This window comes from Caretta caretta, chromosome 20 (assembly GCF_965140235.1).
Source record: "Caretta caretta isolate rCarCar2 chromosome 20, rCarCar1.hap1, whole genome shotgun sequence".
Taxonomy (NCBI): Eukaryota; Metazoa; Chordata; order Testudines; family Cheloniidae; genus Caretta; species Caretta caretta.
Window position 1 is genome coordinate 7,256,398 of NC_134225.1, and position 60,948 is coordinate 7,317,345.

General features: G+C 43.9%; 2 protein-coding genes across 2 annotated transcripts; both read left to right on the top strand.

Annotated features, from left to right (window-relative positions):
* The first annotated feature begins 25,850 nt into the window (after positions 1 to 25,850).
* On the top strand, positions 25,851 to 33,952 carry LOC125629330 (keratin, type II cytoskeletal 73-like). Its single transcript, XM_075121423.1, has 7 exons — positions 25,851 to 26,389; positions 28,092 to 28,303; positions 29,663 to 29,723; positions 30,908 to 31,003; positions 32,057 to 32,221; positions 32,824 to 32,949; positions 33,728 to 33,952. The coding sequence occupies exons 1-7, from the start codon at positions 25,877 to 25,879 to the stop codon at positions 33,950 to 33,952; spliced, it is 1,398 nt and encodes a 465-aa protein (XP_074977524.1). The 5' UTR covers positions 25,851 to 25,876.
* A 16,916-nt stretch (positions 33,953 to 50,868) lies between these two features.
* LOC125629362 (keratin, type II cytoskeletal cochleal-like) lies at positions 50,869 to 59,853 on the top strand. The gene is made up of 10 exons (XM_075121845.1): positions 50,869 to 51,271; positions 51,347 to 51,489; positions 52,466 to 52,686; positions 54,024 to 54,084; positions 54,622 to 54,717; positions 55,590 to 55,754; positions 55,943 to 56,068; positions 57,217 to 57,437; positions 58,464 to 58,498; positions 58,998 to 59,853. The coding sequence occupies exons 1-10, from the start codon at positions 50,869 to 50,871 to the stop codon at positions 59,315 to 59,317; spliced, it is 1,791 nt and encodes a 596-aa protein (XP_074977946.1). The 3' UTR covers positions 59,318 to 59,853.
* The last annotated feature ends 1,095 nt before the right edge of the window (positions 59,854 to 60,948 follow it).

The following is a 60,948-nucleotide window of genomic DNA, read 5'->3' on the forward strand; positions in this document are numbered from 1 at the left end:
CTAGTATCTCTGAGTATGATGCCTGGTTGTATTTGTATAAAGTTTTAGCGGTGCTACCTTAGCTGTTGCTGATTGTCAAAAGTTTTCCATTTCCCATTGTGCCTTCAATAAACTACACAGACAATCCGTGTTTTGTCACTTAGATTTTAATCAGCAACATTTCAATTACAAGGTAGACCAGTAATTACAAGGTAGACCAGTAATATCTCATTCTCATATTGTGTATCAATGAATGGGCATTTTACGTGGGATATCTTCTCAGTAGACTTCATAATGAAGGAACAGGCTGGGGTTCCAATCTGCTTTAGATAATATGGTGTGTAAAGGAAGTCTTAAACTCAAACAGAATCTAAGATCTTCTATTGTATTTAGGTTCTTATACTGCTCCCACCTCCAAGGTGTATCAGTTCCCGAGACACATTTTACCAGAGTTAAATACTTATTGCTAATAGAAGTTGTCTGACAATAAATTAGCATATGCTTATTTTGGCTATATCCCCATAATTTCAGAATTTCTAATAAATGGCATTCAGAATTTCAACACGGGTCAAAGGGAGAAATACAGAGATTAGGAGAAAATTAATTGCATGTCTCGATGGGTTAAAAACAACAACCTCAAAACAAAAAACCACCCCCCAAAACACAGTAAATTGCAAATTCAACCACAAAAACATGATGTGACTTCAGATTTGGTCCAATACATCCATCAAGGACACAACGATTAAGAGTAAAGAGACAGAAATGGAAGAAAGGACATTTGGAAGGGCACAATATGAAACAGATTGACTACCCTCTGAAATTCATTTGGCATATGGTTTGAGCCTTAAATATGGATGAGATTTGATTTTGCTCCTTTGAATTTTCTGGTAAGGATCCACAGTAAGAGTGTGTTCAAGGAAAGCACGTGAAGAATGAAGTTCTGATCCAAGAATGGACTCTCAGTACTTCCTGGTCATTCATATTCTATAAACAGTCCATATCTGAGAACACATGAATACAGTAATAAAACTGGATGAGCGTGCGCAAGGCTGGTTAACCAATAGATCACTTCCAGAAGAATGGAATGTTGATATTGACATTAATGGACTCTCTTTTCTTTAATTTAAACCCACTTAAAAGTCAAATCACTTTTGGAAACCCCAAAAATAGTTTGAGGTTCACAAACCTTCAAATTCCACGAAGTTGGCCAATACCTAGTCCCATGCACAACCTATGTACTATGTATTAAAAAGCCACATGGTCACTCAGTACACCTGTACCAAAGAACTGGAACAAAAACAAATTGTCAACGTTGTCATTGTCTTGGCTGAATGGGCTGAAGCTCCCTGTGAATTCATGCTCTTTACCAGATTATAGCTGTAGATTGTATAAACCAAAACTTGGTTTAAAAGGGAATAAAGTTGGGAAAGTGTGAGGAAACACCCTCCCCCGCCAACCCATGGGATGGTATGACAGGATTGCCTGTGGTAGCAGGTCTTGGACTTGATGGCCCAGAAGGTTTCTTCCAGTCCTATATTCCTATGTCCCTAACTCAAACCATAAAAAGCAAGGAAATAAATTATAGGAGCCCATACATCAAGACCCATACTATATGTTGCCCATGACAGTGACAAGATTCTGTATCATCACAAAAAACCTCCTTCTGTCTCCAGATGAGGAAGTACATGACACAGAGTGCATTATAATGCAAAACCTTAGGCCTGGTCTACACTATGGAGTTAGGGCCACGTAAGGCACCTTACGTTGACCTAACTCTGTAAACATCTACACTACAATAAGAAAAGGAGGACTTGTGGCACCTTAGAGACTAACAAATTTATTTGAGCATCAGCATTCGTGAGCTACAGCTCACTTCATCGGATGCATTCAGTGGAAAATACACCACAGTGTTACTCCCGCCAATGTAAGTCGCCCACTAGACTGACTTAACTCCACCTCTATGACTGGCATGACGTTCTTACGTCAACAGTGTCAGGGTAGACGCTGCATTTCTTACAGCAGAATGTTCTGGCTGTTAGACTTTGGCAGCTGACAGCTGGAGCCTGGCCAGAGTCAGGTGGCGGGGCTCCAGGTAACACCTGGCAAGGCTCTGGCTGTCAGCTACAGGCAGCAGGGCTCCGACTGTCAGTGCCCCACGATGCCTGTCCTGACAGTTAATTTGGTGTGTCTTGGTGTGGACACACACTGCCGACAGAAGGAGCTAACGGAGACATGCAAAACTGATTTAATTACTGCAGTGGCTGTACGTCGACGTAACTTAATTTTCTCTTGTAGGCTGGCCCCTAATTGCAGCCTCAATGTTAGTGTCTATTCAGTTAAGTGTGTGCTGTGGTACATGTTTAATACTATCAAACTCTAATATCGTGCTTTTTTTTTTACTAGTGGAGCTCAAAGCCCTCCCTGATATTTAATGTGTTTCTCTTTACAACCCCCCGTGAGGTAGGCGAGTGCTATTCTCTCCATTGTACAGATTGGGAAACTGAGGCACAGAGCTCAAGCAGGAAGTCGGTGGCAGAGTAGGGATTTGAGCCTTGGTCTCCGAAGTCTTATGCTACTTCCCTAACCACAGAGCTATCCTTTACATGGGAAGTAATCCCTGTCTTAAGTGAATAAATGAATATGACCTAAATACAAAGTCACTACTGTATATTCTTAAATATATGTTGAGTGGTTAGAACGCTACCTGAGCAGTCAGGAGATCAAGGTTAAATTCCCTACTCTTCCACAGACTTCTTGTATAACCTTGGGCAACTCAGTTAAGCACCGAAATACCTTTTAAATTCCCCCTTTAGTGCCTCTGTCCCTCAACACCCCATCTGTAAAAAGGGAACAATAGCACTTCCCCATCTCACAGATGTGTTGTGAGCATAAACACATTAAAGATTATGAGGTGCTGAGATACTATAGTAATCAGGGCCATGTCAGTATCTTAGATAGAGAGATAAATTAGCCCATATTACTCTCCAAAGGCAACTGAAATGCAGTTTGCGATTGCCACGTATCCCCTCCGGGCCAGTCATGACACTGCAAGTGTGCAGGGCATCAGTTTCCTTTCTCATTAGTCTGTCCCACTTCCCAGACATGGAAAGATAGACACCACATCTCGAGTCCTGCTGGATGGTTTTCCTCAGGCAGCCATTTTATTGCCCAATGGCAAAACAAAGCAACCTTGAATAGGCCTTTACCACCTCAAAGTTCCCCCTTCACTCAGGGCTTGTGCTATAAGTGATCTGCTAAGACCCGCTTTCTTCCCATATCTTTTGGATGAGGCCTATCAAAATGTTTACTGTGTTCTTCAAGTGTGGCTTAAGACCATCACTGGAGCTGGTGCCTTTCCACTCTTCAACTGATTGCCTGCCCTGTCTACTTCTACTCTAGTGATAGTTCCTAGATCAATGCTCAGATCTTCTCCTTCCTCTGTGCCTAGGGGGCAGTTAGCCACTGGCTTGCCATTCAGTAGTTGACTAAAGTCCTGCCTCCCGTATATTAAATTGTTCTGATTGGGATACTGCACCCCATATTCTTCATAGAAATATTGTTATGATATGACATAGCTAAGATATGTTTTAGGCAAGATGGGTCATGTGAGGTATCATTGGAAAGGTTGCAATGTACTGAATGTAATGATCCAATCTGTATGCATGTATCATTTTTGTATCTGAAGTTAGAAATATTGACTACGCAGCAATTACAGCTGTGTGCATACTTGGGTAATGCCCACCAGACAGTATGCAAATCAGCCTGGATGGCCCATTAGGCAAGACAATGGGTCTTTGAAGATGCTGATCTCCTATCTTCCTGGAGTTCCTTCCTGTGGATGTTACAAATAAACCTGTAACATGGTTGTTACATGTCTCATGGTTGCTTTAACACTGCAAGGCCATGTGGTGATGTCTCCTGGTACGAAATACCACATTGGACACCGCTGGTACTTTTCCACTGAAGAAGGGTGGAGCTCAAACAGGGACACACAAGATTCCCACCCTATGTAAATCCTATTTAAAGCTGGAGAGTAAATTAATCCAGGTTGCTGGTTCTTCATTGAATTCCCACCCAGGATGACTGCTGTAAACACCTAAGACTAATCTGGGAAGAAAGGATTCAGACCCAGGCTGAGATGGGGCTCAAGCCCATGAAGAGAAACACCTGGAACTCTAAGCTACAGAAACTCTGCCTAAAACAACATTTAGGGTGAAAAATTACTATTTGTAACCAGTTTCTTTAGTGAATTAAGTTTAGGTTGCGTGTTTGTTTACTTTGCTCAGTAATATGCTTTGTTCCATTTGCTATCCCTTATAATCATTTAAAATTCATCCTTTGTAATTAATAAACAGTTTCTAAAACCCAGTTTGTGTAATTCATTACTCGGGAGGCAAAGAATTGTGCATATCTTCCTCCACATTGAGGGAGGGGGTGATTTTCATGAGCTTACACTATATAGATCTATATTCAGCGCAAGACCATATAATTTTGGGGTTACACTCCAGAGGGTGTGTGCACAGGAGTGCTGGGCAATCCCCTCACTGAGTCCTCCCACAGATAGCTGATCGCAGACTCTGTGTGATTCTACAGCTGGGTGTGTCCCTACCTGTGTGTGTGCTGGGAGGGGGCTTGAGAGCCTGTCACAGCAACACCGAATGAGGAGAACACAGGCTGGAAGGATAGGTGGGCTCAGTGGCACTCCAGTACATCCAGTTGCCCCCCAACTCGGGGGGTCCAACCCGTCACACTGATGTCTTAATTGTCATCATCTTGTTGGTGTCTGTTTTGCTTCCTGACAACAGTCTAGTGAAGTTGTACAGTGATAGGCCTCTTACAAAAGATATGGGAAGATGAAAAAATACCAGATGAGTGGGAAAATGGTTATATAGTGGAGCTACCAAAGAAAGGAGACTTCAGTCAGTGCAAAAACTGAAGGGGGTATTCAACTGCTGTCAATCCCCAGGAAAGTGGTTATGTTATCCTAGGAAGAATAAAGAAAGCAGAAGATTCAAGGCTATGACAAGAACTGGCATGGATCAGACAGCAGAAATCATACATGGATCAAATAATAACCTTACATATCATCACAGATCTGTCTATTGAATGGCAGTTACTGCTGTACATGAATTTCATAGATTTCCAAAAAGCCATTGACACAGTGGATAGAGGCTATATCACCATGGAATCCCACAGAAATATGTGAACATCATTCAGAGCTTCTATTAAAATATGACATGCCACATAATATGTAACAGCAAACTGACTAACCCATTCAAGATGACTATAAGCATCAGACAAGGATGTTTTATGTCATCCATGATCTTTCTACTGGTAGTGGATTGGGCAATGAAAAAGACCACAGAAAAGCCAAGGGGTATACAGTGGGATCTCACACAGAAGTTAGAGGACCTTGACTTTTCAGATGACACCAACCTGCTGTCCTAGACCCACAGAGACATGCGAGCCAAAACAAATGATCTCCAGACCTATGTACAGCTAGTAGTGTTGAAAATCAACATTGAGAAAACTAAAACCATGAGAATTCACCCACATAAAGAAACACCAATAACACATTCTGGAACTGATATAGAAGAGGTCCGACATTTCACATATCTTGGCAGCATCGTAAGCAAAACAGGTGGAACAGATGAAGACATTAAAGCCAGAATAGCAAAAGCCAGACAGACCTTCATAACCCTAAAGCTGGTCTGGAGAAATAGAAACCCTGACCTGCCCTCCAAACTAAACTTTGAATATTTAACACCATTGTAAAGTCTGTCTAACTATATGGTGCTGAAACTTGGAGTCTTATCAAGACTTATCTAAACTCCAAGTAAGTCTTCATAAACTGCAGCCTCGGACAAATCCTCAACATCAAATAGCCAGAAAAAAAATCACAAATGAAGAGCTTTGGAAGAGGACAAAATTAAACAGATAGGACAGAAAATTATGGAATGAAACTGAAGATGGTTAGGAGACACATGGGAGGAAAGACTAGAACAACACACCAGAACAGGCATTAGAATGGCATCTCCAGGTCAAGAGGTGACAAGGTAGATCAAGGACAACATGGAAACAAACCTCAGAAGCAGAACTCAGAGCCATCAAAAAGACATGGAAAGAAGCTAAGACTGCAGCCAGAGACTGTCAGAGATGGAAGGCCCTATGGTTTTGGTATGGAATAAAGAAGTTGCTTCTCTTACTCCATCCCTTGGGTTCTTCTCCCAGCTCCCAGTTAAATCAAGCCACTTCCTTTCATGTTTCATCTGCAGACACAGGGGCCTCTGCAGGAGCTCAAAGTCTTCCTGCAGTCTCCTCCTGCAGCCCATCATTGGCTCCTGCCTGAGCCCCTCTGGGCTGGACAACCTCCCCTCTACTCCTAGAGAGGCCCTGAAAAAAGGTTTCCCATCTCCCCTTCAGCTTCCTCTTTCCTTTTTAGTAATATCAGGTGCCGCTCACCAGGACCATCTGGGAAGCAGCTACTTTGTCACAGAGGAACTAGGCCCATTTCTCTTAAAGGGGTCAGTCACCCTGTGACACACATCCCAGCTTCTGGGCAAGTTTCATGGGGTTCCTTCTGCATCCATTACCATGGGATGAAGAAGTCCATGCTGATGCCACAGCAGCGGCCAGCAGGTTGCTGATGGGAGTGTCCGACCCAGCCCTACTCTTGGAGAATGGAAGTCAGGGAAGGATAATGGTAGAGGAAAACCCGTTGATAACGGGAGCGCCTAGGAATTTTGAAATTGTATGGTCAAACCTGCGGGCAGCATAGCATGTTTCATATTACCACTGAATAGGTCACTTGAAATCCATGGGGCAAATTATGTAGCTAGGTTAATTCACTTATGAGTTATACCAATTTGTGTCACTAACTTTGGAAACGGACCTATGAAACTAATTTAATTTACGGGCACATAAATTGTGCATGTACATTACAACCCCCCTCCCTCCCTGCACACACACACACACACACACACACACACACACACACACTACTTGCATAGTCTCATGTTCTAATGCAAACAATATGCAGCCCAAGAATTATTCTCCAAAGAAATTTCAGAAGGTCTTACTTTTATAATTTAAACTAACAGCAAAGCAGAGCCCCAGTAGACTTTTAAGCCGATCTCAAAGGTTGAATCAGATTTCCACTGACTGTTCAAGTCATGAAGTATGCAGTTGCTGTAGCTGTCAGTCCCAGGATATTAGAGAGACAAGGTGGATGAGGTAATGTCTTTTATTGGATCAACTTCTGTCCTTGTCTCTCTCACCAAGAGAAACTGGTCCAATAGAAACAAATTAACTCACCCAACTTGTCTTCCCAAGTCATGAAGCTGAAATTCCAGAAATCTCTTGGACAGCTGACAGCATGTAGAACTGTAAATATTCCTACATATTAACATGATTGCAACCAGAAGCCGAAACTCAAGATCAGCACCTTCGAGTTTGGATAGGAGTTAGGAGTGTCAGAGAGTGAAGAAGGCATTATTACATAAGCCTGGTTTCAGAGTAGCAGCCAAGTTAGTCTGTATTCGCAAAAAGAAAAGGAGTACTTGTGGCACCTTAGAGACTAACCAATTTATTTGAGCATAAGCTTTCGTGAACTACAGCTCACTTCATCGGATGCATTCAGTGGAAAATACAGTGAGGAGATTTATATACACACAGAACATGAAAAAATGGGTGTTATCATACACATTGTAAGGAGAGTGACCACTTAAGATGAGCTATTACCAGCAGGAGAGGGGGGATGGGGGGGGGGGGAGAAAACCTTTTGTAGTGATAATCAAGGTGGGCCATTGCCAGCAGTTAACAGGAACATCTGACAGGTTTCAGAGGAACAGCCGTGTTAGTCTGTATTCGCAAAAAGAAAAGGAGTACTTGTGGCACCTTAGAGACTAACCAATTTATTTGAGCATGAGCTTTCGTGAGCTACAGCTCACTTCATCAGATGTTAGCAGTGGGGGATGGGGGGGAATTAAAAAAGGGGAAATTGTTTTACTTTGTGTAATGACACATCCACTCCCAGTCTCTATTCAAGCCTAAGTTAATTGTATCCAGTTTGCAAATTAATTCCAATTCAGCAGTCTCTCGTTGGAGTCTGTTTTTGAAGTCTTTTTGTTGTAATATTGCGACCTTTAGGTCTGTAATCGTGTGACCAGAGAGATTGAAGTGTTCTCCGACTGGTTTATGAATGTTATAATTCTTGACATCTGATTTGTGTCCATTTATTCTTTTACGTAGAGACTGTCCAGTTTGACCAATGTACATGGCAGAGGGGCATTGCTGGCACATGATGGCATAGATCACATTGGTAGATGTGCAGGTGAACGAGCCTCTGATAGTGTGGCTGATGTGATTAGGCTCTATGATGGTGTCCCCTGAATAGATATGTGGACACAGTTGGCAACGGGCTTTGTTACAGGGGTTGGTTCCCGGGTTAGTGGTTCTGATGTGTGGTGTGTGGTTGCTGGTGAGTATTTGCTTCAGGTTGGGGGCTGTCTACAGGCAAGGACTGGCCTGTCTCCCAAGATTTGTGAGAGTGTTGGGTCGTCCTTCAGGATAGGTTGTAGATCCTTGATGATGCTTTGGAGAGGTTTTAGTTGGGGGCTGAAGGTGATGGCTAGTGGCGTTCTGTTATTATCTTTGTTGGGCCTGTCGTGTAGTAGGTGACTTCTGGGTACTCTTCTGGCTCTGTCAATTTGTTTCTTCACTTCAGCAGGTGGGTCTCCTTACAATGTGTATGGTAACACCCATTTTTTCATGTTCTGTGTGTATATAAATCTCCTCACTGTATTTTCCACTGAATGCATCTGATGAAGTGAGCTGTAGCTCACGAAAGCTTATCCTCAGATAAATTGGTTAGTCTCTAAGGTGCCACTAGTACTCCTTTTCTTATTACATAAGCCTGGGGTTTCCAACCTTTTTTTTTTCATTTGCGGAACCCTAAAAAATTTCGGATGGAGGTGCAGACCCTTCTGGAAATCTTAGAGTCTGTGGACCCCAGGTTGAAAACCACTGCTTTATGGTAATGGCAACTGTTCGTGGACCCCTTCGACAAAGTCTGCAGACTCCTAGGGGCCCACAGACCACAGGTTGAAAACCACTGACATAAGCCAATGAAACAGAGACACCCGCTAAATTAAAATGGGATAATGGTATCCTAAACTGTCCTCCTCTTCGGGCTTCCGTACGGGGCATGGTAATGTGCACTACAGGGGTGTGAATTCTAAAGCACACTGTGTTCGGCACACAAACTAGCCCATGTCGACCCTACTGGTGGGCAATAAAAGTTCCTTCATACAACACTAAGTTAATATAGTGCACTAGAGAACTTTTAGTGCATGCCAGCAGGGTGTACACTGGCCAGTTAGTGCATGGCATGTTGGTGTGCTTTAGAATTCACACCCCTTTAGTATGCATTGTAGTGCCATGTAGACAAGCCCTTAGATGATGGGATGAAACAGTGTTTGTTACAGGAAAAAGACAGAAGATGCTTCTGTTTCAAAACAAGGGTGGTACCATTTTTAACGACTGGCCTCAATTTGGTTTCAAAGTCAACACCCAGAGGAACTTGGCAGTGATTACAGCAAACCAAGCAGGAAAAAAAAATGCCAGCACTTTCCCCCCTGTTATTACTGATGAGTGAATTAGCTCTTAAATATGTGATAACAAATGCAAAGACACTTTATGAAGCGTATTTCAAACCATTAATTAACCTTGTATCAGAAGATCTAAGACATTGGAAAACATCTCATTAGCTGAATGGAACACACAAATTACACCGGGGTGGGATGGGAGCCAGGTTTTTTTTTTTGTCCAGCAAAAATTTTTGAGAAGTCAAAACCATTTCCTGTCCCTAATGCAGATGAAAAGTCGAAATCTCAGGAGATGTTGAGAACTGACCATCCAAAAAAATGCATTGGTTGAGGTCAATCAAAACCAGTTTGTTTTGATAATTTCAAAATGTCTCATTTTGATCCCCACCATTTTTAATGTATGTCCTCGTTTTCTTACAATAATTAGCTTTGAAATGAAAAGTTGTTTAAACCAGAATAGAGCATTTGGAAAATGTCAAAATGAAACGTTTACTTTCGTAACTTTTTTTCAAAACAGGGACTATGATTAGGGTGATCAAATCATAGAATCATAGAATATCAGGGTTGGAAGGGACCTCAGGAGGTCATCTAGTCCAACCCCCTGCTCATAGTAGGACCAATCCCCAACTAAATCATCCCAGCCAGGGCTTTGTCAAGCCTGATCTTAAAAATATCTAAGGAAGGAGATTCCACCACCGCCCTAGGTAACGCATTCCAGTGTTTCACCACCCTCCTAGTGAAAAAGTTTTTCCTAATATCCAACCTAAACCTCCCCCTCTGCAACTTGAGACCATTACTCCTTGTTCTGTCATCAGCTACCACTGAGAACAGTCTAGAGCCATCCTCTTTGGAACCCCCTTTCAGGTAGTTGAAAGCAGCTATCAAATCTCCCCTCATTCTTCTCTTCTGCAGACTAAACAATCCCAGTTCCCTCAGCCTCTCCTCATAAGTCATGTGTTCCAGTCCCCTAATCATTTTTGTTGTCCTGTCTTTAAAGGGACAGTTCCGGTATTTGGGACTTTTTCTTATATTTTCACAGGTGCCAGCTGGTAACCCTAGCTATGATAATACAATAAATAATAATAATAAAGTATAATGCACACACCGTACACCTAGACCCTAAGCCAAAATCCACTCACATTAATGAGCAGAATCTATTGATTTCAATGGGCATTGGATTCAGCTCCTATGGAGCAAGATGCAATGGCTAATTTTTGTTTGGGGCTTCATAGCCCACAGTATACAGAGAATGGAAGGAACAAAATATTTGCATTGGCTCACCTGTATTATATAGTTGGAATTGCTTTTGTCTTCTGTTATAGCCCAACTATTCATGGGCTCAGATATGCACAGTTTGGAACCATCAAACCCACACTCAAGTTCCATCTGCTTTGCTAAGCAGCCAGGAGGTTTATTCAGAATTAGTGTGTGATGTTCACTGTACTGTATGTGAGATGTGAAGGTATGGTGAGCTCACTTCATGGGATGGACGAATCACCTTCAATGTATTGCCCTGCTTGCTTCTGGAATGGGCATTTTCCCTTATCATATTATCCAGTCTTCTGTGCAAAGGGCTAGAAATGAGGCCAGTATATTTGTGTCACAAAAAAAGGCCATTGCTCAAACTACATATTTAAAGTGTAATTCTTCAGAATGGGCCCTTGCAGTGTACAACTGAAAAGATGGTGACAAACACAGTACTCCGTTCATGAACGCACTCTGGGATAAATATTCTAAACCGTAATTAACATGAGCAGAATACATTCAAAGCAAAGTATCTTCTTGCAAACTAAGCATTTTTTATTTGCTTATTATTTCCGAAGTGTCTGATATTTACTATTGTGTTTTTTGTGTTGAAAGGCATTAATTGCTAAAAGGCAAACCCAGCACTTGAAGACTCTGAATTATTTCTCTGATCCAACCAAGCCCAACTTCTCAAACACGTATAAGGGGTTGATTCAAGGTGTCAGGTCAGGGGTGGTACTTTCTCAAACTGCTTTTTTCCTGCCCCACTTTGAATAAGCCACAATGACCGGACATGCATCCATTAAAATCTATTACTGGATGACGGGTCTTCTCTTCTGATTCTGCTGTTTATGGTCTAGGCAGCTGTAGAAGTTATACAGTCTCTGAATATCAGTCTTTTGGGAGGAGAGGTGGAACTGGTGGCTATGGCAGCAGAAGTCTCAGGTGGAACGGGGAGAATTTCCTATGATTAGGGGGTCTGGAGGCTTCAGTGTTGGACATTAGGGGCACTGTAGCTCTGGTAGTTCACCACAAACTATGGTGGTGTTTGTGGCAGGGTGTGTCTTTCTGACGTTAGAAGACATGGTACTTTTGATGGTCTTGGTGACCTTGGTGGTTATGGAATGCGTCAAGCTTATGGCAAGTTTGGAGGTCTTCGTATACTTGGAGCTTATGGTCCTCTTGGAAGCTCTACTGATTACGGAATGATTACGGAAGTAATGATATCTGACGGGTGAGCACTGAGGAGAGCCTCCTGCATCCCATCTGTGTGAGGGAGCTGACCAGAGGACCACCAAACACTAGCAGCAGAGAGGGAACAAAGGAAGAACCTCAGCAACCAATTTGCCCAAGGTGAGAGCATAAACTTTATCTCTATTCTATATGGCCTGTGCATAAAATGCAGAGCCAGATTTGGATCAAGGTCCGAATTTCCCCAAGTTCATGTGTGGTTTGATCCATGGTTTCAGATCCATGATCTTTCTAATGCCAAGTGAGCAAAACTGAGATCCTGTTTTGTGAAAAAGCGTCCTTTGTGTGGGGGGGTGGAGGGTGAGAAAACCTGGATTTGTGCTGGAAATGGCCCACCTGTTGATCATTTTAGATAAGCTATTACCAGCAGGACAGTGGGGTGGGAGGAGGTATTGTTTCATATTCTCTGTGTGTATATAAAGTCTGCTGCAGTTTCCACGGTAAACATCTGATGAAGTGAGCTGTAGCTCACGAAAGCTCATGCTCAAATAAATTGGTTAGTCTCTAAGGTGCCACAAGTATTCCTTTTCTTTTTTAGTAATTAATATGTTTCCCAACCCTTCTCTGAGATAGACCGCAAGCACCCAACAGAACCCAGTGAAATCAATGGAAAGGCTCCCATTAACTTCAGTGGCACTGGAGAACACCCATAGACCGTGCCACTGCAGAACTTAACCCTTTGGAAATAAATAACAATAATGTGTATGGATTATACTCACTTGCAGTCATCCTTAAAACATATTTAAAGCACCAAAGACTATATTGCAATTTTCCTAGTGTTGCAAATGCAGCTGGTCAAAATTTTTCTTGCAGAACAGGTTTCTATTGGAAGATGCTGATTTGACACAATTGAAATGTTTCATGGGAACGTATCTATTTAACTAAAATTTTCAGCAGGAAATGAGCAAAATGTTTCATTTTGATAGTCAAAACAACATGGTTTGTCCTTATCGTTTTCACTATCATAAACTATATAATGCAATCTACGAAGTGGAAACAACATGTTTCACCCCTATCAAAAGAAAACATTTCCATAAGGTCTAAATATTTCTGAGTATTTCATTCATGAAAAATTCTGAGATTTTGAATTTTTTTGAATAACAAGTATCTACCCCCCACCCCCAATTCCTGAATTAAAGAGGACAGCATAGCTGTCTTTCTGTTTTCTTGCATTCAGTTCTTTCATGGATACACCATTTTTATTATTTATTAATATTATTATTGTAACACCTAGAAAACCCCAAGAAAGAAAAACAGCCCCACTGTGCTCGGTGCTGTACAGGGGAATAACAAAGAAGTCAGTAATTCCCCAAAGACCATATCGTCTAAGGGCCTGCTTTTTAGAGGCATTTAGGCACTTAAAGATGCAGATCTTCAAAGAGCCTTTCAGTCGGAGTTAGGTACATTAATACCTTTAAAAATCTGCCCCAGGTCTCAGACAGAATGCTACGGCATGAAATGAACTGGTTTTAGCGGAAAAACACCAGCCCCACCTCCCTTCTGCTTAACCAATGCCAGACAATAGCTATTTGTAGGCATGAAGACCAAGGCAGGGTTTAAAGACCGATTTAAAGGAGGACCAGGTGGCAGCTTTACAATTTGGGCAGGGAGCTTTCCCCTGCATAGGGAGCAGCATGGGAAAAAGGGTTGAGGTGCTCAAGAGAGGTACAGGACAGGTTGGTGATGAAGTCTGCCATTATAAGTACTCCTGGATTTCGGTGTACACGTCAGACTGCTGGAGCCGTAGAACAAGTTGCTGATGACCAAGTGGAACATCTTGCAAGAGCACGTTAGTCTGGAAAAATCTCGGGCTGCGCGGTGAGAATTACCTCTGTGGGCTGAGGAAGCCGTTTGACCGTTTGCTTAAGCAACAGAGAATGACTGGTAAGTAAAGAGCATGCCACAAAGCAGCTTGTGGATCAGCTCAAGTGGAAGTAAGAAATTATCCATCAGTTATTTTGGATAGTCTCTTGGATAGGCAGTTATCCACAGCCCTTCCTCTCTTATTCACTTATCTTGTGCCCGAGGAATTCCATTGTCATTGCTAAGCTGTCTCGGGCTGGCATTGTTAATACAATTGACCTGCAGTGTAGCATCATCTTCCATCACTAATTATACTGACCTTTCAATTAAGAAGCTTCATATTTGCTCAGTTTGTCATAGTCACTAGCAGCTCAATTCTTCAGTCTTATTTGAAAAGTCCCCGTGTTTGTTACTCCTGTAGTTTATTAGTACACTCCTAATTCTTTGTGTTCTCTATGCATTGATCTCAGGCTTCTTTTGCAGGTTGGAATTACATGAGAGGTTATATGAGCTAAGCCACTTCTTCCACTCTCCTTGTTGGTTTAGCAGCATTGGCCTTCTTTTCTCTTCACTCAAGCTTGGAGCCAGATGTGCCTCTCAATCAACTTCAATTCTCCTGCAAAATTCCTATGATGATATCAACCCTCCGTCCACATGGGCCACTTTTCCTAAGTGTTTCGAATGTAATTCCTCAAATAAAATATGGCAAAATGTAATATTAAAGATCTCAGGATTGATTCTCTACGGCAGGGGTTCTCAAACTGGGCATCGGGATCCCTCAGGGGGTCATGAGGTTATTACATGGGAGGCCATGAGCTGTCAGCTTCCACCCCAAACCCCGCTTTGCCTCCAGCATTTACAATGGTGTTAGGAAATATATTTAAAAAGTGTTTTTAATTTATAAGGGTGGTTGCACTCAGAGGCTTGCTATGTGAAAGGGGTCACCAATACAAAAGTTTGAGAACCACTGATCTACTGCATTACTACCATCTGGTGCCATTTTAACTTCATCAGTTTCAGTGGAATCTCACCAAAGGGGAAATGGAGTAGAGGAATCAGGCCTGAATTGTAGGTTGGAAAGGAAATATATTGTTCATAGAATCATAGAATATCAGGGTTGGAAGAAACCTCAGGAGGTCACCTAGTCCAATCCCCTGCTCAAAGCAGGTCCAATCCCCAACTAAATCATATTTGCCATAGAGGTTGTTGAGTCTGACCAGATCACCGACTCTGCTCTTTCCCACCAGAGACAAGGAGGAAATCAACAGGCTACAGAGAATGAGTTTGTGGTGCTGGAGAAGGTGAGACAGTCAAGTGGCAAAAGATATGAATCTGTAAATAAATACATTTCATGTGGGCATTGCAGGAGCAGTAGGGTACGGGAGAGATTTGAATGAGAAGAGGACGATGGGTTGGTGCACAGGACTAGATTGGGCTCAGACTCAGATAATGGGAGCCACTAAGTACCTAAGACAGATAGACCCTAGCTCCTTTAATGTGATTTTTTAAATCACTGGTAATAGACCGCTAGATAGATTGCACCTATTGGGATACCATTAAAACCAACTAAATATCAAGGCCCTAAAACACAAACACCTCCCAGTTGTAACAGGGATGATTGCTAACAAAGTATTCACACACATAAGGCTTTGGACTTTTGAGAGACAAAAGTCCGCTGAAAAACCCATGTTTGCAGAAGATAAAGAAATGTTGGCATTAAAAGAGTCATAGAATGTTCTCCAACTGCTCTCCCAAATAGACTAAGGGGTATGGTCAGATAACATACATATGCTGACTTATAACATTGAAATATAAAGATGATGAATTGCTAAATGGTATGCTTAAGGGCTTTGTTAGTTATACTTTAATCATGTATAATTACTAATAGTGAATGAGTGTTAATAAGGCTGAGGCCTTGCTGGCCTGCTTGTGGTTTTGCCAGTGCTCCTCTCATGTAGATTTGCTTCAAAAGACGTTATTGCTGACAGGACGAAGGTAACATCCTGTGCTGGAAGTTTGGTGATAAAGAAATACCTAAGCCTGTAATGACAAGAAGCCCTTTTGACTGGGAAAACCTAAGGGCAGGATGACTTGAAACAGACTGACATAGAAATTGTCTAAACAGCAAAAATTGTGCACATCAACACTTGTGCATGCGTATTGCATGGGTTGCATAAGAAATGCACCTAACGTGCCTAACAAAGCTGATTAGAGAGAGGCTAAGAAATATGTAGTGAGGAAATACATAAGAAGACCCTGGTGGACAAGGCCCAGACTGGAGAAACACCATACCAGAAAGTGGAGGAATAGGACTGAAGGACCAAACCCAGGGACCAGAGGAGGCAGCGAGCATCATGGAGTGCAGGAGAACATCCTGGTGCTCCGGTATGAGGTAACTTGGGCCCTGTACCTATTCTGTCTTATCTGTTTATTGTCTGGCATAAATATGCATTCAGCCACTATAAGGGACAATAATTCTGTCTGAAATTGTATAAATAAAGGCAACACCTGATTAAAACAAAAACTGGGCAGGTTTGTGACTCAGTTTCCCACCTCACGTTCTAAACACACCTCTTTGTCCCCATTAGCTTTGGAGCCATTTGATTTCATTCTGGAAGAAACTGTAGCATCTCTAGGACACGTCTTAATTGGAGACATCATGCTTCAAAAGTCTGGTCAAAACGACTGCTAGCTTTGCCACGGCTTCCATTTTGTTCAGTGTTTGAATGGGAATCATTTTAGAACAGTGGTTTTCAACCTCTGGTCCATGGACCTCAGTCTGCAGACTAAGTCTAAGATTTCCAAAGGGGTCCACAGTTCCATTCAAAAATGTGTAGGGGTCCCCAGATGAAAAAAGGTTGATATATAAAAAATCACTGTTTTAGAATACCCGGGACCTGATTTCATGCACATATATTACCCGCTAGAGCTGGAAGTGAAGGTGGATTTGTTGAGACAGGAGCTGGAACTGCTGAGATGCGTGTTTGAAGAGGTGAGGACTGTCCCATTCTATCCACATGGAAATTCAGCATTTGCTTTTCCTGAAATCACCTTCATTTTGGGAACAATCCTGATTCCATTCAACAGAATGGATTTCATTGCTGGAATTTCTGTTTTTATGAATCCACTCCTACATATGGAACTCTCAATCCCATATAAAGATATACTAGGATTCTTCAACATTGAGCAGGAATGCACATGGCAACAAACCAACAGAGGTCCGAATAGTAGGCCCCATCCACTTCTTCTCTAAGCCAGCATTAGGTGGGCATGTTCTGCTTTTCTGGGTGAGTAGACCCTACTTCTGGATTAAAGGGGAGAGGACTCTATATTTCTTACAGGCAAAGCCCTTTGCATTGGACTTTAGTTGCAGGATCAGAACTTGCTCAATAAAATTAGCAGCATGTTTTCCCAGGAATATGAATGAAAGGATCTGGAAGAGGCGTTCTAACGCTATCACTTGATTGAGACTTTATGCAACTTCAATTTTATATTTCTGTGTATAGTGATAAACTGTGCAATGCCCCAGGCAAATTGTGTGAAATCTGCAAGCAATCTCCTTAACAGCTAGCTGACTTATAATATACGCTTGGAGTACCTAGAAGAAAACCAACTGAGCTTCAGGGACATTATGCCGCCACTCTGTATCAATCCTTCTCAGTCTTGGAACTGAAAGGGTAAAGTGACTCCATAGTCTTAAATGCTCAGTAATTAGATAAAGGGAAAGTAAAATATTCCCTTTTTCTTTGACAGGTTGCCTGTTTGCAAACAGCCATTTGTGATACTGAGCAGCATGGAGATTATGCCTGAGATAAACATGTTAGACTGCAAAATGCCCTACAGAAGTCACAGAATCATAGAAGATTAGGGTTGGAAGAGATCTCAGGAGGTATCTAGTCCAATCCCCTGCTCAAAGCAGGACCAACACCAACTAAATCATCCCAGCCAGGACTTTGTCAAGCTGGGCCTTAAAAACCTCTAAGGATGGAGATTCCACCACCTCCCTAGGGAACCCATTCCAGTGCTTCACCCCCTCCTAGTGAAATAGTGTTTCCTAATAATCCAACCTAGACCTCCCCCACTGCAATTTGAGACCATTGCTCCTTATTCTGCCACCACTGAGAACAGCCTACCTCCATCCTCTTTGGAACCCCCCTTCAGGTAGTTGAAGGCTGCTATCAAATTCCCCCCTCACTCCAAGGACAGGCTGGCAGGCATGCTACGGGATTACCACGAGCTGCTGCATGTCAGGTTGGTCCTGGGTATTGAGATTGCTACATACAAGACATGGTGGGAAGGAGAAGAAAAGAGGCAGGTGCATAATACCTGTAGGTATTGTGTATAGTACTCAGCATTTCAAAGATCCCACTTTGTAGTCAATGAGAATAAAAATTACTGTAATCATCAGAAGAAATAGAACAAGTAATATTGCCATATACCAGTGCAGGAAGCTGTGTTGCTCCAAGATTATGCATGCTCAGATTTTCAAAGGAACCTAAGGGATTTTCATGCTCAACTCCCACAGAAGTTCAAATGGAAGTTGGGTGCCTAATTCACTCAGACACCTTTGAAAGCCCCAGCTGTAGAATGTACTCTGTAACTCGTAGTTAGATGAATTTCTAAAAAAAATTAGGTCTTATCTAATGCAGCTCCTTAGTAACATGGCCGGTTTATGGGATAATTTGTTTCTTTGTCCCCACCCCACCCAACAGGATATGTTCAAGGAACACCGTGAGTGTAGCTATGTAAACTGGGGATTTGTAATTAGGATTGTTTTCTTTATTCTGCGAGAGTTTCCACTTTCTGCTCAAGTTATTGAGCTTGGGTTTCCTCGCAGCTGTGGTCACCAACTGCTACACTGTTGAGCATTGTGGTACAATAAAAAATGGATGTGGTTATGGCTCTTCAAGTAGAGGATACAACTCTGGAGATGGAAGATGCGGCTTCTTAAGTGGGGGAACCCACTCCAGAAATTAGGAGTCCGCCCCAAAAAGTGTTGTCAGCTCTGTAGGGCATTACATCCCTGAAGGCGCAGACTGGTCTCCACCTGGAGGTTTTAACTCCAGAAGTGGAGAATGGAGCTCCAGAAGAGGGGGCTACAGACCCAGAGGTAGAATCAGCCCTCAACATGAATACATATACCCAGGATCCCACATGGGCATGTACAGCTGAGACTTCACTGCTATTTTTAGCCATGCTAGGTAGGTTAAAGCTAGGGCGGGTAAATCTACCTGAGCTGCCATCACACCTGTGATTGCAGTATAGACATGCCTTGAGTCTGTTGCTTTCTATAAAGTCATCATCTGTGGTATTGAACCACCTTCCGGTGGGCCTGCTAGGGATGATGTGTTGTCTCTGGGTTTTCTTACCCTAGCAAGCTTATAGATCAATCTCTTTATACTGTACCAGGAAACGTCTCTTGATAGCACCTTTCTGAAGTGTTTTGGAAAGTGAAGCTATAGGCTGGAGATGGGATGGGATGGGTTTGTGAAGAGTGTCTCTCTGTTGATGTGACACTGGGTCCTTGTCCTTAAAAGTATATCGGCACCTCATCCCCATTGATTTGTATGGAAATTAGGCACCTAAATACTTTTGAGGATCTGGACCCTAGTTACTAAAGTTGTCTATGATCTGTTTACCGTACAAGGGGAAATAAGAGAAAGATATCCCAATTGTCAAGCCACATTTTGTTTGTACCAAAGAGCGCTTAATGTGGCATCCTAGCAGTGAAACTCCTTATTCTGTTAAAAGAAAAGGAGTACTTGTGGCACCTTAGAGACTTGCGAATACAGACTAACACGGCTGTTACTCTGAATTCTTATTCTGTTATCCCTCACTGTGTGCTGTATTTCATGTACTTTTTATGTGTATACAATTGTAACATCATTTTGCTGATTTTTAAAAGCTCTAAACTTCTGCTGTGCCTCCAATAAACTGCATGTCTAATTCATGCTTTGTCTCTGATTTTGTTTTTAACTAAATTTTTCAGAAGATTATGTCCGTCGTATCTATTCCCCAGACTGAAAAGCTACCATGACTTGTCTTTGTATGTACTGTATGATTTTCAAAAGCACCTAAAAGTTAGGTATCCAACTGCCACTGAAACCCAATGGGTGGACTACATGTCCCATGAAACACCATGGTCTGCCCTCTTATTGAGCTACAGCTGTGCATCTATGGATACAATGCATTATGGGAGAGGTAGTCCAGCTAGGGAACTTTCCCCATAGAAGGAGAATATGGGCAAGAGGCAGCCAAACTGTAGATTCATGGACTCATAAATTTCAAGGCCAGAAAGGACCATTGTGATCATCTCTTCTGACCTCCTGTAGAGTGCAGGACAGAGAACTTCCCAGAATAATTCATAGAGAAGATCTTGTAGAAAAACATCCAATCTTCATTTAAAAACTGTCATTGATGGAGAATCCACCACAATCATGGGTAAATTGTTGCAATGACTGATTGATTACTCTCATGGTTAGAAATGTACACCTTATTTCCAGCCTGAATGTATCTAGCTTCAATTTGCAGCCATTGGATCATGTCGTACCTTTCTCCACTAAATTGAAGAGCCCGTCATTAATTATTTGTTCTCCATGTACATACTTATAGACATGTAGATACTTACGTAAATCCCAGGAGACATTGCTGCAGCATTTCCAAATTGTCAGGTTTTGGGCATGTTGTGATGAAAAGTTGAAATTTCCCCAGAAAAACAGTGTTGATGGAAAATTCTTACCCAGCCCTAACTGTGTGGTTGATTAACATTTCAGACTGCATGAGATTTGCCCATCTCTAAATGCAACCTGCATTGCTACCCTCAGGGCTGGATTTCCAATTTGGCACAGTTGGCACCGGCATGCTAGGGGCACTGTACCTCTATAAAACTGGCTATAGGCAGGAGGGGCGCTGAAGATGCTGTGCCTAGGGACGCATAAGGTGTAAATCCGGCCCTAGCTCCTTTTTGTATGTCCATCTCCTATCTTGGCACTCGCCTGCAAATGCCACGTGGTCACTGGGTAAATACTAAATGAAGCAAGCAGTGGAGGTAGGCCCTGGCCTGACCAAATGAGCCAAGAGACATTTCAAATGCCTGTGCACAAAAAACACGCTGACAGAGAACTGAAGAGTGAGTTATTTAACAGGGGAACCATTTCAGAAAAATTTCAGGATAAGGGGGGCAAAGTGGTATCAGCATATAGACCATTCTATGCCATTATGTTTGTAAAGTAGGAGGGGAGGACCACAAACCAAGATCTGGAGGGGCAACTGCCTCCCCATGTCCCATAGCAAGTGATGCCTCTGCTCACTAATATGAACTATATTTACCTTGGGCAAAATATAAAGGTAAATGAGGACTAAAGATGGGTGCTTCTCTGTATTGCTTTTGAGAAAATGACGCCATATGGTTGACTATCTGGAGATTATTAAGTATCCCAATTCCAAATAGACTTTGTCTTGTCTCAAGGAGATTGGCACCTCCATACAGAGTTGAGAGAATAACTGATCTGGCAGTTTGGTGGCAGCTCTGAAGAAATGAAATAAATAATACGTTCCGTTTGACATGAATCTGAAATTTTTGGTGACTTGAGAAGGTCTGTTTCAGAGTGAGGATTCGAACCTGGGTTTCTCACATGCCACTAAAGGGTATTAACTAGTGGGGTAAGGGTAATAAGGAAGGGGAGGGGTAGTAGCAGCTGCACCACCACCGTCTCCTCCTCCCTCTCTGTTTTAGACTAGATGAAACTATTTGTGTCAAATTTGTGAATGGTTTCAGGTCAACCAAAACTGCATCTTTCGTTGAATAACCTATTTGTCTAAAATTTGTTGTCAGCTCTTCCTGCGTCTACCATAGTCAGTGTGTCCTGAAAAGACCTAAGAGTCATATAAGGGGATAGATTTTATTCTGCGTAAATTCTTATACTGCTTTTCAGTAGTGCATTAGTCAACATGACTAACATCTGTCACACGTAGTTCATTCTTTCTCTGATCCTCTCCCTCCTGGGGGATAATTGTGTGGTTTTGTTTTGAGAGGGGTTTGTTTGATAGATCTCTGTAATGAGAAGATTGACAAGTTGACGGGGCAGCAATAGGGAGACGAGATGGATTTGAGTCAGAGATGCTCAGTGCAAAGCAATCTTTGAAGCAGTGGCCTTCAAATAACCTGTCATCAAAGTAGGTGTGGGGAGAACCGAAGGTTGGATTTCAGAGAGGCTTTGTGAGACAACTTAATGGAAACTTTCTGTTCCCTTTCCAAAGGAACCACTGATTCTGCCAAGCCTCAAAGCAGGGAGTGTCGCACCAGAACTGCTACCTAGCAATAATGTTAATCAAGAAGTCTGGATATCCCTGATGTAATATTTTTGGGAAGAACGTCACAACTGAAAAGGATCTTAATATCTGGATTTAAAATTTGAAGCTAAACGACCATAGGAACACTCTAGTGTCTCAGGCCAAAGTCTAAACTACCACTTATTTTGGGGTAACTTATGTCACCCAGGGGTGTGAATAATCCACACCCCTGAGCGATGTAAGTTACACCAACTTAAGTGCCGGTGTGGACGTAGCCTGAAATACTCATGGAGGAATAGTTATACGGCTGACGGGAGAGTTTTCCCTCCTCAGCATGGAGTGTCTTCACCAGACATGCTACAGGGTGCAGCTGTGCTGATGTAATGCTTATAGTGTAGATTAGCCCTCAGTGGGAACAGTGTTTAGGCTGGTTTCAGAGTAACAGCCATGTCAGTCTGTATTCGCAAAAAGAAAAGAAGTACTTGTGGCACCTTAGAGACTAACCAATTTATTTGAGCATAAGCTTTCGTGAGCTACAGCTCACTTCATTGGATGCATACTGTGGAAAGTACAGAAGATCTTTTTATACACACAAACCATGAAAAAATGTTTTTTTTTACCACTACAAAAGGTTTTCTTTTCCCCCACACCCCACTTTCCTGCTGGTAATAGCTTATCTAAAGTGTTTAGGCTCCAATTCAGCAAAGCACTTAAAACATTTGCCTGACTTTAAGCAAGTTCTTGAGTCCATCCCTATTCAGCAGACGACTTCAGCTCATGCTTAACTCCTATGGAACTCAATGTGAGTCAAGCGCATGCTTTAAGTTTAGCCTGTACTTACATGTTTTGCTGAATAAGGATGGACTTAAGCAAATGCTTAAAAGCTTTGCTGAATCAAGACCAGTCTTACAGCCTGGTATTCACATCGCACCAATGGTGAGGGGAAAAAAATCATACATGTGCTGTAGTTCTTCAAAGATGCCAGTCAGCAAGGATACAGAACACATGGAGGCAAATGAGAAAGTACATTAAAGAAAGATGTGGCTTCAGAATTTTACTAGTTCCGAGCGTATGAGAATAAATAAATAGATGTAAAACACTCTTATAATGCATCCTTCAAAAACTGACCTTGCATAAACTTCAAAGCAGCAAATATTTCACACAGTACTCAGGGCTTTGATCACATGACTTCAAGCTGACTTTTATGAGAAAGCAGTTAAAACCCAGAAGCACTGCCTTCATATGTTTCCTCTAATGTACCAGCAGAGCAATCTAAAATCAGAGGCTCATGAGGAAGGAATCAAATGTTGAACCATAGACTGGGAACTTGCAGCTCAGAGTGAAAAACGGCGTGAGTGTGACACGTGTAGAAAGATACGGTATAAGTAGGCTTGGAATGATTCAATTTTTATTGGTGAATGTCAATAAACATTGATTTCCCTGCACACACACACAAACTGACAAAAATATTTCCATCAATAATAATGAAAATATAGAGATAGGTGAAGTAAGCAACAATGATATGGGAGAACTTATTGGAGTTTGATGGGAGGATGTTTACTTGGTATCATTTGACAGGCGATGGGGACAGTTTGTGTTTTCATGCTTATAAAGCTTTAACGTTTTGAATCTCAGTGGATACGGTCATTCAATAATTGTCTGAGCCCACCATTGTCTGACCTCCTCTTCATGTCCCACAACTCTGAACGTGTACATTGATAAAACTAGAAAAACATGCTTAAAATCCTTAAGTGCATGCAACTGTGAAAATTTAAATTGATAAAAATGTAAAAAAGCTTAAAAATAGCCATCAATATTATCTGTTGAATTTTTTTTTTAAAAAAACTGATTCTGCCAAGCCTAGGTATGAATTATGGGAGTAGAGACCCCCGGCTCACGGAATGCAGAGAATTATGTTCTAAAGGGAGTCTTTTGATCACTTTAGGTCTAGTTTGATGGCATGATACAGAGCTTGTTAGAGATAAAGGCCAGATGTTGTTTTTGATTCAAAGCCAGGGTGGTACCATTTCTACCGACTGCCCTCAATCTGTTTTCATAGTCAGCACCCAAAAGTCCTATGCAAAGATTGTGCCAGAGCTCTAGTAGAAAAAACAAAGGTGTTTCTGAATTTTTCCCTTTCAAGTTACTGACGTGAGCTTCAGCTACTTAGGAATTCCCTTGATTATAATTACATTCAATACTTTTGAAGTTAATTTCATCCAGCTGATTAAGTTTGTATAGCAAGATCTACAGGACTGGAAAAATAATTACATTATCTAGATAGGATGTACAAACCTTCTGTGCATGTTTTTTCCTTAATAACATGTCTTGGTTGCCTATACACACACCCATCGAAATGTTCAGAAAATTCAAAGTCCCTTTAAGGATTTTAATTGAATGACACAAACCCTCTCATTAAAGAAATTTACAATAATTTAATATCAAAGGGGTGTGGCATGCAGAGTCAAGGAAAAAAATTCGTTTCAGATACAATTTTTCAACAGGTTTAACATTTTTCATTCCATTTTGTGTATTGAGTTTCTCCAGAAATTACTTGCTTGAATTCTAGGAGTGTACCAGCCAATTTACATACAGATATTGAGACTGAAAAGGCACGATTTGTCCCTGACAACTGCCACCCTGGCATGTAGTTTGACTATACACGCTTTGCTGGGTATGCCCCAAATTTTTTTCACGTGTCCTGCGTTGCATCCATAGAGGTGTAAGAGCAAGAGCTTATAACAATCCATTCAATACCCCACACTACTCTGCTTTGACATGAAGGATGCGCTACTTCTCTCATGAGTTGATCACTGTACTGTTTGCCAGCAGCTGGGAATGGGCAGCAGGAGATGGATCACTTGATGAGGACCTGGTCTGTTCATTCCCTCTGGGGCACCTGGCATTGGCCACTGTTGGAAGACAGGATACAGGGCTAGATGGACCTTTGGGCTGACCCAGTCTAGCCATTCGTTTATTCTGATGTACTGTGTCTACCGGCAGAATCCAGCTGTTTGAGAGATCCTGAAAAATGGACCAGTAACATAGACCAGAACTCTGTCATGGTAGGCACTGCATTTGTAGAGCATCTAGCCCAGTGGGGTCTTGGTCCATGAATGGGACTCCTAGGAACTGTGAGAATAAACAATACCAAGAAGAACATTCTGCAGCCTGTTCTCTTATATCATAAAAAAATAAACCTATGGTGAAACTCAAAGGTAAATAAGCCACAAGGAGTCCCTTGACTTGTTTGGCTAAACTATAATTAGACTTTAAGGAAGCAGATTAATTAATTAAAATATAAGTCCTGCAAGTGAAGCTTGCAAGCAAAGCATATATTTTAATTTCACATTTACTTCATGTGTAATACAATGTTTGTTCTGTTTAGCTTCTTTATAAGCCATTTCTTGCTGCCAGGCAAACCAAACCCACAATCTATAAATTAATTTTATGCATCCCATGCAGCTCCTGAAACATATATAAGGTGAAGTTCCTTAACTCAATTCAAAGGAAAGCTCTTTCCTTCACTCTCTGCTCTTCTCTTGCACCTGACTGCTTTGCTGATACTGCTCCATTCTCACTCCAAGCAAGCCACCATGAATCGAATGTGTTTCTCGTCCAGTTCTCTTGGTGGAAGAAGGTGCTTCTCTTCGGCTTCTGCCGTTTATGGCCTCAGCGGAGGTAGAACCAGCTCAGGCTCCATGTCCTGGCCTGCCGGAAGAAGTGAAAGCGGTGGCTTTGGCAGCACAAGTCTCTTTGATCTGGGTAGAAGTCAAAGAATTTCCTATGGTGGAGGCTATGGTCTTGGACACTGTGGTGCATATGGTGGTGGAGGGTATGGCAGCAGTGCGGGCTTTGGCAGCCATTTTGGTGTTGGCAGTGGTGCAGGTTATGGTAGCTATGTAGGCTATGGCAGTGGAGGCTACGGCAGTGGAGTCTACAGCAGCGGAGGCTATGGCAGCGGAGGCTACAGCAGCGGAGGCTACAGAGGTTCCTCTGGCTTTGGAGGTTACTCCCCCTACCAATTCGGGAGTGGTATACGTTATGGCGTCGGACATGCAGGTAGAAGTGACAGTATCCATGGGGTGTGCATCCATCCGGAACTGTTGAAGCCTCTCTCTGTAGGGGTTGACCCAGAAGAACATAAAATACGAGCACATGAGAAGGAGCAGATAAAATGTCTCAATGACCAGTTCGCCTGCTTCATTGACAAGGTGAGAGTATAAAGCACCTTTCTTTTTCTTGGTTCTAAAAAATGGAGATAAGACAGAGCTTCTTGGAAGTCCAAGCTTTCCCAGAGGTCAGAGGTGTTCATCTTTGGTACATTTAGCTTGGCTTCTGGTGGCCCATAAGGTGTAGGAAAAGTTGATATTAATCTGATAGGTTAATTTAGTTGATATTCCTTTCCTTCCTAGACAGAAGACTATCCAGGAAGCCATAGCATCTCTTAATGGTTCTCTGCTGAGAAAGAATCAATAGTAAAAAATTGATATATCGAATGCCACTCAGACATGATGGTGACGGTTAGCAGTATAAAATCCTAAAATAGAATAGGACCGATGACCATTTCTATCAAAGCACAGTGTTTTAATGGTTTGTAACTAGGTATGTACCAGTAGCCCTCGCAGACAGAGGAGGAACGTTATGCTCTTAAGTAGCATATGTGCTATACTATGTGGAAATACACAGGGGTCTAACGAAAACAAAGTAGTTCTTTTTCAACGTCTGTGAATCTCACCTTGGTAACGTTGATTTAGTGTAGTTATTTTGAGGTTGGATGCATTCCAAATTTAATATTCATTATTATTGTTAAGGATGCAATCAGCTGCATTAAAGTAACCTGAAAAGGAACAACAGTGACAGCAAACTAGGATTTCTGCTCTTTTGCTGCTTTGTGACATATGGTGAAGAAGGCCTAGGTTGTTGTGTTTTTCAGCTTCTTTTCTTTTCCACGATGAACCTCAGCAATGTCAAGTCTTCTTTTCCCTGGGGTGTTTTTGGGAGCACTCTTTGAATGATTCAGTAAAGCATAAGAGGAGCTTCTTTGTTCCTACCATTGAAAATCAAGAGGTGACTAAACCACGGTTTATGAGAATCTTCACAAGGAGAAAATAATCTAGCAGAGAAAGGCAGAACTAGAACCGATGGCTGGAAGCTGCCACCAGACAAATTCAAATTAGAAATCAGGTACCAATTTTTAACAGTGAGGGCGATTAGCCATTGGAGCAAATTATCACAGGAAGTGGTGAATTCTTCAACTCTAAATGTCTTTAAATCAAGACTGGATGCCTTTTGGGAAGATATACCTTCGTCAGACACAAGTATTGAGCTCAATCTAGGGGTAAGTGGGTGAAAGGCTATGGCCTGTGTTTTACAGGAGGTCAGATTCGATGTTCTAATGGTCCACTTTGGCTTGCAAATCCATAAATCTATGAAAAGGCCGAGTTGTTGCCTGCTTTACAAGGACAACTTTTCTCTCCAGGGCTTTATTTAAAGAGGCGTTACCCATAAAAATCACTTCCTCTCTCAGGCCAGGTCTACACTACAGGGCTATACTGGTATAGGTACGTTGTTCAGTATGTTGGCGGGAGAGCTTCTCCCGTTGACATAGCTATCACCTCTTGTGGAGGTGGATTAACTACGCTGAGAGGAGAAAGTCTTCTGTCAGCATAACAATGTCTTCACTTAAGTGCTACAGTGGTGCAGCTGTGCCGATGCAGTGCTTTAAGTGTAGAACTGACCTCAGTTAATAAGGTTTAATGTCTTTCATTGCTGCATCGTCATAATCCACCCATCGAGATTTCTAAGTGAAAGAAGGTTGCCAAACTCCTACAGTTCTAATGATGAAGAAGAAAAATAAAGTCTTTGATGGAGGCTTTAGAAGAGTTAAAACAATATTGCATATTTGGCTTTCAGGTCCGCTGCCTTGAGCAGCAGAACAAGGTGCTGGCAACCAAATGGGATCTCTTGCAGCAGCATGCTGTACCAGCAAGGAGAGACCTTGCACCTATTTTCGAGAATTACATCTGCCAACTGAAGAAACAGCTGGAATGTTTGTTACATGACAGGGTGAGACTGGAAGATGAAGAAAAGGCCGCCCAGGACTTGGTCCATGAGTACAAAAGCAAGTAAGTGAGATGGTGAAATGGACAAAAGCTGTATACTAGGGCTAAAGAACCATAGTGCATGCTGGAAAGGAAGTGGGAGAGCTACTCACCCATATTTCGGTCAAGAAAATCTAAATCCCAAGTCCTCCTTTCCTGTTATGTTTCTGCATTCATCAGCTATTCTCCAATATCAGAGCTACAAGCTCATCTATTTCCACCTCATCTTCAGATCCTTTACCAGATCTTAAAGCCATTTTTGACTTGAACTTTCACTGCTGCTGCCAACCCCACAAAAACTTCAGCCTGTGTCATTTCCTCGGTATACCTTCCTCCTTAGTGTCACATCATTCATCCTACCTCCCAGCAGGTACCTGGGTTGCAGGTATTATTATTATTGTGCTAGAGCTGCCTAGGAGCCCCGGTCACAGATCGATATCCTATTCTGTTCAAATACAGAAGCTGGGAATGGGCAACAGGGGATGGATCACTTCATGATTACCTGTTCTGTTCATTCTCTCTGAAGCACCTGGCACTGGCCACTATCGGAAGACAGGATACTGGGCTAGATGGATCTTTGGTCTGACCCAGTATGGCTGTCCTTATGTTTTTATGTTCTTAAAAAGATGATTGCTGCCCCAAAGATCTTACCATCTAGGTGTCTCAGTTCTAGCTGCTCACTGTTGAGACACTAACAAGGAACACCGAGTTCTTTAACTTGTTTAGTGATGGTTCTTTTAGTCTTTACTTCTTTGTTGCTATGGGTGAAAATCACGCCTGTGCAGAGGGCCAGCGCAAACCCTGCATGTGATTTATATCTTAGAATCATAGAATCTCAGGGTTGGAAGGGACCTCAGGAGGTCATCTAGTCCAACCCCCTGCTCAAAGCAGGACCAACCCCAACTAAATCATCCCAGCCAGGGGTTGATTCAGGTCTTGTTTCAGGCTGGGATTTTCAAAAAGGATTAAGGAGATGAGGCCTTTGGAAATCTAACATAAGTGCTCAAACTAAAGCACAAATGGGCCTCCCAGTACAAACTTACATGGAAGTAGGAAGACAAAGAGAAGTTCAAATGCATGACAATGTGGAAGACCACCTCACAGATTTATACAGCTTTCCATTTGTAAATGTTGGGCCTGATTCACATCTGTGTTACTCTGGTTTGACATCAGTGTAACTCCACTGAAATTATTGAAGTTAGACTATTGGGAAACTGTAGGAACACATTGAGGCCGGATCAGTATTTTTGTCAGAAACAATCATATAAAAAAATGAGTGGGGTACAAAATTAACAGGGAAGGGCTTTGTTTGTATCACACTTCCTGTCTTTGCTAGTGGCTTAGGTGGCAGAGACAAACTTTGGCTCTCCTTTCTTCTCATAGATATGAAGAGGAAATCAACAAACGCACACATGCAGAGAATGAGTTTGTGGTGCTCAAGAAGGTAAGTCAGGCTACGAAAGCATGAAACAAGACCAAATTAGCTGTTTTGGGCGTTTCACTTTAAATTCAGTGCTAGACCAAATCCTCAACCAGTGGAAATGGTTGTATTTCAATGGAATTATGCCAATTTAAATCCACTGAGTCACTGATCTACAACAGGGTTTAATAACATACTGAATGGCAAGTTTTTTTAAATCATTATACTTGGGGAAATGAATGGGCAAACCTTGCCCTAAAGTTCTCCTCACACCTCCATTTGATGGAGAACAATTGGCGCTGGGGTAAAAAAGGAAGTATATTTTAAGCATCAAGGGAAAACTATCCATTTTTCTTGCTTGCTTCCACTTTGGAATCAGCAGGTGACAAATCATATTTTCAGTGTTCGTTTTGGACAATCGCTAATCAGCACTGGGTTTTATTAAATCCCGTGTAGGTATACTTTGCCCTGTCTCAGTGCAGAGGGATGAACTACTAGATGACCTTTGGGGACCTTTCCAGCCCTACATTTGTATAAACCATGGGATAGAGCTGGACTCTGGCCTTAAAGGTCCAACAGAGATTCCTCTTGAGGAGGGAAGTTCTTTGCTGCCATAAATTCAGAGCTGGCAGCTTCTATGTCAGCTTGTCCCTCCCCACGTCCTGGCATGACTGGGGAAAGAAGAGTGGGGATGGTAGAGCAGAACTCACCCAGATAGATTCTCTGACCATGGTGGATGCCTGAGCAGTCAATGGGCTCCCCTAAGTGATGCAGGGACTTGGGTGTCACCGAAGCAGGTGCCATAATAATCCCCTGGTGGCATTCCTTGAGGGGCTCAGACGCAAGGAAGAAGAGAGCCTGTAGTTCTTATCTACACCAAAGTGTAAAAGGGCCATAATATGGCAATGAATTACATTTACACTCGATATAAGGTCCCTTTATATGGCCACCTTGGTGTAAAGTCGCCTTCGTGCGACCAGGCCAATACTGTTTGTAAAAAAAAAAAAAAAATACCATCATCTTTCCATGGATTTGGAAGATATTTAGTTTTCCCCCATAAGACGTCAGAGGATCGTGAGGAAGCCTCACCTCTGAGACATCCTGCTCCAAAAGCCTGACCCGAAGACGACTGTGGGCGTTGCTGCTGTTGCTATGTGTCTCAGTGTTTGGGTCAGCACCCTTTCTGATTGCCTGGGGCTGCTTTTCAGGATGTGGACTCTGTCTTCATGACCAAGGAGGAGCTGGAGTCCAAGTTGCTGCAGCTGAGGCAACACTTTGAGTTCCTGAAATGCATCTTCGTTGAGGTAGGTACTCTGCCCATTCTCGCCACTTTAATGTTGCGTTGGGACCAATAGCCGTCAATGACTTTTCTGAAACTGCATTAAGGAGTTGTTACGATGAAGCCTAATGCAGGCAAAATAATTGTCTTTATAAAATTTCTCACCCTGTGGCCACTCCTAGAAAACATTATAAATCACTTTATATACAAGATATTTCTTTATAAATAAGAATGATTATGTTTAAAAAAATGCCACATGCTTTCAGACAAGCCTGGAGACAACAGGACAGACGGCCTTGCCAACATCTGGTTGGGAAATTGGGTTTATTTTTGCATGGAAAATTTTGACTTTTCATTGAAACAGCGGAAACCAGACAACGCTCAGCCAAAAACAGTCAAATTGAAAAAGGTTTGGAGGAAAACTTCTGAAAACATTCAGATTTTCAGTGTTCCAACAGATATATATATGGGAAACAGCTACTCTCTGCTAAAAAAAGTTTGTTTAGCCAGAAACCCAATTTTCAGTCAGAAAAAAGTTTTGTCTGAAAATGTTCAATCAGCCCCGGCCTTGGACATTGTGTCTTCGTTTACCCTTGTGCCTAGTGAGTTTGAATCATGAGGGTAGCATTTTACACCCAGTTTCCATTTACTTTAACTAAACGATGATACGAGGTGAACATAGCAGTGTTTCAGGCCCAATGCTACTGCCTTACAAAGCTCAAAGTCTAAAGAATGGCAAAATAAATGGTACTTTATAGTAGCAATATTGTTTGGTAAAACTCTACATTGGGATTTCTCCATCCTTCATCAGAAAGTCACACTGTGGCAGATAGGTTCCATCCGCTAGTCCTCAAACCCTGCAGTAGCTGGAAACAGACCAGCTACCGGGGTAACTCAAGCCTTACTTCTGGGTTAAGGGAAAACTTTCTTCTTTGAGGCTTTACTTACAGGGTCAGAATTTAGCCAAATCAATGAGTGGCATGCTTCTTGACAGAACATGTGGAAGTGTGGATGAGGGGATCTGTATGTGAAGGGGCTCTAACGTCAATACCTGACTGAGACTGTATTCAACTTGCAGGAGCGAGCTCAGCTAGATGGCCAACTCTGCGATACCGCTGTTGTTTTGGAAATGGACAACAGCCGAGATCTGGACCTCAGTGGCATTATCCAGAGTGTTAAATGCTGTTATGAGGAGATTGCTCAAAAGAGCAAAGGAGAAGCTGAGACGTTCTACCAAACTAGAGTGAGTAATCACAAAGCTATAGTGTATGGAGATGAAGCCGTAATTTTGTCACTCTAATACTTCCAGAAAATCATGAGCATGGGATAATTTCTTTCTCCTGAACGTATGATACATACTGAAAAAAACATCTTCACTCTGCTCAGTTGCAGTGACACATCTTCTGAAGATGTGATTCACATGGAACATCCACCTCTACAATCTACTCAATAGCTAGAAGTGGAATATTTATGAAAAATAATCCACAACATCTATCATTTTAGTACAAAGCAATGATCGATAATTGGGATGCTCTTTCCCAACCTTGATATTTCATTAATTATTATTATTATTATTATTTATTATTATTATTAATTCTCAGTTATGGATCGACTCCATTATACGAAAACAAAAAGACAGTCCTGGTCTCGAAGAGTGTACAATCTAAGTTACTTAACTTTGGGCCCATCTATGAATTCCAGATGACGCCTTGCCTTGTTTATACTGATATCACAGCTGTGTATTTTCCCATGAGCAGAGGTTTCTAGGAGAATCAAACCAGCTGCCGCCTATCTTGGAATGGATGATATTTAATTTATAGCAATTACCTTATTTCTGAATACTAGCTTGAGGAGCTGAGCACCAACAGAGGCAGATTCTGTGATGACCTGAAAAATATCCAGGGTGAAATAGCAGAGCTGAAACGGCTGGTCCACACACTGCAGGGCGAGACTGATAAAGTGAAGAAAGAGGTAGGACAGATTTGTTTGTTTGTTTGTTTGCTTTCTCCTGTTTTGATTGCTCTTGTCTCGGTGTAAAATTCACAGCTGTTCGGCGGAACAGCACAAGATCTATGGGCCGGTTAAGTGTCAATTCAGAATAATCCCTTACGGTTGACTCTCTGCACAGGAGTGAATTTCAACTTTGGCAAGTCTATATGGGGTCAGGAATCAGCTGGCAGAGTTCAGCATAGCTCCACTGACTTGAGTGGAGTTAAACCCCTTGATACGAGCAGAGGATCTAACCCATGGACCCTGATCTAAAATCCAATAGCAATATGACTGGTATATACTCACCTGCTCTGTTAGCTATTTGAAACCTGAGCTTTACTTTACTTTACTTACTTACCATTTACTTGTGATAGGTCATACAAGATGCTTGGTGTTGTTTATTACTGGTATCTCAGAGGTGCCCTGAGGGGCCTAACTGGGAATCGGGACACCATTGTTTCAGGCAGCGTGCTTAGCATCTTCAGGTTTCTGGTGCTAATGCTCACAGACTGTGACCTGAAAGCCGGCATTGCATGAATGCTCAAGTTTGCAAGCTTAACGTTGGCGTTCATTGCTAGTAACACTTGATCTCGCAAGAGTAGGCTGCAGACGAAAAAAGACAGGTGGGAGAAGCCCATGTGAAATGGATCTATTTCAATATTCGAATGGGTATTTGGAAAAGAGGTTTGCAGTATGGTCTTAACTCTGATGAAGAGCTGCACAATGACCCTTTGGTTTCCCCCCTCGCACCCCTTCACAGATTGCCTGTCTGCAGACGGCCATTGCTGACGCTGAGCAGCGAGGCGACTGTGCCCTCAAAGACGCCAGGGAGAAGCACATTGATTTGCAGAACGCCTTGCAGCAGGCCAAGGACAAATTGGCATGCATGCTGCGGGACTACCACGAGCTGCTCAATGTCAAGCTGGCCTTGGATATTGAGATAGCTACCTACAGAACATTGCTGGAAGGAGAAGAAACCAGGTAAGTGCATCATATGTGTTGTAGCGTGGTAACATTTCAAATAGCCCCAGTAGCGTTTGACGGGAACAAAGTTAATATAATAAGTAAGAAAGAGAATGAAAAATATTGCAACATCTGGATTCAGGACACTATCTGATTTATGGAGAACGAGTTTGTCTAAGAGAAGGAGATGAGTTCTTTAAAGGTAGTAGGGGTAACATTTTCAATCTAAGCTATTTAGGAGCTTAAGCCCCATTTTCAAAAGTGAGGTAGGCACTTAAGAGTCTAAGCCCCGTTGATTTTCAATGACCTTTAGGCTCCTAAGGCTGGAATTTTCAAAGCAGCTTAAAAGACTTGAGGCACCCAATTCCCACTGAATTTCAATGGGATTTTGGTGCCTAAATACCTGGAGGTCCTTGGAAAATCCCAGTCTAGGTCACGTTTGAAAATAGGACTTAAGACCCCTAATTATCCAGGTATGCTTGAAAATTTACCTGAGGTCTCATTGCCTACAGGTTTCTAAATGCATATGAAGTCATTTACCTATATTGTTTTTCTTTCCTTCACAGGATATGTACAGGGCACCCCACAAATGTTGGTAAGTAAACTGAGGATTCACCTTGTTTTTGTCAGATTTCTTTAAGAGCTTCAAAGCTGCTGTTTAAGTGACTGAACATCTCGTTTTCTCCCAGCTGTGGTCAGTGGTGGCCATACCATCGGGGATTGCCGAGCCGGATTTGGAAGTGTTTGCGGACCTCTAAAGGGAGGATTCAACTCTGGAATTGGAATATTTTCCTCCAGTGATGGATTCAGCTCCAGAAGTGCAGAAGCCATCTCCAGGATGGGAGGGGGCTATGGCACCAGGAGTGCCGTCAGCTCTTCAGGAAGGGGATATAGTTCTGGAGGAATAGGTAGTAGTGGAATTGGGTATGGCTTGGGAGGATTCAGCTCTGGAAGTGGGGGATACAGCTACCGACGTGTGCTCAGCTCTGGCTTTGCAAGTTCCGGGAGTGTTGGCAGTCATATGGGTGGAGTGAGGAGCTCCGGGAGTGCAAGCGCTGGAGGTGATGTGGGGTACCACTCCTCGGGTGGCGTCAGTTCTGTGGCTGGAGTTTGCAGCTCTGGAGATGTAGTAGGGAGCTCTGGAAGTTCAAGTGGAGTTCATTCTTCAGGGGAACATTATAGCTCTGGAGGTGTAGGCAGCTCTGGAGGTGTAGGCAGCTCTGGAGGTGTAGGCAGCTCCAGTGGTGGAGTTTATAGCAGTGGAGGTGTAGGCAGCTCTGGAGGTGTAGGCAGCTCTAGTGGTGGAGTTTATAGCTCTGGAGGTGTAGGCAGCTCTGGAGGTGTAGGCAGCTCTGGAGGTGTAGGCAGCTCTAGTGGTGGAGTTTATAGCTCTGGAGGTGTAGGCAGCTCTGGAGGTGTAGGCAGCTCTAGTGGTGGAGTTTATAGCTCTGGAGGTGTAGGCAGCTCTGGAGGTGTAGGCAGCTCTAGTGGTGGAGTTTATAGCTCTGGAGGTGTAGGCAGCTCTGGAGGTGTAGGCAGCTCTAGTGGTGGAGTTTATAGCTCTGGAGGTGTAGGCAGCTCTAGTGGTGGAGTTTATAGCTCTGGAGGTGTAGGCAGCTCTGGTGGTGGAGTTTATAGCTCTGGAGGTGTAGGCAGCTCTGGAGGTGGAGTTTATAGCTCTGGAGGTGTAGGCAGCTCTGGTGGTGGAGTTTATAGCTCTGGAGGTGTAGGCAGCTCTGGTGGTGGAGTTTATAGCTCTGGAGGTGTAGGCAGCAGTGGAAGTGGAGGTGCATACAGCTCAGGTACGCGCATGGTATCCATCAGCTCTTCAAGCAGAAGGATCATCCGATAAAAGTCCAAACGCAAAAGTCTCCTTTGCTGGAATGAAAAATATTTCCTGCCTTCTGACAGCCACATGAATCACAAAATCTGTCATTGACAATAACCATACAGTAAAGAAAAGCCTGTGTCCAATGCAATTCGTATGATCCGAAACCACGTTCTTCTGAATGCCCCTTTTAGAGAAGCTTTACGCAGTGTTAATCCTAGTGGTTTATACTATCTTTTTGGTTCAGTGAGTCTGTGGCTGTCTATAGGCATTATCTTGGCTATTAAACCAGTCTCTTTTGCCTGATAATTTTGCCCTTCTCACTCTGGATTTTCTTGCATTAGCTGCACTCGGGATCACATAGCATTAGGACCCAGAATTTTCCTCATCCCATGGTGAAGCATTTCAGACAGGGAAGCAGTGCATTAACCGTTCAAGACCAGACTGCAGATATCACTTGGCTTCTCTTATGACACCAGGAATCAGATTGATTTTTATTTTATTTTTTGGGTGAGGGTTAGCTGGTTTTGATCAGGTTGCATAATCGCTGCCATTACATTTGCTGCATCCACACAGTGACATTTGCTAAAACTCATTGTAATTACACCAGCGATAAGCGTTGTCCGTGATTCATCTACTGTTAAATGTCTGTGTTATTATTCCTGAGTGTACATTGGATGGAAAGGTCTTGTGCTTTTTCTGTATATACAGTTGGAACACCGTTGACTGTCCTTTGCTTATTATCGAGCACTCTAAACTCTCTGCTGTATCTCCAATAAACTGAATGCATAATTCAAGCTTTGTTTCTCAAGGGTTGTTTTTTCTTCCCCTCTGAGGTTTCAAAATACGTTAATAGTTGCTCGTGGCCATACAGAAAATCCCAAATGGGTTGTTTTGTAAATAGGGCAAAACATTTTCAAGAGCACCTCAGACTAAGGAGTCTGACTTCTGGCGAGACTTTGGAGAAGATTTTCAGAGACACCCATTAAAAGCTAATGGGCATTACATGTCTCTTAGAAAATCTCCCCCCAGATCCTAAGGCCCAGATACATAAGAGGACTTGAACATTGCAACGCCTAACTTCTAGGTACCTAGAAAATCACTGGAACCACATGATCCACAAAGCCCGAGTGAGGTGCCCAGCTCCCTATACAATGAATGAGCTAGGCGCCTAGGACCAGGAGCCACAAAAGCCAGCATGCTAGGCCGGGAGTTGCCTAAGCTAGCCAATGGGTGATGCCAACCAGAGGGGTATGTCCTAAGCCCTGCCCCTCTCTCAGAGATAGGCAACTATGTCCAGGCTGCAGGGAGGCTCCTGTCTCTGCTTGTGAGTCACAAACGGGAACCCGTCTCCTGGAATCAGGCATCTAGGTCATTTCTTGCAAGATGGAGTTAGGCACCTGCTCAATTCCACTCAACTGGGATGTGGGAGAGCCTGGTTCAAGTCTCCCCTCTGCCTGATGAGGAGAGAGGATTTGTGGAGGGACCTAGTGCCTGCCAGAGAGGCCAAGCTTTGGGATATTCTGAGCTGGGTGCTTCTCAATCTCTCTTGTTGAACATGTTCCACTTTAATTGAATCATTAAAGAGGCCAGAAAATGAGGGAGAAAAACTCCATATAGCCCAGGGCACTCAACCAACCTGGGGAAGAGCCCTCTTCCAATGCCTTCTCTGCAACAAGCAGAGACCCTTGCCTGATGATACAGGGGTGGGCAGAATAAGGGCAACCAGCTTCAGCAGTGTTGCTTAGCATGCTCAGTACAAGCCAAGCAGCAAATCTGGGGCAGGGGGAGGGAGGGGCACATGCCTCCTGTCAAGGTTCCTCCCCCACTCTGAACTCTAGGGTACAGATGTGGGGACCTCCATGAAAAACCTCCTAAGCTTATCTTTACCAGCTTAGATTAAAACTTCCCCAAGGTACAAAATATTCCACCCGTTGTCCTTGGACTGGCCGCTACCACCACCAAACTAATACTGGTTACTGGGGAAGAGCTGTTTGGACGCGTCCTTCCCCCCAAAATACTTCCCAAAACCTTACACCCCACTTCCTGGACAAGGTTTGGTAAAAAGCCTCACCAATTTGCCTTGGTGACTACAGACCCAGACCCTTGGATCTTAAGAACAATGAACAATCCTCCCAACACTTGCACCCCCCCTTTCCTGGGAAATGTTGGATAAAAAGCCTCACCAATTTGCATAGGTGACCACAGACCCAAACCCTTGTATCTGAGAACAATGAAAAAGCATTCAGTTTCTTACAAGAAGACTTTTAATAAAAATAAAAGTAAATAGAAATGAAGAAATCCCCCCTGTAAAATCAGGATGGTAGATATCTTACAGGGTAATTAGATTCAAAAACATAGAGAACCCCTCTAGGCAAAACCTTCAGTTACAAAAAAGATACACAGACAGAAATAGTTATTCTATTCAGCACAATTCTTTTCTCAGCCATTTAAAGAAATCATAATCTAACACATACCTAGCTAGATTACTTACTAAAAGTTCTAAGACTCCATTCCTGGTCTATCCCCGGCAGAAACCAGCATATAGACAGACACACAGACCCTTTGTTTCTCTCCCTCCTCCCAGCTTTTGAAAGTATCTTGTCTCCTCATTGGTCATTTTGGTCAGGTGCCAGCGAGGTTACCTTTAGCTTCTTAACCCTTTACAGGTGAGAGGAGCTTTCCCCTGGCCAGGAGGGATTTCAAAGGGGTTTACCCTTCCCTTTATATTTATGACACCTCCCATGCCACACCTCTGAGAGGTGGGACTTGAACCACAGTTCTCCCACATCCTAGGTAAGTACCCTGTCCACTGGACTGAAGGAGGCCTCATCTGCCATCACCTGTTTTGTCTGGACCCCTGAGCACGCCTACAAGATCAAGACGAAATACGTGAGGTAGGCATTCCTCCACCTATCTTCCCCTGGTTTGTGAATCACGAGGGAGAGGGCCCTAGAGCCCAGGCTCCAGCCTACGCCTGGATGTCTGCACTGCAATTTTATAGCCATGCAGCCTGCACCCTGCTAGGCTGACATGGGCCAGCCGTGGGTGTTTTATTACAGTGTAGACATACCCACTGTGTCTACACTGCTGGGTGCGCCCACATCCTGGCTCCCAGGCATGAGAACGGAAGCCAAGAAAGCCCACCCCAACAGTCCACCCTGCAGGGTCGTATATGCACCAAATGCCTCTCCCCCCGAATCCACACTGGCACACCTGGTGCACAGGCATGGTGCTATGATTGCTGGGGGCGTATCCCAGGATTCTTTGCGCCACAGCACAACCAGAGCTGCCCTGGGAACTGTTTGTTGTTATATAGTGGGGCGAACTTGTCAGTCCTCTCAGATCTGAACCTGTAAATCAGGTTAGCCTGTCAGTCATCCATGCCCAGTGCACCAGCAGACAACAGGGTTCCTTCGCACCCATCTTCAAGGCAATGGATACTCCCTTAAAGCAGTCTTCTTTCTTCTGGATTTTAGAGACAGGAGTTGCAGAACAAGAGGGGCCAGATGTGCGATAACCCGAGAACTAACTTTACCACAGCAGACTGCAGAGCTGAGCCCGGCCAATCCAGAGGCTGCCGTGCGAGAATGGAAACACAAAGAAACAGGTAGGGCAGATCTTTCGTCCCCTGGCTTGAACGGGATTGACTTGGGGCATATAGTCCTGCCAGGCAGCCAGTGGCTGCAGCGTCAGTCTCCTAGCAACATACTGGACACAGCCGGTGTTGGCAGGGGCTTCCTGAGTGGTTGCATTTCCTGACTGGTGGAGGGATGGAGCTAGCTTGATACTTGACCCAGTCGCTGCCAGAGCTGGCCAGCAGCACAACCTATTCCACGTCCACCTTGACTCTGCTCTCCTGGGTGTCTCATTGCCCTGATTCTGGACTCCAGCTTGGCTCCTCTCTAACCTCCCCAGGCCTGGCCGTCCCCATGGCTCCAACCATTAGGCGTGACAGCCCATGTGCTAGTCGTATCCCTGACAAGTATGGATCTTGAGGTCCCGCTGAGGTCCTTTGGCTTGGTGAGTGGAGGAACTATGTGATTGGGATGTCTTATTCTAGTCTGGACATTGCCATGGTGCTCTATTGAGCATTGTTAAGGCTGACCTGAGCTGGCTTCCAAATAAAAGAACTTCGATTCACAGTAGCTCCTAGACACTCCAAACAACATCAGGGCCCCTGTTATGCTTGGCACTGTACAGACACGGAGTAAGAGACGGTCCCTGCCTAGAGGAGCTTATGACCTAAATAGACAAGGCAGGAAAAAAATAAGGGTGAGGAAAAAATGCCACAGTGATTTGCACAAAGTCATGCGGCAGGTCAGTGTTAGAACCAAGGTCTCCATGTCCTGTTCAGGAGGCCACCTGGCCTCCCTATGCTTGCTACTTGTGCTCATGTGATTCACAGCAACATCTGAAGACTATCTGGGAGGAGAATAGGCAGTTCAGCCATCTGAATGGTGTTTTGTTGCTACAGTTAATTGTGAAGGCTTTCTAGGATCTTGCCTGGTTTGTCATGGTGGATCACATGAGCAGGTCTAGGAGCATCAGATCCTTTCGAGAGGACAGCAGCGTGCCCAGGGGGTGAGAAACAGGAAAGGAAGAAGAGCTTGCAGAGTTAAAACAAGCGGATGAGGTTCTCAGAGATGAATGTTCCTTTGGTGACTCCGGAGTTGTTCCCTGGCATCTTAGGTAGAGTGCAGCACGTTAGCGCGCTCTATATAATCTCACCCCCCTGGTCTGCTTTGCCATGTCATGCAGACAAACCCTATTGCTCCAACTGTGGACTCAGGCTCAGAGTACAGCCCGTTCCAAAACAAAGCAAATATGTGCTTGCACAATATTATTCTTGCAACACCAATGAACAAAGTGATAAGGGAACCTGGTGATGCCAAGTCTAACCAAGAATGAATGCTGAATTAGATGCAAATGGATGAGTTTTGGCTTAGAAATCTTTGGAACAGAAGAATCCATGTGACTGCCACATTATCACTGTGAGGGGGAAAAGATACATTAATGTACCTGGTATTCTGTTGTTCTCAGAAAGCATCCAGGCATTACGACAATCAGGGTCTCTCTTCCCCATGAAATTTGTTTGGAGTGCACAGTGCTAAAGCACTCTCAGTTCACCCAGTTCTTGACTTCAGACCTCAGGGTTCCTACACACAGTGCTAAAGCTACAGGGCCAGATTCAGCAGGGAAAAAAGTTGTGGTGTAGAGCAGCAGTTCTTAGATTGTTTTTTGTTTGTTTTTTGAATCAAGCTCCACTTCCTGTATCAAAGCAAATGAAGTCAGGTCCCACTTCCCATGTGGTGGAGATGATATTCACAGAGAGAGACTATTCGTGAAGTACTAATGTACACACAGTTATAATAGCCTTTACCGTGCGCATCGCAATGTGTTAGCTGAGCTTGTTTCTGTGCGTACATGACTTATCCAGCTGGAGAAAGACTAAAAAACCCCCTGAAACTAGAGAGCAGCCTGCAAAATGTTCCTTGGAGGAACAGAAGGAGTGGAAACAGACCAGTGGTACAGCACGTGGGGACAGAGGTTGTATGGGATTCCGAGAGGGAACAGGGAAGGGGAGGCTGAGAGGATAGGGTGTCCAGGGGTGGAGGGCAATGAGATAGGGGATGCAGGGGAAGGCCAATCTGAGGGGACAGAGGCACTGTGGGGAGGGAGACAGTTGGAACAGGAGCTAGAGGAGGACAGGGGCAGGAGGATCGGAATGAAAGTTGGGAAAGCCTCCAAAGGCAACTCCTTCCCCTGCAGACTGTTTCCCCCTGGGGTGCCTATTCCCATCAATCTATCTCCTCCCCCGCTTGCCAGCCAGGCCTTTGGGCGCTTGGCTGCTGCTTCTTCCCCCTCCTACTCGCTTTCCACTGGCAGCTCCAGGCTGGCTGGGCACCACCAGAGGGAGCATTGAGAGCAAAGGAGAAGATGTTACAGACGGCCCTGCTCTAAAGAGCAGACCAACAGCTGCCCCTAGTGGCAGGAAAGTCACTGCAACAGAATTCCTGCTGGATGTGTGAGGAGACGGTAGTTGTATAGCTGGAACAAACCAACGGGGGGAACCTAACAGAGAATCCATTCACATTTTTCAAGATATTCAATAAAGAGTAAAATTCAGGCCTGACTCAGACACCATGCAGCTCCCACAGTTTGAAAAAGCCAGGTATAAAGTGCATGTCCATGCAAGTCAGAAGTTTGCAGTTAGAAGCTTGTTTAGTCTGCAGAAGAAAAGAGTGAGGGGGGATTTGATAGCAGCCTTCAACTATGTGAAGGGGGGGTTCCAAAAAGGATGGAGCTCAGCTGTTCTCAGTGGTGGCAGATGACAGAACAAGGAGCAGTGGTCTCATGTTGCAGTGGGGGAGGTCTAGGTTGGATATCAGGAAACACTATTTCACTAGGAGGGTGGTGAAGCACTGGAATGGGTTACCTAGGGAGGTGTTGGAATCTCCATCCTTAGAGGTTTTTAAGGCCTGGCTTGACAAAGTCCTGGCTGGGATGATTTAGTTGGTGTTGGTCCTGCTTTGAGCAGGGGGTTGGATCTCAATTACAGGCAAATAACTTTCCATTTGTGGTTGTTCTCCTTCTAAGGTGAAACTTGCACAGTGCAAAGTCCATGCACCACTTAAGCCCTATTTTGAGGGCTTACATTGAGCATAAACTTTCTGGGGGTATCGTTGGTGAACTGTGAAATGGTTCCTTCCTACCAATTTTCAGGTACATTCCACTGAATACATTTACAGGTGAAGAGGTGCTGTAACGTTAGACTCCTTGTCTATTATGTGTTGCATCATGGGGGAGAGAGGAGATAATTCATAGAGTCCAAGGTCACAAGGGACCACTGTGATCATCTAGTCTGAGCTCCAATATACCACAGGCCATAGGATGTCCCAAAAAATAATTCCTAGATTAGATCTTTTAGAAGAACATCCAGTTGATTTAAAAATTGCCAGTGATGGAGAATCCACCATGACATTTGGTAAATTGTTCCAATGGTTGTCCCTTCATAGATTGCCTTCATAAAGTATGGGCCAAGAACAAATTTCCCCTTTGAATTGCATCGCATTGCAATGCATAGTTAAGTTTATGGCTTATTGAAACGTGATCAACTGACCAGTCTTCCATTGAAACATGCAGTTTTGCCAAAATAAAAACGTTTTGTGGGAATGTGTTGCCTTCTTGATAGGAAACAATCTAAAAGTTTCATTTTGAAAATGTCAAGAATCTTCATGTTATTTTGACATTTCTATTCATTTCTTTTTGACTTTTACATTTTATTCAAATACTATTTTTAAGATGATATTTTATATTGTCTGATGATATTAAATATCATATTAAAGTCATCATGAAAGGAACTGAAAGTTTTCAACATGTACAAACATTCAAACATTTCAACATGTCAACCATATTGAAATTAAACTTTTTCATGGTCCCTGAATTGAAATATTTTGGTATTTTCATTTTGTGGGGAATTAAGAAATTTCAGATTTTCATTTTGATTCTAAAGAAAAGAAACGTTCAAAATGTTGGAATTTTTCACTGATCAGAAATTCCAGTTCCCAACTAAAGCTCATTAGATACATTAAACAAGCTTTGTGCCTTCCTCTGAAACATCTGGTATTTGCCACTGCTGAAGAAAAGACACCACATAAGGTAGACTACTGCTCAGTACTGGGGGTGCCGGAATAGGGAGCCATGGGAGCCAGGGGGTACCAAGGCACCATGGCCCCATCAATTTTTACCAGCTGTAAGGGTGAGCAACACGGGGAAGGATGCAGAGAGGAGCAAGTGGGGTCCTGGGCAGAAGAGGTGGCACGGAAGCGAGGCCTCTGGGGAAGGGGTGGCATAGGGGCAGGGCCTTGGGGGAAGGGTGGGCGCAAGGGTCAGGGCTCAGGGAGAAGGGGCAGCACAGGGGGCAGGGCCTTGGGGGAAGGGGTGGTGCAAGGGGGGCGGGGCCACAGTTTGGGCGCCGGTGGTCCCCTTACTTTTAGGAAGCTTCCGTGTTCTTGCTCAGTGCTAGTTATTATTCATATTGTCATAGCAACCAGAGGCCTCACATGAATACATTTACAGGTGAAGAGGGCTGTAACCCATACCTCATGGCCCCATTGCACTAGATGCTGTCCATACACATACTAAGAGCCAGACCCTGCCATGAAGAACTTGCAGTCTAACATTTTTCACTTTTTGGCAACAACCCCCCCGTCCCAACCTTTTTCTGTTTAAAACCAAAAGATTTGGGGTTTTGCTTGCAAAAAAAAAAAAAATTAGAAGCCCCCCCCCCCCGGGCCAAAATTTCAAATAATTTTTGCTTGCTAAAAATGAAAAAAAACCCCATCATTGGGAGAAAAAATAATTTCCCAGCCACCTCTGTAATGAAATCCTTGTTCTGTCAAGCCCAGTATCTTAACCTTGACAGTGACCATTAACTGATGCATCAGAGCAAGCTGGAACCCGCCTCTGCTTTACCTAGCAAGCTGTGGCAAACCCGTAAGCAAATATGCAAAAAGAAAAGGAGTACTTGTGGCACCTTAGAGACTAACCAATTTATTTGAGCATAAGCTTTCGTGAGCTACAGCTCACTTCATCGGATGCATACTGTGGAAAGTTTACAAGATCTTATTATATACACACAAAGCATGAAAAAAATACCTCCTCCCACCCCACTCTCTTGCTGGTAATAGCTTATCTAAAGTGATCACTCTCCTTACAATGTGTATGATAATCAAGTTGGGCCATTTCCAGCACAAATGCAGGTTTTCTCACCCTCTGCCCCCCCACACAAACTCACTCTCCTGCTGGTAATAGCTCATCCAAAGTGACCACTCTCTTTACAATGTGTATGATAATCAAGAAAAGGCATCTGATGAAGTGAGCTGTAGCTCATGAAAGCTTATGCTCAAATAAATTGGTTAGTCTCTAAGGTTCCACAAGTCCTCCTTTTCTTTTTGTGAATACAGACTAACACGGCTGTTACTCTGAAACCTATGATAATCAAGGTGCTGGAAATGGCCCACCTTGATTATCATACACATTGTAAAGAGAGTGGTCACTTTGGATGGGCTATTACCAGCAGGAGAGTGAGTTTGTGTGTGTGTGGGGGGTGAGAAAACCTGGATTTGTGCTGGAAATGGCCCAACTTGATTATCATACACATTGTAAGGAGAGTGATCACTTTAGATAAGCTATTACCAGCAGGAGAGTGGGGTGGGAGGAAGTATTTTTTTCATGCTTTGTGTGTATATCATAAGATCTTCTAAACTTTCCACAGTATGCATCCGATGAAGTGAGCTGTAGCTCACAAAAGCTCATGCTCAAATAAATTGGTTAGTCTCTAAGGTGCCACAAGTCCTCCTTTTCTTTTTGTGAATACAGACTAACACGGCTGTTACTCTGAAACCTAAACAAATATGAACACTAGTAAAAAGTGATCAACTCTGTTATGTACCTGCATGCAATTTAAGGGGGTGACTCGGGGGAGGGAGGGGTAATAATACCTCAGAGACATTCTGGCTTCTCTCTGCCCCTCTTATCAGTTATTCTGGATTTTGGATTAAAATTGGGGGGAACCAAAAAGGTACCATTAATACTAGAGAATCAGTTAACCTGTAGGGAATGGGAACCTGCATTCCTAATTGTCTCTCTTTGCAGCTTGCCTGACTGGAAACAGCCATCTGCAGTGCTGAGCAGGGCAGTGAAGATGCCCAGCAGAAGTATACAGAGCTACACAAAGCTCGTCAGAAGGCCCAATGAGCAGGCACACGTGTTCCGTGACAATTGGGAGGTGCCGACTCCAGCTGGCCCTGAATATTGAGGCTGCTACATACCTGACATTGCTGGAGGGACACGAACACAGGTAGGCAACACGTCTTTTTTTACAGTGTGTTATACTCAGCATTTCAGTTAGCCCTGGAAGAAGGTGGGTGATAATACACATAATTTCCCTGGGTAATTGTAGGTGAGATAATAATAATATTGAAAGATGCCATGGAGAGGAAGAAGAAAAGGAGGACTTGTGGCACCTTAGAGATTAACAGATTTATTTGCACATCAGCTTTCGCAAGCTACAGCCCACTTCATCAGATGCATGCAGTGGAAAGGATGATCCTGTGGGTGTGACACCGGCCTGAGATTTGGGTTCAATTTCTTGCTCTGTCTCAGACTTCTTGGGTGGTCTTGGTCAAGTCCCTTCATCTCTCCAATGGGGATTTGGGGGGCATTTGTGTTCCACTGACTCCAGCTGGGGTTGTGGATAGTGAACTCGTCTGAAAAATCAGACCCAGGGTATCTCAAATTTCAGCACCCAAAATGAGAGGCAGCTTTTGAAAATGTGGGCATCTGGCCCATCAATCTCATACCTGGGTGTGGAACACAGAGGGGCCCTTTTCGAAGCCACTATTGAATTCTCTGGAGTTTGTAACACTGGCCCAGTGGATGGAGCTGCCATGGGGAAACTGCAGGGAGCATGGGCTGGATTATTTGTAATGGCACCAGGCTGATTTACACCAGCTGAATATCTGGCTCCATAAATCCAGTGCACACTGAGGGCCAAATTCTGCTCTTCGGCACTTTGGATTTCTACCACTGTCACTCCATTGAATCCAACAGAGCAGATCCAGATTGACAGCGGTGTGACTGAGAGCCAAATTTGGCCCTGGACGGGCAGTTCCCTGTGTAGCCCATCCATAGCTGCCTCCTCTACACACAGATGAACTGGGTGAGGGAGAGTCAAGGAAGAGAGTGATGCCTTTTCCGCACCCCTTGCATTATTTGCATACCTCATACACAATAGACTGAATGAGGGATAGTGTGGGAACCTGAACGGAGAGTGTCCTCACTCCTGTTGGGCCAGGTCACACCCTTAATCTCATTATATTTTTTCATATTTAACATTGGAGCTGAAGTCGTTCATCAGCTTTACGGTCATTCTCCTTCAGCGGGATCAAGACAGCATGACCACGATCTGACGCTCCCATAGCTCTTGGTGGTTGTATTTCGTGTATTACCTGGACAAGTCAATGTGTTCTAAGAGTTTGAACTTTGGGCAAGACCGCAGATGGTATAAATCAGGCCCAAAATTCCTTCCATGGGCTTTTTACATCAGCTGGGAATCCGGCCCTGCAACTAGAAGCTAGATTTCTATGGCCAAACTTTTACTGTCCTAATTTGACTGCACTGGCAAGAATTTGTTCATTTTACTTTGTCGCTTCAAACCAGCAGTCCTTCTTCATTCAGCAAAGCACTTAAGTACTTTATATGCTCAGCTTTAAGCATGCAGCTCCCATTGGTTTGAACAGGACTTAAGCATGTAGTTACTTGTTTTTTCTGCCAGAGAAACCAGGTCAATGTGCATTTAGGCCCCAGTCCTGCAAACACTGATGCTGAGGCTTAAATTCCAGTGCATGAGCAGTCCCACGAGCTTCAGTGGAACAGTCATGTGCTTTACACTAAACACACGCGTTAAGTGCTTGCACAATCAAGGCCTTACAGATAACTTGCTCAAACAGAGATTTAAAATGCTATAGAGTTGGAGGTGGATCTTCCTACAAAAAAGTTTGTTAAAATATGTTTGAATAAAAACAGCAAATTCACAATGTCGACATGCATGAGCCCCTTTTGATTCAGTGTTGGCCCATTTTTGTGCCAGCAAAATTTGGTTCACATAGAATCATAGATAAGTAGAGTTGGATGGGACCTCAAGAGGTCATCTAGTCCATCCCCACTCTGTTTCTCTGTGTGTAAAATACTTTATATGGTTGCCAGATCCTCAGGTTACATCTTTGCTTTAAAATTCGGCAGCTGGGTCTCTCCCTGTGAAAAACAAACTGGGTGAAACAATTTTTGGCAAATACTGGAACAATGTGATTAATTCCTATTTGCTGCATAAAAGCCGGTCAGAAAGACATCTCACTGTCAGCGGAGTGAAATGCTGACACGCACTATTAAATAGGTGTGTAGTGTTTGTCTTTACTTAGCGGAGTATAAAAACTTTCTCATATTGCTCCCAGGCAGACCAAGCCCATCAAGGCACTCTGTTCATCTCTGGTTTCCCATGTAACCAAACCCAGCTCCTCAAATGCACAGGGCCACCTTGATCCTGGGTGTAACTCTACTGAGGTCACGGCCTGAATCTCAGGCTCTCAGGTCCACCTCCCTCAGAGTTGCAGCCTCAAAGCGCCATCTTCACAGGGGGCTTTAGTGTGCACTCCTAGTGCAAGCCCTGCTAGAACAAGTCTGCGGACCCAGGCTGGGAGGTTCAGTCCCAGATGCAGTGTAGACATACCCATCGAGTGCAAAAGGAAGGGGGCAGTTCTGGCAATCAGTCTGTTTGGTTAGAATCATAGAAGATCAGGGTTGGAAGGGACCTCAGGAGGTCATCTAGTCCCACCCCCTGCTCAAAGCAGGCCCAATCCCCTGCTTTTCTCCTGCCTCCAGATCTTTGAACAAATCACATACTTGTGCGGTTGCTCCATGCATAGAGCTCCCCCAGAGGAGACAGAGGGGACGCTTGGTTCTCATTGGTCCTGATAAAACGTAGTCAAACATCCATTCTCTTCACTGGGCAGTTCTATGCGTGGAGCAATTGCAGGACCGTGTGACTCGTTCAAAGGCGAAATAAAGAAATAATCTCAAACCTCCAGGCCCAAGAGAAGAGCAGAGCTTTGCAGAATTGAGCTCATGGTGACTGCATACAAATGCATTGCAGGCTTTCGCCATTCTGTTGTATCGGGGGCTCATGGAAGAAAGATGACCAAAAACTAGATGTAGAACTGGTTGGAATATTTTTCCCCATGGAAAATTTCCGCTAAAACAAAATGTCTTGGTTTCCATGGAGATTTGCAGTGGAAAGTTTCAACATTTGTCACAGAAACGAAAACCCCAAACCTGAAAATTGTAGGCTGCCGTGCAAGCTATTTTTCTCAAGGAATCATAGAATATCAGGGTTGGAAGGGACCTCAGGAGGTCATCTAGTCCCACCCCCTACTCAAAGCAGGACCAATCCCCAATTTTTGCCCTATATCCCTAAATGGCCCCCTCAAGGATTGAACTCACAACCCTGGGTTTAGCAGGCCAAAGCTCAAACCACTGACCTATCCCATGATGACGATAGTTTTATTATTTTATTTTATCATCATTTCTTAAAATGAATATATAATTAATGTAATTCCACATGAAGCTGGTCCAAAAAAAATTCCAACCCCAGTTCTTTTCCAGAGGAAACCCCCCTTTTTAGAGCAACTAAATATTTTCACAACAAATTGCCCTTTGGAAAAAAAACCTCAAATTTTTTTCTTGCATTTCTTTTCAGTTGGGGAAATAAACCCTATCAGATATTTACTTTTTTTTATTGTGGGGGAGAAAGTGTGTGAGTGGGGGGAAAGGAGGGTGTTTTGCGGTTTGGTTTTCTTCCTACTGAAGTGAAATTTTCCACTGGAAAACTTTGAATCGAATTAAAAATGTTCGTTTCTTTCTGACCTTTCCAAGAACGATTTGTGCTGCCATGTCTTCAGAAATTCTCAACTTCGAGAGCTCAACCGTGATTCCCCTTGGGAGTTTATCTAAGTAAACTAGGGTTACCAATTCTGTTTGGATGTGTTCCTGGAGACTCCAGGCCAATCCTGGAGGCTTGGCAACCCTAAAGTAAGCCCTCAGTACCAAAAGAGGAAGGGTTTCAGGTTCTGGACCAAATGCTTCTCCTTACTGTATCAATATTATTATTATTATTATTTATTATTAATTTTACTGCTGTAGTGTCTAGGAGCCCCAGTCAAGGATCAGGGCCCCATTGTGCAAGGTGCTGTACAAACCCAGAAGAAAAAGACAGTCCCTTCCTCAAACAGCTTATCGTGAGAGTATGAATGTAATAATAACAATGCCTAGCTTTTCTATAATGTTTTTCATCCATAGGTCTCAAAGTGGTTTACAAAAGAGAGCACTATCATTAGTCACATTTATGTTTACAGATGGAGAAACTGAGGCACTGAGTGGGGAAGTCACTTGCCATGGTCACCCAGTGGCCAAGCCAGGAAGAGACTCCAGGTCTCCTGAGTGCCAATGCAGTGCTCTACCCACTACGCCACACTACCATACGAGCAATCAATTTGAAGACTGCACAAATCATGGCCCCTAAATAGAGCTGTCCTTGTCAATGATCATCAGGCCAGTGCAGCTGCCAAACAGCTGTTCCGTGCCTCCAGGCCAAGGATCCTCATGACATGTTTGTCCAGCATTAGTAAGCAGGAGATTTTTGAAGGCACTAATAGGATATAGACGCCACTGACTTTCATTCAAATTAATTCAGACAAGTCTCCCATCCACCTTGATAATGAATAAGTTGTTTTAGCTAGTGCATCTTTTCAATGAATGGAGGGCTTTGGTAAGATACCAGATGGATAATCCTGGAAATTGACGTATTCCACCCACCTCTGTTCCTGGGGGCATTCATTTACCTTGGGGGCTTCAGCTTACTGTCTGCAACAGTGAAAGCCAGTAGAGGACCGGCTTCATCGGGCCCTGCAGTTTCCACCTGCATTATTCATGCTAAGGGCTGTCACTTGAGAATTGGGCTTTTCAGCCCCTTGCAATGTTACAGCACGGTACATAGTAACTGAACAGCTTTGGATGATTGCCACTTGGGGGTATGTGAAACCAATGTGCAACCATCGCTGACTTAGATGAGCATGCTAATTGGTTCTCAAAACATGGCTTGTAGTTCGGGGCACATTCAGATCGAAACACCTTTGTTTTGCAGCAGGAAAATAAAATCAGTTTGCCTCTGAAAGCAAAGCTCCATGTTTGAGAAGTCACTGCACTAAAATGAGGTGCTAGATAACCCTTTTGCTGGGTCAAAGCCTATCAGACTCCCATCAGTTCCACGGAAGTGTTTGAGTTCAATGAGCGTTTAACAAGTTCATTTTGACACCGGCCTGCCAGGAATGTCAAAACCATTAAGGCACTAAACTGATCGTTTCACTTCCAGGCAACCCAGCCCAGATCCCCGAAAGGATAAAAGGGGCAAGGCTCCGGTGGGGTGTTCACCAGAGGGCACCGCTCGGCGACTCCGCTCCTTTCTCACAGCAGTGCTGATCTCGCCCGCCACAATGAGCTGGCAATCCGGCAGCATCCGAAGCGGAGGTGGGGGCAAGAGCTTCAGCACCGTCTCTGCTGTGGTTCCAAGTAGCCACAGAGCCAGCTTCAGTTCGGTCGCCGTGTCAAGAAGCGGTGGAGGTTTTGGAAGGCTCGGCGCCGGAGGCAGCTTTGGCAGCAGGAGCCTCTATAACCTAGGGGGCACTAAGAAAATTTCCATCGGTGGTGGGAGCAACCTCCGGAGTGGATTCGGGGGCGGAGCTGGTGGAGGCTTCAGTCTTGGGGGAGGAGGTCATGGTGGCGGATCTAGCTTTGGTGGGGGAGCTGGCGGTGGTGGGCTCAGTGTTGGTGCTGGAACCGCTGGGAGTGGATTTGGCTTTGGTGGCAGTGGGCTTGGTTTTGGTGGCAGTGGGCTTGGTTTTGGTGGCGGGGGAGGCTTTGGTGGAGGTAGAAGTCCAGCAGGATTTGGGGGTGGCAATTCACCTGGCATAGGTACCATCCAAGAAGTGACCATCAACCAAAGCCTCCTAGCGCCACTGAACCTGGAGATTGACCCAAATATCCAACAGGTGCGAAAAGAGGAGAAGGAGCAGATTAAGAGTCTCAACAACAGATTTGCTTCTTTCATTGACAAGGTGAGAGTTTATCAGAAACTACGGTGATGGGAGGGAGGCGGAGGAAGGTAGATAGGTGGAAAGGAATGGAAAAGGCATGTTTTCATATTTGGACATCTACAAAAACCCATGAGTTAATAAGTCTCTCACCCGGCAAATGTTTCCTCTTTGCATTGATTGATTCAAATCTTCCAGTAAATGAATGTGCTTCTAAATAGCTACTAGAATCCAAATTTCTCAGTGGTTAACATTGGAAACTGAACACACAGGGACTTGATTTGCTCCACCCCACCCCCAAACACACACAGAAAGAGGGAAAATGTGAAATATAGATTGCAAAATTCACAATTATTTCATTAATATTTTTAATCCCTTTTTGGGACACAATTTGAAATGTCAGTGAAAAATGGTGTTCGTCTCTGATTGGGGCCTTTCCTCTAACACTCACCTTTCTGCTAATGCTTGATCACAAGCTGAGGTCCTGGATCCATTTTCTCTCAGTTCCTATTTAGGTACAACTCCATTTTTCTGTATTGAGGTCTTTACTTGGGTCTGCTCAGGAAAATGCCATAAAGTGGAGTACACCTGAGTCCAGACTGAGCCCAAATGAAGGAAAACTGGAGTAAGCCAATACTTAGCAACAGAGGAAGTGAAATATCATTACGCCACTTACAAAGATGGGGAAACTGAGGCACAGAAGTCACACAGACGGTCAGCGATAGGAATAAAACCCAGATCTCTTGAGTCCCAGTCTATGTTGTCCTAGCTAGTATACCAGCCTGCCTCGGGAATTGAGCTAGTCAATGGGAGAATCGCTTGGCTAAAGACTCCGTTAATGTGAGAGACCCTGAGGATTTGGCCCTTTGTTTTTGAGAAAATATAGGGATTCATTTAATATGTCCTTTCCTGCCCCCTGAACTGCCAAGTTACTGAATCTCAGGTCTTAACATGTTTGCGAATATCTTCCATTAAATCTCTTTTGCCTGTTGAGTTTTAGGTCCGCTTCCTGGAGCAGCAGAACAAGGTGCTTGAGACCAAGTGGACCCTGTTGCAGGATCAGGGTCAGAAATCCAATTCCAGCAAGAATAACCTCGAGCCCCTCTTTGAGTCTTATATCAACAACCTGAGGAAGCAGCTCAACAACCTGTTAAATGAAAGAGGGCGGCTGGAGGGCGAACTGAAGAACACGCAGGACCTTGTGGAGGATTTTAAGAACAAGTAAGTGAACGTTTAACAGATGGACATTGAATTGATCTGTGCTGAATTATACACTCTACAGTTGTTCCAGGTTGGAAGATGGATGTCAGGTCCCTGTACAGTAGCTTTGTTGCGATTAGGTCTAGCTGAAAAAAATTAGAGGGACCAGTTTTCTGTTGGAAAAGGCAGTCAAAAAGTTTCATGGGGACATGTTGATTTTGACAAAATGTTCAATGGAAAAGCATTCAAATGAATTGTTTTGACTCTCGTTTCATGCTGGTAATGTTAAAAAGTTTCATTTGGACTTTACTGTTTTGTTTCATTTTGTTTGAACTTTTATGGTAGAATAATTTGAACTATATATTACAGTTTATATTTTACAGACACATATTTAATATTATACTATCATATTTTAACATTATCTGCACAAAACAATCTGATATCACCGGAAGACAACAGTTCAAAGTTTCAAATTAAAAGTTTTCAGAATTTCCACACTGAGAAAAATGTCAAAATGCCAACTTTCTGTTCTGATTCAGAATGATAACAAATTTTGAAATGTCTGAATTTCCCCCGGAGGGGAAATTCCATTCTCCAACCGGCTCACACATTTTTTCATGCTTACACCAGGCATTGCCAACAAACATGGCCCAAATCTTAAGCCTGCACATGTGAGTGTGTTAGGGGCAAAAACCAGGAGATGGAGCATGTTTGCTGAGGAGATATATGGAACACCATGTGAGTCTAGTGGCTGGTGAACAAAGAATGTTTATGAGTTTTCTACTGCTCCAAACAAGTGCATTTGTTCCATTAGTTTAATCAGCAGAGGCTCATGCTTTAAGATGACCCCCTCCGCATTTTAGAGAGGTTTAAAATATAGATCATGTTGTGAAGCTAAATTTTGAAGTGAAAGTCAATTGCTGGCCTGGGCTGCAGCTCATGAAGATAGTGTCTGGGAAGATTTCCCTTTTTTCTAAACATCTACATTCCCATTTTGAAGCCAAAACTTCAAAGAACCAGCATGTCTTCTGCAGTTTCCACAGTATGCATCCGATGAAGTGAGCTGTAGCTCACGAAAGCTCATGCTCAAATAAATTGGTTAGTCTCTAAGGTGCCACAAGTCCTCCTTTTCTTTTTGCGAATACAGACTAACATGGCTGTTACTCTGAAACCAAAAGAAGTGCAACTTGTAAAAAGCGTTACCCTATATTTCAGTAGAAAAGATAACTATGCTTCAAGAAAGGTTAATCGTAGAAACAGGCATTTGCAAATGGGAGCTCAGCCAAGAAATTCTTGCCTTCCTGCCTTCTCCTATTCCATGAACAAGATCTAGCCCTGCTTCCCCTCCATCCCTACAGATACGAAGACGAAATCAACAGGCGCACAGCCGCAGAGAATGAGTTTGTGGTGCTCAAGAAGGTGAGCCGTGCTAAGATCAATTTCAATTTTCATAGTGTTTTCGGTATCGGAGGCTGAAATTTTCAAAGGTGCCTAAGAGAGCTTGGTGTTCAAATCCCATTGAAATGCCTCCTTGGCCGTACAAGGTTCAATTGTCCCACTAGGTCTTCCAAGTGGGCTGGAGGTAGCATCTTTTCCCCACTCCCACACCCCTGACACTACACTAGAGCTGGCCTGGACCTGACAGAAGGGTAAGGGAGAGATTGTGAGCAACCCCCATGTGAGCCCAGCTGGGTAAAAATACACCCAAGGCTTTACACTCTCCCTATCTTTGGCCCAGAATGCTTCAGAGTTCTTCCCCTATAAGCTCTATGCACCCCTTAGGTGAGCTTTGCCCTTTAAAAGTCAGCAATGCAATGAAGTGTCTCTACCAACTTCCCCAGCCCACAAAGAGCCGGAAAGGCAGCTTGATCTTCACTCCTAGTCAATCCTTAGCTTCTTTTCTGCTCCAGCCAAGGCTGCTAGGCTGCCGTTGTGACTCTGCTTGGTGTTTCTCAGGATGTCGACGCCGCCTATATGACCAAGATAGAGCTGGAGGCCAAGGTGGATGAGTTGATGGATGAGATCAACTTCCTCAGAATCCTCTACGATGCGGTATTGCTTCTTCTCTTGGCATCTTTGCTAGGAAATTAAATATGGCCTATGTTCATGAGCAGGCTTAATGTGGAAGGGAATCAAGACCACCACCACAGAAGGTGGTTTTGTCCATTGGATAGGGCATTGGTCTGGCAGTCGGTAGACCTGGGTTCTGTTCCTAACTTTGCTACTTAGCTGTTGTGTGATCTTGGAGTCAAGTCATTTCATTGCTGTTTTGTCTACTTCTATCATAAGGTCTTCAAGGCTGGGTCTATCTCATTCTGTGTTGATACGATGCCTGACCCAATGCAGCCCTTACCTCGGCTGAAGCCTCTATGTGCGACTGCAATATAAATAAAAACACATGCCTTTTTATCGTACGAGAGAATAATCTTTAGAATTTCTAAGTACATAACTACTGTATTACTTAGGGCTTCTGCAGTGACTATGTACCACTCAGCTTTACCTTCTCAGACTGCTAGACTGTCAGACTTCACATCCCCTGTGTGGTTTTGAATAATATCAATTCCCAGTGTGCTCCTGTCTCTGTGTTCGGCTTAAATAAAAACGCTAGAGTCCAGATTCTGATCTCAGCTACCCCTTTGTAAATCCAGAGTAACCTCATTGACTTCTGTGGAGTCACTCTGGATTGATACAGGTGTGGAGTCACTTTGGATTTACACAGATTTACACTGGAATCTGGACCTAAACTTCAAAAGATAGTGAACTCGTTTTTGATGTGCAACACCACTGTCAATCCAGAGCAGCTTCACTGGCCCAAATGGACTTTCTCCTGATTTGCACCTGTGTACATGGAAGGAGAATCACGTGCAGCATTTTCGGAACATTTCTGCTCTAAAGGTGACTCAGACGCTCATGTACTTCTGCAGGAACTGGCCCAGCTGAATGCCCAGGTGTCTGACACCTCCGTCATCCTGTCCATGGACAACAACCGAGACCTGGACCTCAGCAGCATCGTGAATGAAGTCAAAGCTCAGTACGAGGACATTGCTAACAGGAGCCGAGCTGAGGCTGAGTCATGGTATCAGAACAAGGTGAACGGATCTATAAACGGAGGACCCCGGATGCTTCTCTGGGTGTTCAGTTCTTTAAAAACAGTGCACAGAGCTATGTAGTTATTGCCGCCCCAATGGATGGCTGCTTCGGTAAAGTGCATGGCTGGGCATTAGGTTGTATATATGTGTATATATATATATATTTTGCTCTTGTTTCGGAATATTAGTTCGAGGAGCTGCGAGCCACTGCTGGGAAACACGGCGATGACCTGCGGAACACAAAGGGAGAAATCTCAGAGCTCAACCGGCTGATCCAGAGGTTACGGGCTGAGACTGAGAATGCAAGGAGCCAGGTAGGAACGGCTACCACAGGGGTGGCCAATCTGAGCCAGAGAAGGAGCCAGAATTTACTAATGTACCTTGCCAAAGAGCCACAGTAACATGTCAGCAGCACATACACACACACCCCGCTCCCAGCGCCTCCTCCTAGCTCCCGATCCGCTGTTTCGTGGCGTGCAGGAGGCTCTGAGGGGGGGAGGCGCGAGGGCAGGGCCGGCTCAGGGGAGGGCATGGGAAGGGGTGGAGTGGGGGCAGGACCCGTGGCAGAGCCAGGGGTTGAGCAGTGAGCACCCCCTGGCACACTGGAAAGTTGGCACTTGTAGCTCCAGCCCCAGAGTCGGGGCCTATATAAGGAGCCGTATATTAACCTCTGAAGAGCCGCATGTGGCTCCAGAGCCACAGGTTGGCCACCCCTGGGCTATCACTAGAGACAGGAGAAGACAGAACTGCCTGCTCCTGTCACCCAGTTTCCTGCCCTCCGCCCCATGCTATCAGCTGCAGTACAGCCACACCAGCTGCAGTCAGTAGAGGGCGACATGTCACACTTAAGTAGTTTCATTCCACCCAGCAGAGGGCAGTGGTGTGCATGCATGCTCACCCACGTACATATCTGCCTTTTCTCCATGGCACGAAATCATTCCTGCTAAGCCAGAGACTCACCCTTCACAATAGTTTGTACGCTGCAGAGATGGCCATAGCTCTAAACACTCCAACACAAGACTTATCAGCAGTACATATAAATCAGTCTCCACTCTCTGACTGTATCTTTTGCCTCAGTAGCATAGCCCAGATTAGTGGTGACGATGATGCAGCAAAGAGCTGCAATGAACATAAGAACATAAGAATGGCCCTACTAGGTCAGACCAAGGGTCCATCTAGCCCAGTATCCAGTCTACTGACAGTGGCCAATGCCAGGTGCCCCAGAGGGAATGAACAGAACATGTAATCACCAAGTGATCCATGCCCTGTCGCTCATTCCCAGCTTCTGGCAAACAGAGGCTACGGAAATGTACAGGCCAGTCACCCCGCCTGGTGCTAACAGCAGCAAAGGCAGATAGGAGTCAGCTCTCTGCCTGTGAATTCTGCACTGTTAAAGGAGAGAGGGAAAAAACAGAGAGAAATGACTGGTAATTAAAAGGAAGCCAACTCCCTTCCCCTGCAGTGCACCAATCTGCAGACGGCGATCGCAGACTCCGAGCAGCATGGTGAGCTGGCTCTTAAAGATGCCAGGATGAAGGTGGCTGATCTGGAGGATGCTCTCCAGAAGGCCAAGCAAGACATGACGCGCCAGCTGCGGGAGTACCAGGAGCTGATGAACGTCAAGCTGGCGCTGGATATCGAGATCGCCACCTACAGGAAGCTACTGGAGGGAGAGGAGAGCAGGTAGGTACAAGATCATGAGAGTGATCATAATGCTTCTGACTCACTGAGGTACAGCACTCTCCACTGACAGCTCTCAAAGCACTTTTCAATGGAGGGAGGGGAGTGTCTTTATTCCTATTCTACAGACAGGGAAACTGAGGCCCTGAGAGAGAATTGAGGTGTACACAGTGGTGAGTCTAATATAAATCCCTAGATAGATAGATAGATAATAACGTATGCACATAGAGAGAGAGAGAAAGTTATATATGCAGATTGATATAGCAATTCAGGATAACAGATAGACAGATAGAGGAATGTGTATAGAGGATGGATGGATAGATAGATGTGTATGTATGGGGATAGCTAGATACTTCCTTTCCCAAGGTTACACAGCAAGCCAATGGCAGAGACAGAATAGAACCCAAGTCACTTTATTATTTGTATTGAAGTCGCACCCAGAGGTTCCAATCAGCGATCCAGAGCCCATTGGGCTAGGAGGTGGACAGTCCCTGCCCCCAAAGAGCTTACAAAGTCCTCACACAGGACAAGAGACAAGAGGTGGATACAACAAACATATGGAGGAGGGACCACAGGGAGCAGCATCTGCTGACTCTCAGTCCAGCCCACGGAGTGGCTAATCTTTTGCAAAATTACAATGACTCTGTTGGGGGCTGGTTTCCCTATTCAGGTAGGACGGATGGTACAGTGGTTAGTCTAGTCTACAATTTAGGAGAATCTGGTCTGGTTCCCTGCTTTACTGCACCCTTCTCCTGTGATGTTGAGCAATTCACTTCGGGCCAGATTTTTAAAGGCATTTAGGCTCCACGGACAGAAACAGACTAGCCTCCTAGGAAAACATGAAAACAGACTGTTTCGATGGACTAGATGAATATGACAGTCCATTCTGGCCTTTTAGTCAATGAGTCTTTGAAGATCTTAGCACTGCAAGGTGGCCGGAAAAAGCAGCTGTATTTACAGTATGTCGATCTTAAAAGCCGAACTCCTCCATGTGACTTTTACCTTCCTCTTGTCTGCCTTCCCCCGCAGGCTGAGCGGAGAGGGCGTCATCCCCGTCAGCTACTGTGAGTATCTCTCTCTTGTCCGGGGCAGTGTCTGGGCTTATGAAACCCGTGCTAGGCAAGTGTGGGTATTTTCTCCCTCTATGGCTGGCCCACATAAGCCATTAAAGGGTCTGCTCCTCTTGATAGTTACACGGTCTGGCCCCAGCTCATTTAGACAGGTACTGTCTCTTGATTTCAATGGAGTTTGGGTGCCTAGCTATCTCTGAGGCTCTGCAGTCTTTTATCTCCAGTGGTGGAGCCCACGCTTTTAGAGTCAGAGGTCCCAGGTTCAATACCCAATGCCGTCGGTAGGGTTGCCAACTTTGGTTGGATGAATTCCTGGAGGTTTCATCACATGATGTAGCCTTTAATTAAAGAGTCATCTTGAATTCCTGGAGACTCCGGGACAATCCTGGAGGCTTGGCAACCCTACCAGTAGGGCCAGTTAAGAGTCCATGTTTCACTGGAACCGAATATCTGATTCAACTGGGCATCTGACCAGGCTGTGGTTTTCTTGCAGCGGTGGTCAGCTCTAGTGCTGGAGTTGGTGGCGGAGCTGGTTTGGGAGGAGGATCTGGCGGCTTTAGCTCAGCAGGAGGCGGAGGAGGATTCAGCTATGGAGCTGGAAGTGGTCTTGGTCTCGGAGGCGGAGGGTTCAGCTTTGGAAGCGGAGTCAGCTTCGGAGGGGGCAGTGGCCTTGGCTACGGAGGTGGCAGCGGGCTGAGTGCCGGAGGAGGAAATTTCAGCACCGGAAGCGGGATAGGCGCTGGGGTGGGAACCAGCGTGGGCGTGAAAATTGTCTCCACAACCTCTTCCAGCAAAAAGACCATAAAAAGTTAAGCTTGAGGAATTCCCCACAACTCAAGTAATAGATATACACCCCCCCACACACATACCCTGCATAACTGCCTCTTGATACTAGCCCCTGCGGCAACAATCCATCACATTGCCAAGAAACCCCCGTAGCATCTTGAATTCCTTCAGCCACCCCTTTCATAATTCTAGTGTGAATGGCTGTTTCTTTGCCTCCTGGTATAGTAGTTCTTAAGCACTTGCGTCCTCATTCAGGAAAGCTGTTAAACGTGCTCAAGTTACGTGTGTGCTTGAGCATTTTCTAAAAGGGACCTAAACCTTTGTTTAAACGTTAAGTCTCTGTGTAAGTGAACAGGGGCCTTTGTTGCATTCTGTGTGGCCTGAGAGGTTGTCAGCATTTTCAAACCTGGCACCCAAGCCTAAGAATCTAAGGGAGACATTTTCAAAAGAGCCGAGTGGATTTAGGCACATGCGTCCAGTTGAAAGTCATTAGGACTCGTGCTGCTAATCTCTTTAGTGCTTGAGAAGATCTCTCCCAAAATCTATATGTAGGTTCCTAAAATGAGTAGCCTACTCGTCACAGATGCTCGGCAGCTGCAACTGTTGTTGAAGTCAATGATGCTGTGAGCACTCGGCACTTCTGAAAATAAGGCCATATATTCAGACCCTGGATATTGATTAAGGAAGGGAATTAAAGTTGTGAAACTGACTTTAGATAACTGTGTTTGCAAATGTTGGCTACAGCCATGCGGATTAGATTTACAAATGGCTTATCAAATACTAATCCTCATGTTCTCTTATTGAAAGGAAAGTTTACCCTGTTGTGTTACATTTTCAAAACTAAACCAAAAGCAAACATGAGATTTACCATGCAGTTTACATGTAGTCTCACTAGGTGCCTAAAAATCTTTAAAAATCTGGCCCCAATTCATACCTCCCATAAGTGCTTTTGAAAATTCCACCTGAGATCGCTGCACTGGAGTTTCCACAGTGTTGAAAGAGAAATACAAAGAGAAGGAGAGAAAGTGGATCTGTGTTTAAAAAAATACCTTTAAGAACAGTTAACTTTTCCAACAGGGCAATTTTAAGTCTGATTAATTTGATATTAAGAAAATTATAGTACAATTCCTAAAACACTTATGTGGAAAATTCAAGTAACATATACAGCAGATGAGAAGAATATCTTTGTCCAAGGGGGTTAGACTCTGATGTAAATTACACTGATGTAAATCTGGAAATATGTCCCTTGGTCTCGATAGAGTTATTCCGTATTTGTAATTGAAATTTGAATCTGGCCCAGAAATACTCGATAATTTTATTTTATATTGCACTTCTTGTGAGTATAGTCATCAGTAGCAATGGTACCGCAAAAATCTCCAGAACTGTGTGTTTTAGCGAAAATTAATCTGAACAAACCACCTTCATGTGTACTATCCAGTTTATAAATACCAGGTTTGCCATGAAATTCCTTCATGTTATTTTTTGAGAATGCACCACTAAAAAAGGCTACAGATTTCTACACTTCTTCAATAATAATGACAAACAATAATTATACTCCCTTTTGACTGTTTGGTATGTGTCCAATAAAACTGGATTGTAATTTATGATGTGTTCCTGCCTATTTTTACCCAAGAGTTGAATTTACAGTACAGAATATT

What these genes read in the sequence shown, in the direction of transcription:
- LOC125629330 (XM_075121423.1), top strand. Translation starts at nt 25,877, where the DNA reads ATGTCCTGGCCTGCCGGAAGAAGTGAAAGCGGTGGCTTTGGCAGCACA. An exon ending in TCGCCTGCTTCATTGACAAG is followed by an intron (nt 26,390 to 28,091) that starts GTGAGAGTATAA and finishes TTTGGCTTTCAG; the next exon opens with GTCCGCTGCCTTGAGCAGCA. An exon ending in AGTTTGTGGTGCTCAAGAAG is followed by an intron (nt 29,724 to 30,907) that starts GTAAGTCAGGCT and finishes GCTGCTTTTCAG; the next exon opens with GATGTGGACTCTGTCTTCAT.
- LOC125629362 (XM_075121845.1), top strand. Translation starts at nt 50,869, where the DNA reads ATGAGCTGGCAATCCGGCAGCATCCGAAGCGGAGGTGGGGGCAAGAGC. An exon ending in TTTTGGTGGCAGTGGGCTTG is followed by an intron (nt 51,272 to 51,346) that starts GTTTTGGTGGCG and finishes CACCTGGCATAG; the next exon opens with GTACCATCCAAGAAGTGACC. An exon ending in GTGGAGGATTTTAAGAACAA is followed by an intron (nt 52,687 to 54,023) that starts GTAAGTGAACGT and finishes CCATCCCTACAG; the next exon opens with ATACGAAGACGAAATCAACA.